The sequence below is a fragment of the Fringilla coelebs genome (assembly GCF_963513975.1).
Source record: "Fringilla coelebs genome assembly, chromosome: 3".
NCBI classification, from domain to species: Eukaryota; Metazoa; Chordata; class Aves; order Passeriformes; family Fringillidae; genus Fringilla; species Fringilla coelebs.
Genome location: NC_140030.1, coordinates 44,665,882 through 44,734,442, shown reverse-complemented (window position 1 = coordinate 44,734,442; position 68,561 = coordinate 44,665,882). Strand labels below are relative to the sequence as shown.

The 68,561-nt window shown below is 41.5% G+C and overlaps 3 protein-coding genes across 4 annotated transcripts; 2 read left to right on the top strand and 1 right to left on the bottom strand.

The window, feature by feature from the left end:
* The first annotated feature begins 8,087 nt into the window (after window positions 1-8,087).
* Window positions 8,088-27,454, top strand: BEND3 (BEN domain containing 3). 2 transcript variants are annotated; one of them, XM_084203638.1, is made up of 4 exons: window positions 8,088-8,278; window positions 17,001-17,045; window positions 17,494-17,714; window positions 22,589-27,454. In XM_084203638.1, exons 2-4 carry the CDS (start codon window positions 17,012-17,014, stop codon window positions 24,854-24,856), a joined length of 2,523 nt encoding a protein of 840 aa, XP_084059764.1. In that variant the 5' UTR covers window positions 8,088-8,278; window positions 17,001-17,011; the 3' UTR covers window positions 24,857-27,454. The 2 variants fall into 2 exon arrangements, with proteins under 2 accessions (XP_084059764.1, XP_084059765.1); XM_084203639.1 differs by lacking the exons at window positions 8,088-8,278; window positions 17,001-17,045; window positions 17,494-17,714 and adding an exon at window positions 18,080-18,874.
* Window positions 27,455-35,964: 8,510 nt separating this feature from the next.
* Window positions 35,965-40,341, bottom strand: MTRES1 (mitochondrial transcription rescue factor 1). Its single transcript, XM_084201942.1, has 4 exons — window positions 40,248-40,341; window positions 38,324-38,756; window positions 37,424-37,496; window positions 35,965-36,418 (listed from the first exon to the last, which is right to left on the bottom strand). The coding sequence occupies exons 2-4, from the start codon at window positions 38,746-38,748 to the stop codon at window positions 36,242-36,244; spliced, it is 675 nt and encodes a 224-aa protein (XP_084058068.1). The 5' UTR covers window positions 38,749-38,756; window positions 40,248-40,341; the 3' UTR covers window positions 35,965-36,241.
* Window positions 40,342-52,384: 12,043 nt separating this feature from the next.
* CD24 (CD24 molecule) lies at window positions 52,385-57,043 on the top strand. The gene is made up of 2 exons (XM_084202978.1): window positions 52,385-52,506; window positions 55,045-57,043. The coding sequence occupies exons 1-2, from the start codon at window positions 52,432-52,434 to the stop codon at window positions 55,228-55,230; spliced, it is 261 nt and encodes an 86-aa protein (XP_084059104.1). The 5' UTR covers window positions 52,385-52,431; the 3' UTR covers window positions 55,231-57,043.
* Window positions 57,044-68,561: the final 11,518 nt, after the last annotated feature.

Below are 68,561 nucleotides of genomic sequence, written 5' to 3'. Positions count from 1 at the left end.
CTTTAAGATAAACAAAAAGATAAAGTACAGAGCTTGCCCTGAGTTGAGAAGGGGAGAAGAGGGTGACAAACAAATTGGCATCGATACACCAAAGCCTCCTGCAGTCACCTTTGTCCAGCCCTTCATGCACTTGACTTGTGCGTGACATCTGCCCGCAGCTCCCGGCGTTGCTGCCGTATTCCCAGCCCCCGACAGCAGCCGGAGAATGCTCGGGCTCCCCCCTGTGTAGGAGATTCTTTCTCTGCAGTGCATGAAGTTGACTTAAATTCATGCCTGTTTGCAAAATGCTTTAGTCAGTGTGCCTCTCTTGAGGAAAGGCAACCTTTTCCTCCAAAATAGAAAGAGCAACAAGGTGGTTGACGTCTGAACTGGAAAGCAGTGTTTTACCGACTTCACATGGTGAAATTGCAAGTTTTCTGCGGGAGAAAAGAGGGATCACATCATACAAGAACATTCCTCTTGGCTAATAGTGACAGGCAGGTGTCCCACTGATAACTGAAGCAGTAGTTCTCAGATTTACCTGGTTTTAAAGAAATTTCTACTTTAAATTCCATTTGAGGCATATTTTGACATATTGTGTAGGAGAACTGCAATTTTGCGGTGACGTTATAAAAAAATCTTACTTTGACATTTCCTTCTTTACCCTCTTCCACTTTGTCTTCCTCCCTTCACCTTTTGCCCCAAATATCAAAGATTGAAAATACTCTGCTTTATTATTAGAACAATGCTCATCATTTTTAGTTTTAAAATTGTACACAGAAGTATTTTACTTGAAACAAAAACAATATCTTAAAACTAGACTTTTCTGTGCCTTCAATTACTACAGCAAATTACTGGCCTCATTTGCAAGGTTCAAATCTTAGCAGTTATTAAATATCAAATTATAGAAATTAAATGTTATGCAAAAGCCATCAGAAAAATCTCAACAAGTACTAATAGATTAGGTTATATTTTTTTTCTCCGTAAAAAAATATTAGCCCTTATTTTAAAAAGCTTTACTCTCTGCAGAAGAGCATGATGCTTTTTCTATGTGACCAGCTTATCCAAAACACAGTGTGGTTAGGAAATGAGGCATTTTTCCCTCTTGGCTAGTTTTGATGAAAGCTCTCCAAGTTGCACATTGTGTCTGAACATTTCTTCATTCATAGCATGTGCCCATCGAAAACTGTTTTCTGTTTGCAGCATTTCAGCTGTACTATTTATAAGCTCGTTGAACAATGCTACTAGAGGCTGTAAAAGGTGTGTATTTCATATGCAAATCGCTAGCAATAATTTTCTACAATTACATTTAGTTGCTTGCATCATTATTTTCATAAAAATGGGTTTAGCGGGAGAACATTACAGAAAAAAATGTCTGTATTAGTAAGATTTATTTTTAATCAAACAATTTTATTTATATCCAAAGTATAAAAACTGTGAATGTCCCTATCTCTGCTCACATTATGTAAGACCACAAGCAAAACACACAGCTTTTAGATGGAGTATGCTAAGATATCTTTGCAGAAAAATAAACAGGGTTTAAACATCTAGTATTTCTTGAAGATGACTGCTGCTGCTAAAAGCAGTCACCTTACAAATGAGTAGAAGTATTTCTTACATCAACTTTTGTGAAAACTAATTGCTTTCAATCACATTCTATTGTAGTAATAACCACCAAGCAGGTGTTTTTTTTCCTTATTGTAAACCCAGGTCCCCCTGCCTACAGTTTTTATCAAAAATTCAGTCTAGATTGAATTTTCACCAATATCAAAGGGAAATTCCTGTTGGATAAAACACATTCACCTTTTAAATTCATGGTTGTTCTCAAAGGCACTGCTGTATGATATGACTAGGTTATACTAGATGGATTATAACTAGGGCATCAAGTAGCCATGAGCCAGAGATCCACGTTAATGCAAGTTCAGAAGGGAAGATTCCTATCCACCCAAAGAGCAAGGGTCAGGAGTAGCTTCCCAACAGTAGTGAGGGTAGAGACCGAGAAGGGAGAATCCCTAGCTGCTTCTAAGACAGTGACTTTTTTTGTGAAAAGAACTGTATAACATGTTGGCCATGACAGAAGCAGCTGGACCTCAAAAAACCTAGAAAGGTTGTTTCAGTTTGGGGACCTGAAACAAAGAGGATTCCTACAATCTGAATAGTGCTTCTTTGATACAAGAAAAACAGTTGTTTACAGACATAATAATAATAATAATAATAATAATAATAATAATAAGTAGTAGTAGTAGTAGTAGTAGTAGTAGTAGTAGTAGTAGTAGTAGTAGTAGTAGCTAAATCATCCAGCTGAGTTCTCAAAGAAACCTAGTTTTCTACATTGCTTCACAAGTCTTCTCTTTCTAATATTGTTGCAAGCACTTGAACTTACATATCTAAGTGAGGTATGAGACTATGCAACTGGTCCAAAATATTCTTTCTTCATATAATGGGCAAGATAGGGAACTGAGTGTTAAGCACACAAAGGAGAACGTGCTGTTTGCACTTGATTGGGAGATGTGGACGTCTTTGGGAGAAAGGACTTTCCAGGCTGTATTTACCTCTTCTGGATGTAAAACAGAACTTGGCAAACAGACCTTTATGGGATAAATGTTTGATCATTCAGAGTTAGTTATGGTGTCAATAATAGGATGACTGTGCATTAAGTGAGCATTGCTTCTTTTTAAATGCAAAGCTGTGAAATAGCGCACAATGGCGCAGTTCTTGGCTGAACTAACAGAGAGTAAAGAGAACTGCGATTTCATTGCCAAGAGATTAAAAGAGGCTTATGCTTCCAAGAGTGAAGTTGCTCAGATTTGTCAGTTTTTAAACAGTTACGGATGCAACTGATGTCTAAGTAAACTGCTGCAGCACAGAAGGAGAATTTAGGTTGCTCACTGGGTTGAGTTACTCTATTCTTGAAGCCCCTCTACATTTCTGTTCTACTGTTCCACTTCGGCTTCGATCTGATATTTATTTTAAGCTTTTATATAAAATTCTTCTTCCCTTGGTGCTCAAGTGTTACATATCTCTTGTCTTGCCAGTACACTCTGGTGCTACTTCAGGCTAGAAAAGGGTTTTCTTATAATGAGTGTTCATTTTTTTGAAACATCTTCTCTATGAGCTAAACTCTTAAGATTTCCAACCCACATGCACTTGGAGAGGAATCATCTTGTTTTTAAAATCCAAAGATGCCATTTATATTTATTCTCTATTTTGATATCCTTGATTCAGCAAGCGACACAATTACGCATCTTGCCCATTTCTCAGTCTAGCTAAACAGCAAATTTTGAAGTTTCCAGTGGCATCTATCATTGTATCTAAGAACAAGAAGCAGTGTTGCTATAAAATTAAAATTAAAAAACCCAGAGTGTAATGTAAAAATTCTGTTTCTTAAGAAAGAAAAAAAAAAAAAAGAAAAAAAAAGCAGAAAAAGAAAAGCAATTATATTAACTGGCACTCTAAACCAAAGTTTCCCAACTAGTGTAGTATTTTGCTGGCAGAACCCTCCAACACTGCTTGCAGCCACAGGAAGTTTAAAAATATAAATAAAGTTCAGATGTCTGCCGCTGTTCATCTCTGCCTGGGTTACAGCAATGTATGGATATTGCCTGCAGCATGTTACTTGTTCAGTATTGTTGCCTGTGGCCAACAGAGGTTCCAAATATTCCTGTGCAATGTGTCTATACATGTCCTTTCAGTCGGACTGGCTGTGAAGAGCATGAAGGGATGCAAAGTTTGTTATCAAGTTGCTTTATTTGCCATCAAATATTTTTGTTTTATAAATTTTGAATTGCAGAACACATTTTGCTGCAAATCAGATGAGTTAATTGGACCGATTTTTTTAATGGTGTCTTTCAGACCCTTTTAATTCAAGGCAGAAAATTTTGGAAGCTGCATTCTTTTTTTTTTTTCCCTTCCCTAATATATTCAGTCTCTTTGAAGTTTATTTATATCAAATACATGCCTAAATAATTTTAGGTGAATTCCAAGCTGCCTAATTTAAGTATCTGCCCGATTTGGGTGAGTCAGTGCCTGACTCCTGACACCGCTGGAGTTCAGAGTCCGGCTGGACACCCGTGTCCCCCCTGCCATCCCTCTAGAGGGCAATCCTGCCCGTCCCATCCAGCCCAGCTGCTCCAGAGCCAGCCCGGAGGAACCCGCAGGAAATATGAGACTCCATCCATTTGGCTGTCCCCAGGGACAAGCACCCTTCCAGCAAAGGCTGGAACCACATTTGGCTTAAGGAATTGCACTGTATTGCAGAAAACAGCCGCTTGGCTCTGGGCTGCCTTGCGGGAGTGGGCACCTCCCCTGCCTGCTGCACACACAGTGTGGCCAGCAACACAGGAATCACTGAAAGCCAGCCCAAGAGCAGCAGAAGGGAGTCTGGCTACTGGTGTGGGCTTGTCTTTTTGCACAAGGGGCTTGTTTGCTGATTAGAGTCTTAACATAAAAAGTATATAAGTTTCAAGGAGCTGTCTCCACACCCCACTGTTTCTCATCTCCTTTCCTTCCGGGCTCCATATCTCTTGTGTCTGGCTGCACAGTGGCCTAGTTTCAAGATGTGGTGAAGTGATAGACGATGTACTAGTACCATAGCAATACTTTTTACAGAATGAAACTGCCAAAATTAGTTCCTGCTTGAAAGTGCTTTTGACATCTCATGCCACATCTCTGCCTACTGAGTGCTGTAGGCTATTGCAAAGATCTACAAGAAAGAAGCCTTGCTGAAGGTTTCGAGTTGGATTCTTGCTTATCCCAAATGTTTTCAGCACAGGAAGCAAAAAGGCTTCTAAATTTAGGTTCATTCTTCTGCTCCTTGTCGTTGTACCAAGCACCAAGCACTGAGCTCTTCTGAGTCCCAGCTCAGGGACAAGCAGTGCCAACTCTGCCACCTCCCTGCCAGCCACCGTGGTTCCTCACCCCTGCCCAGGGGAATCTCTGGCCGACTGGATCCTTTGAACTAACTCAGAGAAGGCATTCTCCAGGGAGAGCTGGCACCTTAGAGTTTCTACAAGTAAAGGTCTAGGGACCTGCCATAGCCCACCCTCAGAGAACTGCATACAAGTGCAAACTGTGTTCAGCTTCCCTGGGGTTCTGAGCACATCGGTGCTGGTGGCATGACTGAAATCTCCTGCAGTTTGCTCAAGTCAGTAATGGCTCATTGTATTCGAGAGCAGTGGTGGTTTTTTTACGGGAGAGTTCTCTTGCTAGAGCACCACTACTCCCCTCCCCGGTGACCCGGAATTTTTCATAGATTGCCGCAGTGTCACAGAGTGGCTTTTGAGCCAAAGGCACAAAGTGGGGGAAAGATGAACATTTGAATAAATGACGTGTATAGCACAAGTTCAAATGGTGAAAAGAAATGGGACTTGTCTGGCTGGGAAGCCAATCTAAGCTTGCTACCTGCATTGCCTGGAGACAACTTGGCTCGCTCCCTTTCCATTGAATACTGTTATTGCAACAATATGCTCGTGCTACTTTATGCTTAGCTGAGGCCCTTCAGGTCTCCTCCTGGGCTTGAGTCCCTAGTAGCTACAATGCCTCAGGCCAGCACTATAGAGCAGAAATGAGGTGGAGTTCAAACTGGCAAGATATTTTCTCAAGGGCTCTGAAATTGAGTTTGGGATTCCACTGGCTTGCTCTTGCCTTATGGTTGCCTTTCCTTAGCCCCACTAAGTAAAGCATTCAAGTAAAATCCAGCTGAGATCTAGCACTACTTAGCAGCTGGGCCGGGTGTTAAAACACGGTACGCTTTAAGAAAAGCCTCAATTATCCTTACAATAAAGGAAGGGGCAAACCATACCGTAAACGTCGGTGTTCATAGCGCTAACAGGCTCAGAAAAGTTCGCGGGAATTGCTCTTTATCTCCAAAGAGAGAATTATGCGCTAACTGCAGTGAACTTGTCTTGCTAATAAATGTATCCTTCGTTGGAGTGATTCATCGGAGGAGTTACAATGCTGGTGGTTCCCGCTTTTAAGGGCTCCTTTTAACAGCTGTCTATCAACAGCAATAATAAAGGAGCAGTCAAAGTTAAAATCAACAAACTATTATCTGTTAGGATTATTCATGGTTATGACACTGTAAACATACCAAAAATCCCAAATGCTAAATTTAGAAGAGCGACATAAGTGGAAGAACAAAATTTTAGAGAGCTGCATCTAAAGAAAGCGCCAAAAATCTGAAATGGTGAGGATTTTTATTTTAAGACGCACTCTTTGTATTGTTCAGTTCAGAGGAAACAGCATGTGACTAGGAAAGTGCTGAGCTATTTATGGGGCAGATTTATCTGAGATTTTTGTCCACTTATTTTTCAGTTGACTTACATGTCTTTCTATTGCTTTTGAATAAAAAAAAAAGTTTGAAAAAACAAACGAAAGGTTTATTTATCAGTTACATTCACAGCACTGCTCAGAGCTCACGAGTTCTACCTTCACATTTACTTGCCGCTTGCACGGTGTGTATCTGCCTTGTTAACTTCTATCAGATACATCCTCCACGCTGCACAGAATCCATCATGCTCCATGGCAGCATCAGCCCTCACCTACTTATTTTATAAGAAACAGCTTTTATAAACATCTTTAGACCAAGCTTCTTTTACTCTGGAGAAAAAAAGAAAACAAAACGTAAAGCAATTACAATATAATTAGAGCACTTGGCTGTGTACTTTTATTAACAGAAAAAAATAATCTGTTTATTAGGAACGGTTCATCGTGTAAGTAAAACATTTCATGCAAAACTGCCAAGTTCCAAAGGTGTGTTATATATAGCCAAAAAGCATTACTGCTAGAAGTGGCCATAGGTTACAAAACTTTTTTTTTTAATTATTTTTTTAATCTTTGGGAAACGTTTTGGTTTTCTACAAGCTGTTAGGCGAAAGGGCACGTATGATTTGGCAGACTAATGTAATGTCTTATGTGCTCCTGTCAATTTCAGGGAAGATAAAATCTACAAGGATACTTAATTAAAAAAGAATGCGATGTCTGTTTTATAAATCACTGCTGCCATCTGCCCCGCAAACGCGGAGCATGGAAGCGGTCTTGTGTTTAACCAGCGTGGGAAAAAGCCTGGATCTGAATTAAACCAACTTACTGAAATAACTTTTTTTAAAAAGTACAGGCTTAAGCCTAACGCGGCACCAAACACCGGCGTTTCCTACTTGGCGCTATGCACAGAAACCCGCGTTAAGGTCACATAAAGGCGGGCGGGCAGCGCTCCCACGGGCGCTGCCAGCTCCGGGCAGTGCCGGGGGCCGGAGCCTGCCGGGCCGGGCAGAGGCTGCGTGCGGGTGTCACAGCCCGTGTATGCGAGGAGCACTCAGCGCGTCCCCCGGCTCCGCCCGCAGGGCTGCCCCGGGCTGACCTGCGGGCACGCCGGCGTGGGGACGGATTTACGGGATCGGTGCGGCCGCGGCCGGGGTCTTGGGACCTGCCGGGCGATCTCTCCGCCGGCCCGGCCGGAGCCCGGCTCTGCCTGGGGATGACCCGGATCCCCCCGGTTTTGTCGCAGCCTGGCGGTGGCGGGACGCGAGTGGCGGGTGGGTGTTGGGAAGGCGCGCGGGGGGATGCGGGACCGTGTGCCCGCGCGCGGCCACGTGCTCGCCGTCACCTGCCGTGGGCACGCGGCCCCCCCCGCCGCCTCCCCCGCGCGCGCACGTGCGCGGCCCGCCGCCTGACTCTCCACGCGAGACCGCGCGGAGCGGCCCGGCCGCGCAAAGGCCGGGGAGGGCGGCGGGGCGAGCGCGTTTTCCGTGCGGCGGTGGCCGCCGGCAGCGAGCGCGCCCCGTCCCCGCCGGTCCCGGCCCCGTCACGCGCGGCCGTGTCCCTGAGCGGCGGCGGCCCCACGTGCGGGCGCGGGGTCCCGGGCAGGGCGTGTCGCGGGGGCGGGCGCGTGGCACCCCCGGCGGCGGGGCCTCTGCCCGCGCGGCACCGAGTGGGCGGCGGGGCGCGCGCGGCGCGGGGGCGCGCGGGGTCTCCAGTGGGAACCGTGCGCGTTCCCAGTGGCAGCGCCGGGGAGGGCGGGGGGTGGGGAGCCAGGGGACGGGGGAGGAGCGGGCCGCTCTCCCCCCCACCCCCGCTCCCTCCCTCCCCTGCCCCTGCCCCGGGGCGGCGGGTGGCGCTGGCCGCGGCGGGTCGGGGCTCGGTGTCCTTGTGCGGAAATGACACACGGTCCCGTCACGTCACGCGAGAGCGCAGCGCGCGGACCCTCGCACACAAAGAGCGGGGGGGAAGCGCGGGCTCCAGCGGCGGCCGCTCCAGCCGCCCCCGCCGCCCCGGGGCTCCCGTGGCCCCGCGCGGAGCAGAGGTAAGTCTCGCTGCCGCCGCTGGTGGGGACGGGCGCCGTTCCACGCACCCCACGGCGAGCGGGGAGCGCCGCCCCGGCGGGTGGGGGAAGAACGGGGAGGGGGGAGCCGAGCGGAGGAGGCGCGGGGCCGGCCCCTCCCCCGGCCGCCCGCGGGCCGGGGCCGCGCTGCCGGGGCCGCGCGGGCGGGGGTCTCTTTGTTCGCCGCTCCGAACGGCGCTGCGGCGGCGCGGGTCGCGCGCGCCCGGCCCGGTTGCCTCCATCCGCGGGGCTGGTGGAGGGAGACAACGGGGAGCCGGGGCGGGGGGGGGCAGTGGAACGGTCACGCCGCCGTCACCTCCACCCTCACCTTAACCCCTTCCCCCTCCTCCCCCGCGCGCCGGCCACATAGATCCGCCCGGGCAGGGTTCGGACCGGAAGCACCAACCGCCGCCTCCGCCTCGGGCTCGTGGGTCTGACCGCGGAAGCGGCCGCGGCCGCGCCGCGTGCGGGGCGCGCGGGGCGTCCCCCGCCGCAGCGCCCGCCCCCGGGCGGGGCCTCGCGCCGCCGCCGCCGCGCGCGCCGCTCCCACGTGGCGGTCGCTCCGCCGCCCCTCGGTAGGCGCGGGGGGAGCCCCGGCCGCGCCCGTCCCCGCCGCGGGCCCGCCCGGGCACCGCCCCGGGGCTTCGCGGGGCCACGCGTGCCCCTGCAGCCAGGTCCCGGGTCAGGGTCCCGCCTGTCCTATCATACACGGCGGGAGGAGCGGCGGGCGGGTGGTTGCGCTGGAATTCATGTCGGTCCTTGCTGGGTCGCGTTCTGAGGGGCCCGGTGAAGGGCACTGCGGGGGAACGGGCCGCCCCTGGCCCCACCGTCTCCCGCCAGGTCACCCGCGGCTTCCCCTGCCCTGGTCACCCACTGCGTCCGCCCGGATCGCGCTCACTGCCCCTGCCCCGATCGCCGCCCGCTTCCCCTGCCCTGGTCGCCCGCTGCCTCTACCCTACTTTTCCCTGCGGTGTGTCCACACAGCCCTTTGTAAATAGAAGGGAACAAACTCTGAACCAGCAGAATGCGAGCCGGCCGCAGGCCAACAGCCATGTGACGGCTCCCACATAGCGTTGACGCAGTCCCAGAGTTTTCTTGGGTTGAAGTGTGAGTAGGGTTTGTCGCTGCCACCTATAAACACTGTGTGTGCTTGACCCATGGGGCAGAGACATCTAAGCAGGGAAGGAGAAACCTTTTCCCCGTTTCCAACTTTAATGATTTACATCTCATAAAACAAATAATTACCCATGTATGCTCATGCATTTTCATCTTATCTCCTGCTAAATCAAACTCAGTATTGGACCGAGTTTTTATCTTTGCTAAGTATTTTCATAGGTTAGGTAAGTTCAGTGGATAAAAATAAACGGAAGGTGAATGAAGTTTGGAGGAGAATTTAAACTGCACAAAGTTCAGGTGGAACAAACAGTATTTTAAAATAAAAGCAGAGTGAGAGGGGAGAGAGGAAAGCAAAATGTTTTTAATAGACCAGTGGAAAGCACGTGGTTGAAGAAAAGACAAATTCATGTATTACTGCTGGAAATAAACCAGGTTAGTGTTTTGCTGACCTCTGCAAGATTAAATCGCTGTTTGGTAAAAGTACAGAGGACAGATTGAGAAAACTTCAGTTTTAGGCAAATTGTGAGAAAACTGAGAAGAGTGATTTTGGTTTGTTGGGTTGTTGTTTTGGGGTTTTTTTTTGTTTGTTTGGTTGGTTAGGGCTTTTGTTTTTGTTTTTGTTTTTTTTAATTTTTAATCTGCATATTTAACTTAGTTAAAATGAAATATGAAAGACCCAAATTAAGAACATGCTCTCTTAGACCTACTGGAAAAACACCCTTGTTGCAGGCTGGCTTCAGGGGAGATTTGAGGCTTCATGTCCGGCTCCACAGGGCAGCAAAGGAGGTTTTCAAAATATGAAAGTATAGGGATTTTTATTATCCATAAGAGTAGTGCTTCCAACAACATCTGCTGGTTCCTTAAAATCTTTCTCTTTGTAGTTTTAGAACTTACTTATTCATGTATTTGTAGTCAAAATGCTTGTAATGTTGGAATACTGTTTTCTATAGTACCTAATATTACAAGCGTCAGTACTGGATGTCAAGAACAAATTTTATTGAGAAACAATGCTGCATCACCCTATTACTTCAAAATGAATAGAATAGAAAGCATTTGCTTTTAGTATTTCATATGCTGTCTACTTGCATTTTTCTCTTTGCTCAGTTAAATGAGGCAACATTCAGATCTCAGTTTCTTTAATATGGGTGGTCAGTTTCAAATAGCTTATCTGTTTTTTGTTTGGTAGTGTTTTTTTATTAAGGTGATTTCAGGTATTGCACTTCTTTGACCCTCTGCTTCTTCAAAATTTATAAGGCCTTGTCAAAATACTGTAAAATTTGTTGTCAAATCACTGGCCCATAGACCTGAACAAAAGGCAAACATTGCCTTTAAGAAATACATTTTTCAGCTCTGTCTTGGAGTGGTATTTATGTCTAATTTAGTTGAATTGAATTTGAGTTGCATTGTCTTTTACAAATCGGAGGAATAAAATCTACCCTGAGGATATTGCAATATTGAAATTATTGAACCCAGTGCTACAGCTAGGAAATAAAAGATGCAGATTACTTGGCACCCAAAGCAGAACGCAGAACTCGCAGTTCTCTAGGTTTGCTTCTCAGCCCAGCAGGAGAGCTTTCCAAGAGAGCCTGGAGAGCAGCATGCCCCCTGAACAGGAGGCAGCTCCTGGGCAGCCTGAGCACAGGGCACACGCCTCCAGTCCTTTTTGATTCTGGGACTGTAGGGCTGGGCGTTGAGAATTGTTATTTCCTCTCATTATTTCCAACTGTTCTATAGGAATCAGTCTTCTAAAACATAATGAGGGACAGAGTTCCACACCATTGCCAGGCACTTGGAGCAGCCCTCTGCTCACCTGCTGTGGGGAATGGGACTGCTTTCCCCCTACCCACACCAGGTTTCAAGGCTCTGGACTTCCCATGGGAAGCTTTGGTTACTTTCTGTGGTTCACCCAGTGCATGTTAGGATATATAGGCAGAGTCTGAGACAGGGAGCAGGACAGACACTTGAGTGTTTGCTCAGATTAATTGATTAATCATTGTCAATTGCTGAGAATGAATATGTACAGTGCTTTTGATTGGCTTTGGGTAAATCATACTCTAGTTACGTAGTGTAATACCATTGCAATTTTGTGATAAAGTCCTGTTACAGGAGGATATGTGTAAGAGGAGGTGCTAATTTTGGCTGTTAAACAGCAGTTGAATGTACATGTCTTGTAAAATTTAGCTGGTGTCATCTCCTTAAAAGATCAGCTTTTTTTTTTTTGTTCCTCATTTATTTAACTTAATAGGATACCTATGCTGTAAGAGGGGTGTTGTACCTTTCACTCCATGCTGAAAGCTAAGGAAACTGAGCAGTTTATTCTGCATATGTTATCAAATACATATATTTAATGTTACTAGCAAACATCTATGTCTTAATATTTCCCAAAAATGTAGAACAGTTGACCTCTTCAGAAACAATGCTCAAGAGCACTTTTCATTATGACCTGAGTTTTATATGTGAGGCAATGTACCACCATGAGGCTTTAAAGGGAACGAACTTACTACACAATGTCTCAATCCCTGTGTTTTTAATAACATTTTTGTAGCCAATAATGAAGAATTAGGGACATTCCTGCCAACCTACATGAAGAAGCTAAAATACTTAGTGGGATGATGTGCATCCAAGAAGCAACTTCTATGTTTTTACCATGCATTAGTGAATTGAACAATACAATGTTTTGTGAGGAGTTAAATTCTAAACAGCAAGCTTCTAGAAAACTGATAATCATTATTGTTATTGTTTAGTATCTTGTTTAAGGTAGTGATTAATTTTCATTTATGATTAGCATTAACAAGTGTAATGAAATCCAAGTTGCTTTCCACATGCAGCATGTGTACAGTTCTATAGTTTCCTGTGTGGTTTTCACACTATTTTTTTTCATTTGTCAGAACTTAGTACATTAGATATGGGAGTTCAAAGAGTACAGAGTTACTTTAGTTACAAACAGCAGCACAGCAGTATTTTTTTCTGGTGGAATTTTTCATTCCATTTTTAAGTCAGGATGTGGAAATGATCAGTCAGGCTTTCTTTAAGAATGATTGCAAAGGCAGAGAACTGTCTTCATCTTACATGATGAGCAGGATCTTTTCTTCCTGTATTGTGCTTTTATAATGGTCAAAATCATAACAGGGGTCAGAAAAGCACCCTTCAAGGCAAACACATGAGTAATTGTTAGGTGGTAAACAGGAGGAGGAGAATGCACATTATGGGAAGATTTAACTTATGAATCAGTTAGGATTCAGTTTTGTTTTGTGTATCCATAACTAGATGCACCTTATGCTGCTTTTAAGTAGCAGTATGCATTATACTAGATGATATGAGACTGAAATACGTTCCGAGTTTGAGTTGCAATTTCTTCCCTTACTCATAAAATCTGCTGTACCCCAATGCTTTAAATCCTTAAGGTTTCAGTGCATATTTTGGGTAGGTGCATTTTTGGCAGATGGTTCACATGTTCTGTTCTACATGCAAAAGCAGCATCAGGGCAGTCGTTAACAATAAATGCACAGAGAAACCTTCCAAAACCTTGTTTTTAAGGTGTTCTTCCATGCTTTGGAACTCCTCACACTGCCCTATGCAATGAGCTTCTCTGTTAACCATGGGTAATACCATTTCAATGTGGAAAATCATTACCAGAATGGTACAACAGTGCAGTTAAGTGTCATGACCTGGTACATTTTTGGAATAGAGGCAGATGTCTAAGCAAGAGTAATCGAAGTAGGGAGTGTTCAGTCCCTCCATTGAACTATCTTGTTCATTGCCTAGTCTGATGAGAAGGGAGAGCAGGGTCTGTGGGAAGGGAATTTGTCCAATAGTGACAGACAAGGTGTTCCAGGACTCCCCTTCTTTCCCTACTCCCTTGGGTCTGGCTGTTGACATAGCTGTAGGCGTTTGGTTTGTTTTGGAGTCTTTCTTCCAGAGGATTCACCAGAAAACAGGATGCAGTGCAGCATCTGTCTGTATCCCAGCAAGATAAAGCTGCCAAGGCTGGTTGCTCTGCCAGTCACAGTTGCAGGCGTGGGCTCCCAACTTCAGCACAGAGTGTTCACTCTTTCCTAGAACTTGCTAACAGCTGTCCTCTAGATAGCATTGAGTAATTATTAGGCTGAGGATGATAAGCATATTTATCTTACATTTTGAAAAAAATACATTTAAGATTGAAATATGTTTTGTATACTCAACATGACGAGGAACAACTGTTGGATGTTTGCTTTACTGTATGTATTTCTCACTCAATTGCTTTTTGCAGTATTTTGCCCCAAGATCTTTTAGGCTCTTTTTTTTTCACTCCAGCTTTGCTTATTCTCACAGTCTGGGCTAGAATACTACCTCAAAACAGACTTTGACACTGCTACCTCTTTTAAAGAGGAAGTAATTATTATTTGTAAGTACTGATGCACAGCAAACAATACTTTAGCAAATATGAAATGTTTTATCTTTAGTGGACTTGAAACAATCAACAAAATTGTTAATCTTACATATAGTGGCATGCATGCACAGACACACTCAGATACAGGCTTTCCCCCTTTCCATGAATCCTAATTTCCTGTGGAAGCCATGATGCCATTGCTCTGTTGGTGCCTCTTTGTTGGCTCGCTAGTCACTCGTGGGTCCAAATCTGAAGCAAGATAGTGGAATAAATAAGGATAGTTGAACCAAGCCAGTGGCTTGCTGGTATGAGGAGAGATTTTAATTCCTCCTTTCCAGCCCAAACCTTGTGCATACTCCTGAGCTGGGCCCTTTACTTCTGAATTACAAGGAAAGTGACCCCGGAAAAAAGAAGTGAGTTGATTTCTGACAGTTTATCAAGATGGAAAGTTAAGGTGGGCACCCATGCTTGACCAAGGGAGCAGGTGGGGCTGCAGGGTAGGAAATCAAAGGGACAATTGACTCCTGTCTCTTAACAGAAGCTGTTATATGTTTGATGTGCTTCATTTTCTCAATACCAGAGTTCTTATAAATCTCACAAAGAAGATGGGAAACTAGATAAGGAAAGAGATTATTGCTAGGGCTCCCAAAAATGAAAAAAGTTGGAGTTTGTGCTTTTGTTGACACCAAAGATCTCACGTATGGAACAGTCTTCCTAGCCTTCATTGGTTCTGACACTGATTTTCACGATTCACTTTTAATTGTATTCTGGCAGTTTTCGGATTAAAAAACCTCAGATGTTAACACTGTATTTCAAATTTGTGAAACAATGTTTTAACTCAGTGTTATTTGACCTGAATTCAGGGTAGCTTTGGCCTTCCTAATGTTTGTTTCCTTCAGAAAGTTAACTGTTTCTTTGCTTTAATTTTCACATTTTTCCAGCGTTAAAGAGTGGCTCTTCAGATACTCATTTTTCTTCTCCTTTTAGTTTGATTTTTTTTCTCTGATAGGAATTCTTCTAAAGCATTCTTCCTATTTGAATAATAGTAATAGCAGGAATTAGCAAGAAAATATAATTCCAAATATTCCCTCCTAAATATTTTGTGTTGTTTCATCCACTGCCACCTTTTAATCTTCTCTTCTGGCTTTGTGGTTAGCATTTTTTTTACTGTTTTGCTCTGATGAAGCAGTCTAGGATTATATGAAAAATCATTTTGATCTCCATTTTAGAATGTTCTGTAGTGGTATTGATAGATTTGCTTACTGTCACCTCAGGCCCCCACAAAAAGGTTGTGTCACACTCCCTGAGCACTGACATGTGTTGGTCTTGTACCACAGCCCTCAGAGCCATGCCTAGTGCAGCATGGAAAAGTGCAAGGAAGATCCAGTAACTATCAATGTATGTAGGATATCAGGGCAAAATATGAACTGTTAGTACGATGGGATTTTCTTAAGGTCCAGGAGAGCTTTTTGATGGTACTGTGAGAAGTACACTGCTGTCGATTTTTCATGAAGAGCTGTAGTGGCTTTGTATAAATCTCTAAATACTGTTGAGTTAATAAGACCGGGTATTAACCCATGTCAGGGCTTTTCATGTGGTTTAGAAGCTGGTGCAGGCCACTTAGTTTCATGCTGTTATGTTTATAGAGTTTGCAGAAGTTTAAGTGACATGATTATGGTACTGTTAAGCTGGCATAATTGATATATGGATCAATTCATAAATGCAAGTCCTGAAATAGGGAATTATGGTGGGAAAAAGGATAAGGTATCTTAGGGGTTTGTAGTAGCTCTACATCCAACTGAGAGAGACTTATTTTTATACATGATGATGAGGACAATCTCATTTTATCCCCTTGAGGATGCCCTTTACAAGGCTCTATATAGGGGCCATGTGGAAGATCAGCACATCAAAGAGTATCTTGGCTTCAAGGGTGGCCCAGTATAAGCTGATTTTATAAATCTGTGCCTCTTTTGTTTGGGTGCCACCCATTGTAAATCGTACAAAATCTAATCCAGAATGGAACTTCATAGTTATTGTTGCAGCCATCAAATTGCCTACAAATTGCAATTCATATCTACACAGCATTCAAGTGTTTACGGAGTTTTTTAACAGTATTTTGAGATGTAAAAAAAAAACCAAAAACAACTAAAAATATTCAGGAGAGAGGTACAGACTATTTTTCCCTCCACAACAGATTCTGTCTTTCTCTCCCCATCTTTCTTATCAATTTCATTATTATTCCCACTCCTGGACTATTTGTACACTTTTGATTGACTGGTTTTATTGACTTTCACTTGTAAAGCAATGATATTCTGGGCCAGATAAGCATAATGCTGCGCGTAGAGGAGCATGAGCAGAGCGTGACAGTTTGCCAGTCACCTGCTCACCAGTTGAGAGTGTCAGTTTGCAGCTGCGTGCTCTCTAAGGGTTAGTGATATCTGACTAAGTTGTTTGCTTTGTAGATCTCCAAAGATTTAGAATTTCTTTTAGGAACACATCCAGAGATTGATGTTTGCCCCCAAGTAACTTGCAAAATTAGTTGTCAGGTAAACAGAAATACAGATGAGTTTTTCTCGGGAGAAGTAACGCTAAAATCATGCTAGCATAATACGTATATTTGCTTTTCCCTACAAAAAACACATTATTTAGAGACTGACAGAGAAAAAGGACTTAGTGTAGATCTATGTGCATTATTCTGCTGGAATTGATGACATTTATACCAAAAGATCAAAGATTTTTAAATAAAAGCTTACTCCAGGATGTATGTTACTATTAATGATGAGTTTTCTTTCTGTGATGACTTTGTGTCAACCACAAGGACAATATGAAAACATTTGACTGTAATAGTAGTGATTTTGTACAGGGGGAAGACTTTAATACAATTAACTTCCATTTATATACTGCCAAGGCACTACAGAGAAGGTTTGAATGACTTTTACGTTTCTCTGTACCAGGAAAAGACTTAGAGTTTTAAATAGTGCCCTACCTGCTGTGTGTTATCAACAATATAGTTTGCCTGTTGATGGGTCTATAGATGGCCATGAAAGTTACTGAAAATAGCTAGTTATTACAAACATACAGACTGGAAAGACTGGGAATCTTCAGTGGGCTGTTAACTCAGTACTTCTAGATGAAAAGTAATTACAAGAGGAGATGTAGATATTCCCTGATTCCAGAAGATGCTGATATTTATTTTTGTATTTTTGTTTTGTTCTTTAGTGAGATAGAAGATGAATTCAGCTGAAATCACTGATGATGATGAAGGTAAAATATTATACTTTGTATAATTTTTGATCAGGCAAAAATACTTGTTGATTTAAAGTATTTGCCACCTAATGGAGAAGGCAGTTGGATCAAGACAAATAACACTAATGTTTTTTTTAAAGTTATCTAAAATAGGGCATTATCTTTGTTAGTCATTATTATTTCTGTTGTACATCCTTCCTCCCCTCCAAAAAAATCTTCCTCCTGTAACATTATTTGTTTATGCTTTAGATTCTTCTTTGGACAAGAAACTCTCATTTATTGAAAAACTGAATGATTTTACTTTGAGGTGGCCCCAATATAAACTTACTATAGAAGTAATAAAAAATAAAGAAATTCTTCAAAACACATTTTCATAAAAAGAAACAAACCACAGAACATTATACTAAGGATATCATGGTTTTCTGGAGAGGGTGCTTTATCTTTCTAAACATTCTCTTTTTTTCAGTAAAAATTCCTAAAAAAAATGTGAAAGTAGAAACAGAAAATGAAGATGAAGCTCTAGACTGCTCAGTAACTTCCAGATCTGCTGAGAAACACTCACTGGATGGTGCAGTGACTTGCCTACAGGATTCCAGCAAACGGAAACAGACCTCCCTTGGCTGTGATGGGTCAGGAGGCCAGCAGGATGCCTTGCCCAGCGTGAAGAAGAGACGCTTTACACAAGAGGTGACTTCTCTACACATGGCTGTGATTTTTTGGTTCATATTTCCTAGGCTAAATTCTCTGCTGCTATAAGTAGAATGCAAGTCTTTTAACTAAATTTGCATTGGTAATGAGTTTGTTGCAAATGTGGCTAATCTTAAGCCCGTTTGCACATCGCTGGGTATTCTCTAAATAACATGGAAGTGATCATATTTATGAAATCCAGTTAATAGTTCTAGATTAATTCATTTATGTGAATTACATTTTTCAGCAGATAACATAGGAAGGGGCAGTGACTTGGAGTAACTGGGCATGACTGATTACAGTCCCTCTCATGCCACACAGTCCCTCAGCTTGATCCTGAGTGGTAGAATCAGAGCTGTAATTCTTTCTTCTGTGACAAAGATTTAATGTCAGTAAGACCAGTATGAATTTCTGTATTATTTGAAAGATAAAAATGCAGGGATGCAGAAGATTTCAGTCATATCAAGATTGGAATGCATTACAGCATCTGGTGTGGCATCCCAGCTTGGGACAATCCAGATGTTTCTCTAGCCAGTGAAGGAGATGCCCAGTCTTTTCCATTATCCTGACCTTGTTTCCACCTCTCTAGCAATGGCAGATTTTAATTAATCTCTGCTGAAATTGAGCTAGTTTCTTTTTGCCCTTGTTCTTTTCAGCAGGGAGAGCAATGATCATCTGTTCCTAGAAAAATCTTCTGCCTGTGGGAAAATTCATGTGATGTTGTCCACTCTCAGTCCTTCCTTGCCAAGATTAAAATTCTCTTTTTTTCAGCTCTTCTTCAGGAGTCACCTTATATTTTTGTTGTTCCGTTTGAGAGTCCAGAAAGACTAGTGTCCGGTGTTGGATAGTCACATCTCTCCTGCCACCCTCTAGAGCAGTATAATGACCTCCTGTTTTTCACACTCAGCACTTTATTAAAATAACCTAGATTCAAATTCATCCTCTTTTGAATAACTTCAGGCCCTGGGTTATATTTAGTTTGTGACCTATCCTAATGCACGTATCCTTTTCTGCTCTTCTGCTACCTAGCCAGTTATTCCGTGTTGTATTTGCACATTTCATGTCTTCTTTATAGCCATAGTTCTCTGTGATTCTTTTTCTTGACTATCATCTCTCTGACTTCTTACGGCTGTTTTTTTTCCCCTGAATGCCTGTGGTAGGTAGGTTTTAATCTTATTACACGGTTTCTTTCTTTTCCTTTCTCTTTTTCTCTTTACAATTGTTTTCCTTGCATTCAGATTCTTAAAAGAGTTTTATAATGGTCTCTGAACTGTGCTTGCTTTTCATTTTCCTGTTTGCCAATAATAAATTTTAAAGTTTAATTTGAAATTAATTAAAACTTTGGATTTATAACATCAGAAGCTGACCCAGTAATAACGATGAAAATTCATTCTTGGATGACCCCAATGAATCAGCATGTTTAGTTAAATAACCAACCAGAAATAGTCCTCAATCTTAACAGGATTTTTCAAGTTAATTACTTCTCTAGTACCAATATTTTGTTTTAATTGATGACTTTATTAACTATTTCTATTTAAACAGTGGAAAAATCTTAATTATTCTAAAGAATGTTGTGCTTGTGTATTTTTACTGCATGTCATATAGGCATCTATCTATGATATAAACAGAGCTGTGCTTCTTTTGGGCTGGTAATTATATTACTAAATTACTTTTTATCTGAAGACTTCGGTTGTTTTTTTTTTTTTATTTTGAATGCCATTTCATAATCAGGAATTAATTTTCCCTGATTTTCTTTAAAAAAACAATGTGGAGAAGATTGTAAGTTTAAAAAAGTTATGTGCAGGACTTTTCCATATTGTGTGTCTGAAAGAATCTATGTTTCTTGCTTATGTATTTATTTATTCTTTACTCCTGTGCTTGAATATTATGCACTGTATTCTTACAGATATTTAGACTTTGTTTATTAAGCATAACAAAGGTCATAAATGGACTTGAGCATTGAGCAGAACAATAACTAAGCAACTTCTAAAACTTGGCTTAGGATTCCAAGAGAGTATGTAAGAGACTATTTCACGATTTCTTGTATTGGTCGATGTTTTGCAAAATACTGCATTTTGCAAATGTTCATAAAATGTTTAGAACATAAACACTTGCTATGCAACTGTAGTATAAAAAGCACCACTGTCTTACATTCATTGAGTCTCATAGAACATTATCTTTGCTTCTTTTTTGATAGTACTTTGGAACTTTGGAATCTTAAATGGGTGCAGTATTATCTGAAATTCATGGATGTTTTAAAGATCATTGTTACAGAAAACTAATTAGTTAAATTGGACAATTTACAAAAGCCATGTATTTATGGTGTTGATAGTGCTGTTCCCAGATGGAAACCATAGACAAGATAATTAAAAGCAAAAGAAAAGAAAAATGCATCTGATCTAAAATATCCTTAAATATTTTTAAGGCCCAAATGTTTTGTCATCTGCTAGGAGAACACTGGCTATGTGTTTCTGAAATGCAAATATTCTGAAATGCAAATCCATCCTGCAGCCAGATCCAGCCACTGGGAGCTGCGTTGGTGAAGGAGGAGGTTCAGCTGCTATTGTAGTGAAGATCTCCTGTAGTTCTTAGCATGAGCTCCAGGGCACCATGTCCAAAACTGAGACCGCAATCTTTAATGATCTTACTGTCAAAGTAATGAATTACTGTTCTTTAATATACATTCTAATATTGATTTGGCCTGACTTTGTGTGTGAGGTGCACAGCCATAGAAGTTACCCTCATATTGCCAAGTTTTATTATTAATTAATTAGGAAAAATAAACAGCAGGAGGACAGATACCTGGTGGCCCATGGGAAGCTATTTAACAGCAAGGTATTTTAGTAGTAGAGAAGGAATTGAAAGAGGCATATGCTGTTTCTGAAGGAATGTTTGGCATATTCTCAGTTAACAGGAGTGTTAATGAAAGAGCAACTTAGGTGGTAGGTCTTACTGGTTGTGTAAGAAAAGTTTTGCTCTTTAGATGTAAAATAGTAAAAAGCTTTGTAATTCAGTTTGTGTGCCTGACTGGGGAGCAGTATTGTGCACGTTGTCAGTGGAGATTTTCATGGCCTGCTTTTGGGTGATGTCTGTGCAGAGCTCTGTTGTTACCACCTGGAACTTCCTCTGTTTCTTCACTGTCAAGCACAGGTGGTGTATGACAACTTCAGTCCCAGCTTAGGAGCCTGCAGTTTGGTGGGGCAATGTGGATTTCAGTTTGCTTGCAGTTCAGTTTGCTTGCAGTTTATTATGAGTGGGACTGGAGTGGGTCTTCTAACTGGTACCTGGAAACCAGGTGTCCTAGGCACCATGACAGCCAGGGATTCTGCACACTGAAATGCGTCTCCTTGGCATTACATTTTTGTTTGATCATCTCTTCACACAGCTTTGGATGGGCAAACACAAGGTTTTGTATGTAGGGTAATGTGATGTGAGTGAGAGCAGAACTTGGAAACAGCTTCAGTTTAATTGATTGCTGGTTTCTAAACTTGGAGTGGAAACCAGCTTGTTCTTTCTGAGTCTCCTTTGAGTATACATTGCATTAGACATTTAAAATAATTAGATTCAGTTTGTCACTGCAATAAGCAGATGCCAAGTATGAGTACACATAGGGACGACATTGATTTCATGAGTTACAGTTCTGTTTCTTAAGAAAGAAACCTTAATTCAAGTTCCTCACTGTAGGACATAATGGGGCCTTCACTAGAATTTCAAATTTCTTGTGGCTCTCAGCTCTGGCCTGGAGTCTGTGTTTCATTTGTTTCAATACTTGAATGCAAATTCTGTAGTGTTTTATGTAATTAATGTTCTATAGAACAAGCCAAGAAAATTGTTTCAGTATAGAAACATCTACAAATCTGGCAGTGTTTTCTCATGTTTGAATTCTTTATGTTGGATTTTGATTCTGTTGTATCTGCTTAACTTTTAAGAATTATTTGCAATATCCATGTGTTTGCAAAAAAACCCCAAATCACTCAAGCCCTGCATATCTACTGTGAGATGATGAAAATGCTTTGTTCCAATTTCAAGCAATGAGGAATAATTACAAATAATTGAGAACATTTAGTCCTCAAGAATTCATTACTAGTTTTATATCATTTATAAATTATATAAATTTCTATAGTTTAAATAATTTATAAAGTTAGAAATCCATGAGTCTAAACTTCTTTGACTTTCAGAAATAAATAAATCTTCTGTTAGGCTTCCTTTAAAAAAAAAAGGTACTTTCCACTTTTATAGAATAGAATACCTTTTAAAAATTAATTAATTTCTAAGATTTGTTTAGTACTTCTGCACCATTATAAAGAAATTTTTTAAAACCTTTATATAAACCTTTCACATCAGAAAAAAAGAGAATAAGCATATTTTTTGTGGTTTATAGCCTTTGTGACATTTTCAAAAGCTAACCTAAGGAGAGTGCTGGAATGTTAAATGCAGTTGTTGGAGGCAAGGGCAAGGTCACAGGACTAGGAGTCAGAAAATCTAGATGCTATTCTTGGCTCTGTTGCTGACTTGTTGCCACCCAAATTCTTGACAGCCCAAGATCCTCATATGCAAGGTGAAGCCTAATGATACTTAATTTGGGGGAGTAATTAGAGCTCTGTGTGTAGAGAGTACTAAAAATTATTATTGCATTTCTATTCCATGGAGAAAGCTATGAGCCAAAAAAAAGGAAAATAAAAAGGAAACCTAAATAATTCTTTACTGTATTTTTATTTTTCCTAGTGAACTTATTAATTTTTATTGTTTAACACAAGTCCCCTGGAGAAAATTTGACTTTGCATATTTATGTAACAATGCCTGCTTAAGGAGCACATATTTATAGCTAATATTTTTAAGGGAGTCTTACTAATACAATATTTGTTCATTTGAAGGGCTCCCTTTCAAACATGAGGAACAGAGATGCTGGCTCACCCACTCAGGTAAATGCAGAGCAGCCAAGCAAGAACAAGAATTCTAATGTAACATGGCTCTGTGAAGAAGAATCCTTCAGTGACATAATCACTCCATCTTATAAAAAACCTCTCTATGGCATCTCACACAAAATCACGGAGAAGAAGAACCCACCAGGAGCAGAGCAGTTTGCCTCTTACGAGTTGTTTGAAAAAATCAACCCCAGCAGTCCCTCACAGATTCGGACTTTGAACGATCAACGCAAAAGAGACTCGGCCATTGCAGTAGCAGCAGCCACAGCAGATTCAGAATCAAATATATATTCTTTGATACAGAAAATGTTTTACACGCTGAACACGCTCAACACCAATATGACTCAGCTTCACAGTAAAGTTGACCTGTTGTCTCTGGAGGTTAGCAGAATTAAAAAGCAAGTCAGTCCAGCAGAGTCTGTTGCTGACTTCAAGCCTCCCCCAGAGTACCAGCTGACTTCTACAGAACTCAAACAAATCATGGATCAAAGCACATCGGGCGGAGACCTGGCTTGCCGGTTGCTCGTGCAGCTCTTCCCAGAGCTCTTCAGTGATGATGAGTTCGGCAGGAGCTGCAGTGCATGTGGCTTTCTCAACAAAAGGAAGCTTGAATCTCTTCATCTGCAGCTTATTCGTAACTATGTGGAAGTTTGTTATCCTTCTGTGAAGAATACAGCTGTGTGGCAGTTGGAGTGTTTGCCTCAAGTCAATGATTTTTTCAATAGATTTTGGGCTCAAAGGGAAATGGAAAACAGTCAGCAGAATGTGCAATCATCCAGTTTTTATGAGACTGAGCAGGTTGAATCCTCTCATTTTATGGAGGATAAAGAGCAGGAAGAAGCTTTGTCCTTGGACAGGAGTAATGTCATTGCCTCAGATTACATGCTGGATGCTCAGGATCTCAATGAATTTTTAGATGAAGCTTCTTCACCAGGAGAGTTTTCTGTTTTTTTGTTACACAGACTGTTTCCAGAACTCTTTGACCACAGAAAATTAGCTGAAAGGTACAGCTGCTTTGGAGACTCTGGAAAACAACTGCTGGATCCTCATCGGCTTCAAATAATCCGTAGGTACACTGAAATTTACTTTCCGGACGTGCAAGAAGAAGAAGCCTGGTTGCAGCAGTGTGTTCAGCGAATAAATGATGAGCTTGAAAGTACGTATATGGATGGAAGTGAATGTGACCAGATGAGAGATGACTGTTACGATTCTTCTAGTTTACCGGATGATGTATCAATCATAAAAGTGGAAGACAGTTTTGAATATGAAAAGCCTGGCAGACGGTCCAAAAAAATTTGGCTTGTACCCATAGATTTTGACAAACTTGACTTTCCCCCTCCAGATTTTGATGTCCCTGTCCCAGATTACTTGTTGAACAAAGAACAGATTAAAAGCATTTATGAAAGCAGTCTTTCCATAGGCAACTTTGCTTCCCGATTGCTTGTTCTCCTATTTCCTGAACTATTTACTCATGAAAACTTACGGAAGCAATACAACTGTAGCGGATCTTTAGGCAAGAAACAGCTTGACCCCACTAGAATTAAATTAATTCGACATTATGTGCAGATACTGTACCCCAGAGCAAAGAATGACAGAGTGTGGACATTGGAGTTTGTTGGGAAGCTTGATGAGAGGTGTCGACGAAGAGACACGGAGCAAAGGCGCTCGTACCAACAGCAACGGAAAATCCACGTGCCAGGGCCCGACAGGAGGGAATTTCTCACCTATGCAATAAACCCTGAGAGATTTCGGGAAGAATTTGAAGGGCCGCCACTGCCACCGGAAAGAAGCAGCAAGGATTTTTGCAAGATACCACTCGATGAACTTGTTGTTCCTAATCCAGACTTCCCTGTGCCTTCTCTGTATTTGCTGTCTGACAAGGAGATAAGAGAGATTGTGCAGCAGAGCCTGTCAGTCGGCAACTTTGCTGCCAGGCTTCTTGTAAGACTCTTTCCTGAACTCTTTACTCCGGAGAATCTGAGGCTGCAGTACAACCATTCAGGTGCTTGTAATAAAAAACAGCTTGATCCCATCAGACTGAGACTGATCCGTCATTATGTGGAGGCAGTTTATCCTGTGGAGAAAATGGAAGAAGTGTGGCATTATGAATGTATTCCGAGCATCGATGAAAGGTGCCGGCGTCCTAACAGAAAAAAGTGTGATATACTGAAAAAAGCTAAGAAAGCAAAAAAAGTGACAGGCTCTTTAAACTGCTAAGACTTTGACCACTAAATTATTATCAAGAGTATGCTTTGGTTTAGACTGAAGGGCCTGTCGGGAGCTGAGGGTTCTCAGCACCTGAGCCAGGCACTAAATTTGTTGCGTTTCAGTGTGAGTGTTGCATTTCTGTTGGCACTGCAGCAGTGGGAAGTGGCTGACTACATTTGTACATGGGTAAAGACCATCAGTGACAGCTATCAATGACTCGCTAAGAGCATGATATTCACTGGTGCAAATACATGTATTGAAACTATTGCTCTACTCCCCATTTCTGCATCTTCCTTTTCTATCACTTTCTAATAATAAAGAATTTTTTTTTTATGGTTGTGCTCTTCAAGAGCAGTTTTTCATTATACCATTATAAACAGTATTTTTAATTAATTCAGATTTTGAAATGTGTAGACTAAGTTTAATTTAAATTTGAATGTGCCATTTTCATTGGAAATCATTGGAATATTAGATTTTGCTTTTACAGTAACTTCAGGTTCACACTTGTTTTGTTCTTCATGATATTGAGGTACCGGAAGTTATAATACTGTGTCAAAGAGTGGGTCAGAATGGTGTCATTTGTATTTTTGACTGTTACATTGGTTTTATTTCTAAAATCAAGAATTTCTGTTGAAGAATTGAGACATGATCATAGACATTGTGGTAATGGGTTGGTTTTTTTTTTTTGCATTGACACCACAAGCTTGATCCTGCCCCTGTGAGTTCTGTTATTGTTTTGTCCAGTGTGACTGCTGGAGTGACTGAGGATTGCTTGTCTTGGGTAAAGCCAGCAAATCAGACCCAAGCCTATACCCATGGAATGTCTTCCCATCATCTGCTTGCCACCCTGTTTGTAAAATAGCAGAAGCAACAGCAACATCAAAAAGACCTGAAACAAGAACTTAAAAAAAATTAGACCTTACATTCTATCAAATCATGATTCCAAAGGTTTCCAGTGTTGATATTGAATTGCATATATAAAAAGTATATGCAAAGATTGGTTTTGTGGTGAAATCCAGTGTTTCAGGGTCCCAGCAAATGAGCTGTGGTAATGTAACTTACTCTCTTTCCATGAATGCAGCAGCATCTGGATATTTGAGTGTAGGGATATGGAACTCCCTCACTTTGCCAAATTGTTTTAGTGTAATTTGTAGTTATTTGGAGACATAACTGTGTATGTATAACTTAGGTTAATATGGTCAAGCTTGCATCATTAATATCTTCAAATGTAACAAAGGCCATCCAGAACCCAACATGAATTTGCTGTATGACTTGTCACTGGAGAGTGCTGCTTTAAAACTATTTTTCTTTTTTTTTTTAAATAATACTGATAGAAATGGTGAGAGAGAGTCAATTATGGATTCTTAATATAGTAAAGACAGTGGTTGCCTACAGAGCATCAGTGGAACACCTTGGAGCAATTGTTGTTGTTCTCTGTGGTCCTTTTCTGTTGTTTACTTAGATGGGTCATAGCAAATTTTAAGTCAGTTCCAGTGTAATTTTCTATTTTAGCATTTGTAAGGAAGTACAAAATATTTGATATTTTTACTTCAGATTTTTAGAATATATTGTTCGTAGACTCATATTGATCCCTTTAAAAGGAAGACAAAATGGTTTTTCCTGATGGCAAGAACTAGTAAATGTATTGTGTTAAACTGGGAGTAAATCATAGTTAGTAGCATTTGCTCATTTTGCCCATATGCTAGAAACATTCTCAGAGAATGTATGAAAAAAAGTCATGAATGTACTAAACAACACATTGATACTGTTTATATCCATTTAAATGTTTCCTGTTGGTTTAAGTAATAGCAGACCATACTCAAAATGGATATCAGAGCAAATACGGCTATAATAAATCGAAATAATTTTACCAAAGATAAAGAACTGATACCACAATGTCTGCATCTGTTCATTTTAGTGCATAAATTTGTCAAATTGAATGTATCAGAAACCAAGACTCTCTTGTCATTGTATGCTACCTAGAATCTCTGTGAAATTTTTTTTTACATGCACTTTTATAGGATATATAAAATAACAGAAGATCTTAACAGCTGTTTAATTTGTGGTTGCAAATGGCTGACTGAAAGGTAAGAAATACAGTTTTATTTTCTTATCTTAATGTCGTATGTTTCACCACTTAGTGATGTCAAAGCTCCCAGACGAATTCAATATATACTGAACTTTTTTACAAGGGATAGATGTTACTAGCTAGCATGCAAGTTTGAGACATACTGGCTTTTACTGTAGATGTTGATATTAAGTCAAAAAATCAGACAATTGATGTTATCTAAAAAGTAGTGAAAAAAACAATTTGACAACTTTGATCATAAAAATGATAATTTTTGAAACTGGGTATAAAAATATTTTTGTTGTGGTTTTTTTTCTCTTTTTATTGCTGTGTACATTCCTTTTGTCCAACTCTTCACAACCCTTTCATGATTCGCTTGATTGTATGGTTTATAACTGATATCAAGAAAATACAGACGTATAAATAGTGGCATAGTTCACTAACGCAAGCTTTTGCAGTGCATCTGAAGTACAGCCACTTCATCCAGTTGGTCAGTCTTGTAAATATATTAAAGGTATATTATTTTCATACAAGAGGAATGTTGTCTGGTGATTGTTCAGGTACAAACAGGATTATTTTCCTACTAAGGTCTGACATAACCTTAGGTAGTAGGATAAATACAAAAAGGAAAACACTCCAGTTTGCTGCAGCCATTTAAAAAGATTTTTCTGTCTTTCAGACTTCTTCTGTTTAAAAGAATAAACTTAAAAGTTTGGAAGTGAAACTGTGATAGGAGGGTTGCTAGATATTGAAGTATTGGGTGCATATGTAGCCATGCACCCTGACTTCCTATGGACGAGCGTTGCTTTCTACCTACCCAGTTAAGGTGGGTATCAAGTGTCTCTACTTGTTACAGTGTAACTATATCAGCTTTCACTAAGTATTGAATAGCCCATTTCTAAGCTTTCTAAAAGAAACAGTGTAGTATTATTATTTATTTTTGCATCTTATGCATTTTCTACAACTTAAACATTTCCTTAGAAGTTCTGTAAAAAATACAAAACAGCACATAAAATGGAGGTGACGTATACATCAGTTTATTGCCTGTTAAATGTATTCAGGTGACAGAATCAACGACACATGTGTTGGCAAATGAGAAGAATCTTTACTTGAAATCACTTAGTTACGCTGATGCAGTACAGCCAACAGTGTTTCATGTTCTAAGAAATGTTTGTGATGTTTAAAATTATCTTCAAAATGCATATAATTTCTTTCTAGGTACATTTTTAAAATTCTGTCATTCGTCTCTTTTCAGTTAGTGTTTGATGTTTTGGTTGTAGCAGCGAGAAACAGAATTGTGTGCTCAATGCTTTACAAAGGCATACCAGGTTAGTTTTGTGCTGGAAGAGGCTAAGATGAATTCTACACCCCCGAGAAGCCCAGAAAATAATGTACAGGTTTTGTTTATAATTTATTTTCATTCAGATTTCATTTTGCTGATAAAAGCAATGTGGAACAGCTGGAAAATTCAATGTCTTAAGCTTGCCTTGAGGACAGGGCATAAATTGACAAGTGCTCTTACTTACAAAAGTACATTTTAGTTGATTGCACTTAAAATTTATGGAAGAACAAATGTGGCAGGTTTTTCTGAGTAAATGAAACAAACTCCATCACTGTCGTTGCAAACATTTCTTTACTGTCTTGGTTTGACTTCCTTATTTTTTTCCATTATTACTGCAAGTCAGCACCAATGAAGTTACAGATTTTTCCTCAGAAACATTTTGAAAGTATATTTTTTAATGTGCTTGAAGTTGATAAAAATTAGTAGATGAAGTTATGGTTTAGTTTCCTCTTATTTCTCTCTCTAAGAAAGGCAGAACAAACAAGAAATATGCATTTGTCTTCATCCTTTCCTGCCTACTTTTTTTTGTTGTAGTAAATGTTAAGACAGATAAATTTCTAGTAGTAATAGTGCTTTCAAATCCTTATTTTGCCCTCAAATTCATTCATCAAAACTTCTCTCTGGTAGTAATAGTCTTAATTTTTTATAGAAGTGTCTCGCAGAATATATAATACCTGTGTTTGTCAGAGCTCACATAAATCCTGTTCTGAGAGGTCATCTCTCCTGCAGCAGAGTGCCAGCTGAAGGAGCTGCCCTGGCTTTGCCAGTTCCAGTGCTGGAAGCAGATGACTCCTAATAAAATCAAACCTCCATCACATTCACATTTTCCTTGTACCTCATCTGACTGGCAGGAGATTACCCCTTACACTGTATTATTTTTACCCACCATATTCCTTTTCATTTTTGTAATTTTCTGGATGCTGTTATTTCTAGCTAATGGCCATGAAAGCCTGTTACATAAGCAGACCACTTGCTTTCTCCATTTCCTGGTTTGTTCCATCATAGAACTGTGGTCCCCACTGAGCATTTTTCTTTGATTAACAATTCAGAAGGAAGAACTTTGATTCCCATGGGAAAGGAAGAACTCTAATAGAAGAGAAATAAAGCTGTTCTTTTCCCACTTCTCCCCTTTCTTACCCACACCCCAAGATGAAATTGAATAGAGCAATTTTTAGCTATGGTTTCCTTAATTTCTGTTTTAAAATTTAGTGAAACTGACTTACCAGTCATAAAATGGGTGAAATTGTTACATGTCCAACCACACTAAAATTGATGTTCATAGATGGAAAGAAATTATTACTGGACATTGGAGGAAGATCATCTGATTAGTATCTATACACAGAACACACACACACACAAGTGTCAAGTAATCACTCCCAATTTCCTTCACAAATTTCATTATAGCAAAGCAGCTGTTTGTCCTTGTTTCCAGAGGCATTTGAAGTCTTGTGTGTTAGAGGTCACTTCTCTGGAAGGCAAAATATTCCTTTAATTCCTTTCAGGAATGTCCCACTTTGGTTAGCTCATATGGTGGTGTGTTAGTGAGTTCTACAAATGTTTCCTGTGAGAAGAAAATCCTAAGGTAACTGTCAGCAGTGGGAATGAGTCACTTGATAGGATTGCATCCTACATTTGAAATCTGAGCCCTCGCATAAAACCAGGACTTTGGTATTATGTCATGTAATGTTGTCCCTTGTCTCTTGCTCCCTATCTCTCCTTGTTCCAAGAGTTCGAACAAAAGAAGGTCTCCCTCCCTGTAGTGCTTGTCAGTATGCAGAAGCACTGGAAACCAATGCATTTTAGCTTTCAGCCATGCTCAGATGTGCATGGCTCACATGCATCCCTTTACATTCCTTTCCCTTTCATGCCGAGCCCTGTAATTTGGTAGGCACTCAAGGCAGACTGTCCTATTCTGACATGCCATTACAGGAAAAAAGCAACCAACCCCAAGAAACAAAACAACAAAAAAACCAAACCAACCAACCAACAAAACCCCAAACCCAACTCCCCATCAGAAACACTTGGGTGCTTTTCTGTTCTAAGAAAAAAATAATTGCTTATTATTTGTGGCCAGAGGGGTTGGGGAATACACCCTGCCTCTCTGCTGTAGGCAGCAGAACTGGGAACCTATTCAGGAGTGCCAGTACATGCCTGCTTTAGTTGACCAGGCTCCCTTCTGCCAGATGCAAGTCCAGCGCCTGTGGGAGCAATTCCACTGTTCCTTCACAGGGCTCTCTATCCCATGCCCTGCTCATCATGCAGGCTGGCCCACATGCAGCAGATTCTGCAGCTGTGTAGCACTGCTCCTGCAGCGAGACACACAAAGCTGCCAGGTAATGCTGCAGGCTGTGCCAGGGACAGCAGGGTCCTCCATCCCATTGACACCCACAGTCTGACAGTGCCTGCCTCTTACAGGACCAGGCAAAGTCATCTCATTGGTCTGTGCAAGGGCAGGCAGGCTGCACATTCCAGGTCCATGCCTTGACATCCAACATGAAGGCGGGTTTGCCTGTGATTAATGCAGAGGTGGCTTGGACAGCACAGTCATCTGGGCAGCCTCCTGTGAACTTATCAGTCACTTTTCAAGGTGTCCAAGCCTCCCCTTTCTACCTCTCAGCAATATATTCAAGAAGAAGCCCTTTCATATAGTTCCTCTACCACACAGAGTGGTTAATCCCCAGATCACTTTCTGTGTGCTCTACATGCCCCCCAGCAAAAACTGTGGAAGTGACATGCCTGTTCATACACCTCCCAGAACACATTCTGACTCTTTAGGGTCACACTTTTAGCTCACATGATATTTAAAGGCTGCAGAAACAAGTGGAACCTGCTTAGCAGTGTCTGACCCCAATAAAAAGGTCTGATCAATAGAGGAGCTTATCCAGGACAGATCAATGTAGCCAAGCAGAACAGCTACTCACCTTCCTGCTGTCATAGTTTTCCTCTGAGATCACCCTGCCTTGTGACTGAAGCTTTCTATTTTGAAGCACATGGGTACAGTTCCCTCTCCAACCATTTCAATCCTGAAACCACAGAGGGCTGTCTCACGCATCACAGGACTCCTTAGGAAGTCTGCCTTTCTTTTCCTTAGCTCATACCACTGGTGGATTAACACTTAAAACTTATGAAAGCCTGTTTCTCCCTTCTGGTGTCAGTGAGAGCCCAGTTTTGGTGGCAGTCATAGAATCACTGAATGATTTGAGCTGGACAGGACCTCTAAAATAATCTAGTTCCAACTCCCTGCCATGGGCAGGGACAGCTTCCACCAGACCAGGTTGCTTAAAACCCTATGCAACTGGCCTTGAAAACTACCAGGAATGGGGGATAATTGGATAACTTGTTTCAATATCTCACCACCTTCAATATTAAAAAAAAAATAAGTTCCCTATCCAATGTAAATCTATCCTCTTTCAGTTTAAAATCAGTGGCCCTTGTCCTGTCACTACAGGCTCTAGTGAAAAATGTGTCATCATTAGGAATAGGCTAGGTCTTGATTGCTTGTGCTCTTGTCTACTTTAGTTTCCAAAAGGCTTTTCCAGAAGTCAAAAATGTAACTTTTTGGCATAATTACTGTATTTATATTCTGTTCAATTCAAGTTACCTTGCTAAGTGCTGCTTGTTATGTTAGTGGCTCTCAGGGATGCAACTGCCCTGCTCATCTTGCATATCAGGAAGGTGTTGACTTTTTGTTGTTGCTACTGTTTTAATCCTGCACAGAACAGACCCTTTCAGAAAGTTAATTTCTTCACATCCGTACCTTAGCTATTCCCAAGTCCCAGAGCATTCCTGGCATTTTTTGAGAGGGGTCTTCCTCTGGTCCTGCATGCTCTGGTGTAAGCTACTACTGCTGGAGGTGACAGGCAGAATGTGCATGCTGACAAGCATTTGACAGGTTGCTGACCAGCAGCTGCAGCTCACTGACATATTACAACACACCTCTCTCCTTGTTTTTCTCAGCACCCCTGGCAGTCACTTAGAATAGCAAGAATAAGTGGAATTGGGGAACAGAGGATGCATCTCATTTATTTCCATTGCAGCTGGTGCAGGTTCCAACAGAGTGGGGACAGCAATGCCCACAATGAAAGTACAGTCTGCTGTCTTCCTCTGGGTGCTCTGGAGAGTCCCTTCAGTTCTGCAGAGTAAGGATCACCAAAATCCCCTAGGAAAGCTTTCCAGAATCATGTCCTCTTAAGAACAATTTTTTTTGAAAGGTCACGATGCCTGTAAATTAATAGCTAGACATGTATCTGCATCTTTAAACATCTACACAATCAGGTTAAAAAAAATAAACCAAGCAAAACAAAATGAAAAACCAAAACCCAACCAAAACCAAAACAGAAAGCAAACAAAAAACCCCAAACAAACAAACCGAACCAAATCAAAAACAAAACCAAAACCAACAAAACAAAACCAAAACAGCACACATTTTAGCTATGCCTGAAGAAAGCAAGAAATTATTTTAAATCCTTCGTTCAGCAGCCACCACTTTGAGGCTATGGAAAGGTACACCCTGCTTAAACTCAGCTGTTGAGTAGCTGTTGCCATGAAAGAAAAAGTGTCCTGGATTATGCTCCTGCTGCCTCTTCAGGGCTATCTTTGTTCTTCTGTGCTCTCCAGACTAGGCTGGGAGCAGACAATACTGGATGAACTGTAGCTACCTGCTCCTACTGGCCAGCTTTCCTGCAGACACGCACCTGTGTATGGCTGTCTAAACACATAAAAACAATAAAAATCTGTGTACTTCACAGTTCTTTCAATAAGTAGGGTTGGAGGAAGACATTTAATGTCACCAGTGCAAGTGGTAATTCCTGAGATGCCTGTCCTAAGTGACAGTATTTTCCTGAATTAATACAGACGTGAGCTTCTCACCCCAGTATGGTCTGACCTTTACTCAGCTCCTTACAATGTCTAAGTATTAAATATCCACTTAAATGCCACAATGAAATTGATACATGACAATCTGAGATTTCATCTTCCTCTGCATGGTTAGTTAAACAGTAAAAATCAGCAGTACTACACAGAGCTGCTCACTGATCTGTGTTCTCCATGAGAGCAGAGTATCACTGCCATACCTTACTCATAACTTCCTGACACACCTGGTGAGAAGACTGGTCAGGCCTGGCTGAACAGAGAGCTCTGGCCGGAGCTCAGGAAAAAAAGGAATGTTTATGATCTCCAGAAGAAGTGGTAGGCAACTCAGGAGGACTACAGGGACGTTCTGAGGTTATGCTGAGAGAAAAGTGGAAGAAACTGGAACTTAATCTGGCTACTGTCATAAAATACATTAAAAAATGTTTCTATAAATACACTAGTAACAAAAGGCTGGCTAAGAAGAATCTTTTATTGGATCATTTATTGGATGGGTGTGGGTGGAAATGTACTGACAAAGAAGGTTGAGGTACTTAATGCCTTCTTTGTTTCAGTCTCTAATAGTAAGAACAGTTGTTCTGCAGGTACTCAGACCCCTGAGCTGGACAACAGGGAGAAGAATGTAGCCCACATAATCCAAGGGGAAATGGTCAGTGACAGTGCTGTACCATTCAAACACAAGTCTATGGTGCTGAATGGCATCCACTCAGCTGTATTCAGGGAGCTGGTGGAAGAGCTCACGGAGCCACCTTCTATCATTTACCCACAGTCCTGCCTCACCATGGAGGCTCCAGGTCACTGGAGGTCAGCCAGTGTGATGCCCTTTTACAAGAAGGGCTGGGAGGAGGAGCTGGGAAACGACAGACTGATCAGCCTGACCTCAGTGCTGGGGAAGGTCCTGGAGCAGACAATCTAGACTGCATCGTATGGCATGACCAGCACAACCAGGGGATTGGGACCAGCCATCACGGCTTTGTGACATGGTGTGGATACTTTAAAAAAAAAAAAAAAAAAAAAAGTAAAAATCCATCAAAAATCAATCTTCACCATAGTGAAAGCCATCAAAAGGCATGGCATGCCATCAAGTGCAGGGACATGGACCAAAGCTTGCCTGATTGATCTCCATTGAAATCGCAAGATTTCATTTCCCTTCCCAAAAGGAAATGCTATTTCCTTTCCGGAAGGGAAAGGAAATCTTGTGAACCTGGAAAGAAAGACTTTCAAACAGTCTGGAAACCAGATATGATCAAATGAAATGCAATTTAAAGAACCAAAAAACCCAGAAAATCAGGAATTTTAGTGACTACAAGAAAGTGGTCTGCAAAAAAATGAGGTGCAGTGCAAAGGACCAAAACATGCCAAAAGTAACCTCTCAGATGTTGCAAAAGCGGGGGGAAAAAATCAAGGAGGAAGACACAACTTTAAGGGGAAGATATGAGGGACATGGCCTGGATACTTAAAAAAAAAATCAAAAATCAATCTTGGCCAAAGTGAATCCTATCAAAAGGCAGGGGATACCATCAAATGCAGGGACATGGACCAAAGCTGGCCAAAACTGATCCATTCAAATACCAGAAAGAGAAAAGAAGGACTTACAAACACTCCGAAAAGGTGAAATGCTGAAAAGAAATGCAATTGAAGGAAAATAAAAAAAAAAAAAAAAAGGGGAGATTTAATGACTACAAGAAAGTGGTCTGCAAAAAAATGAGGTGCAGTGCAAAGGACCAAAACATGCCAAAATTAACCTCTCAGGTGTTGCAAAAGCAGGGGAAAAAATCAAGGAGGAAAACACAACTTTGAGGGGAAGATATGAGAAGCATGGCCTGGATACTTAAAAAAAAAAAAAATCTTGGCCTAAGTGAAAGCCATCAAAAGGCATGGCATGCCATCAAGTGCAGGGACATGGACCAAAGCCTGCCCAATTGATCCACATTGAAATCGCAAGATTTCGTTTCCCTTCCCGAAAGGAAATAGCATTTCCTTTCGGGAAGGGAAACAAAATCTTGCGAACCTGAAAAGAAAGACTTAAAAACAGTCTGGAAAGGAGATATAAGGAAGGTCCTGCTTGACCAGCCTGATCTCCATCTGTGATAAACCAACCTCCTTAATGAATGAAGGAAAGGCTGTGGATGTTGTCTACTTGGACTTTAGTAAAGCTTCTGATATTTTCCACAGCATCCTTCTTGAGACACTGGCTGCTTATGGCTTGGACAGATGCATCATTCACTGGGTAAAACCCTGTCTGGATGGCTGGGCCCAGAGAGTGATGGGGAATGGGGATGGTCTCTTCTCCCAGACAACAAGTGACTTGACAAGAGGAAAGAGCCTCAAGTTGCACCAGGTGAGTTTTAGACTGGATATCACGAAAGACTTCTTCGCTGGCAGGGTTGTCAAGCATTGAAACAGGCTGCCCAAGGAAGTGATGGAGTCACCATCCCTGGAGGTGTATAAATGGTGGGTAAATGTGGCACTTAGAGACAAGATTTAATAATGGGCTTGGCAGTGCTGGGTTAATAGTTGGACTAAATGATCTTGTCTCTTCAACATAAACTATTCTGATTCTATGATTCTCTGTCACCATGAAGTTTTCCTGCTTAGAAATATGTCACTGCAATCAGTATCCTGCTGTATTCTTGGTATAGCAGCAGCATATGTAAGCATGGAGTTGGTACTGTTAACCTTTAATTAAGATTAAATAATGAAAAAGGAACTTTACGTAATTGAAGGCTTTCGTCCTACTTCATGAATACAGAGATAAAACAAAGAAAGCCATTTTGCTTGATGTGAAGTCAGCTTTAATGTAACCTTTCTGATTAACAAAATTAGATGGCAATTAAATAGTGATCAAATCAGTCTTTATTGATTCATTATTTTATAAGAAACTTCCTGGAAATCTAAGTGTTGGATCTTTTAACTTACAGTACCACAAGACAAAGCTACCAGCAAAAAGTGACAGGCTTTATTGCATGATTATTGATGTATGCAGCAGAGCGAGATAACATTCCGACACAAGCCCTTAAAAAAGGGTACTGTAATTTTGTTCAACCAAAATTCATATTTAACAAAAAAATATGTTTTTCTGCAAAAATCTTATGCTGCCACATGCAACTCCTTGTTACTTAAGTACATCCTGTTTGGGCACTTTTAAATTTTTCCAACGCCTCAAAATAACTTTGTATTTTTCACTTTCAGTTTTGTCAGATAATTTTTTTAAGACTACCCGCATAACTACAGCAGTTCCTGTTTCTTTATCTTCACCTATTATGAGATCCAGTGTGTCACCAAGTTTCACCTGGAAACAGAAAGAGAAGATGAGTGATTATAAACATTCCCTGGGAAAATCGCCACCATTTTCCTTTCTTTCCACTTAATATTCTTATCTCACAGGAGAGGAGGAAGGCAGCCAATACCAGACCCTCCAGTGATGAACTTCTAGGAAAGCCATGGCAATATGCAATTACATGTCTCATGACCTCCCCTGCCAAGATCTTCACGCTCCGTGTTATACAACCAACACCCAACTCTATGGAAAAGGTTTCATGTATGTCTTTATTTCCTGTTGACACAGACACAAAGCAGCTAAGCGTGAAGTGCTTCCTCCTGCCTTTAAAACGGTTTAAAGTGTTTCAAAGAACAGAGTGCTCAGCAAAGGTCACAGAAGCAGCTCCTCTCAAAGGTCACAGAAGCAGTACACATCTCATAAACCAGCCTTAACTCTATGGGATCAGGAATCAAAACTTCTCATCATATTGCCCTTTGATGACAGTAGCCACCACGGAGGATCAGCCTCACATAAAGAAAGGGTTAGTAGAAATACGTGTCTGGTGACTCTTCTGGCTCTCTCCTAACTGTGGTCCTGTGTGCTCTATTACAGGTACAACAACCTCCTCTCAGCTACCCTAGTTTCAATCCCTTTCTATCATCAAACTTCCTCTTTTTTTTTAATCATGTGCCTGCTTCACCAATATCCCAGATTTAATCATTCCTACTCCATCAACCTTGCATGGTGATATCATCACTTCCTTCAGCAACTTAAAATGTTCTGTCCTTGCTGCCTTCTCCTGACTTTCAGACTTAGATTTGACTCTCCAACCACACAAGTTTCCTGTCTGCCTTAGGGAATAAAGTTTTACCCAGGGAAACCATGGTCACACCATCCCCCCCTTCCCCCCAGATGGAAGTGGTGTTAGCAATGCTGTGCATTCAGCTTTGCAGAGTGATCTAGAGGGAGAAGATCATGCCTTAGATATTTTCTTGTACTATATTTAAAAAAAAATTAAATTTAAAAAAGTCTTACAGTTCTACTTTTCTTCCATAGTTTTTCTCCATTCAGCCTGAGTTCATTATTGTAGAATGCATCTTCTATTTTACTGAAGAAAAACAAAGTTTTATTGCAGTTACAGTGTGCAGCAAACAAAATGCAATTGTTTCTTTGCAGAAACACAACACCACCATTCATAGGCAAGGCACATTTCTACACCTCTAATTTGTGTGTAAGGGACACCTTCACTTAAGGTCAGGACAGACTTGAACTGGAAGTAAAGAAAAGGGCTTTCACAAATAGTAAATGAAATAATAGCATATAGTTGCTCTGTGCCAGAAAAGCTGTTTCTAGACATCTCTCTCCTGAATATCCAATAAATAATATCCCCTTTCCTGCACCAGCCAATTTAATAATTTGTTAGTGATCAAGTTATACTAATATTTTCTTCCAACAACATAGTGATATCAGACTTCTGCAGGTTGCATTAGATCAAACACTGTGATACATATATAGACTGCACATTTACCTGGTGGACCTGTGAAGCTTATACTTACCAGCCCCTATTTTGCCATTCATTAAATAGTGCATTATTTTACTCCCTCAATCTCAAATTTGACCTTTTCGTATTACACAGTACAGTATTTTGCATTTCCTTAATTTTAAATAAATAGGAAGTGATGACAAAATTCCTCCTCAGCAATCTTAGAAATATTGCAGAAATGGAAAAGCAAAATCAGGCTGTTTCAAGGGAGGTAGGGTGAAATAAACAGGAACATCCATACATCCAAAACATATAGGGAGTCAAAAAAGCTACACCAAAAAAAGAAACCAACCCACAAATACTGAGTAATTCCAGCAATAAAAACTTATTAAAAGTCAGATTTTAGATGCATGACATCTTTCTCGGTAGCAAGTTGTTTCTTCTATACTTACTTTCTTGCCATGTCTAGACCAGCTTTCAAGATCACATCATATCGAAGAGACTGCACTACTTTTTCAAGATCCTTGTAATCCTTTACTACATTGGGGTCATTTTCAAATTCATCTTCCAAATTACTTTCATCTTCATCCTCTTCTTCCTCCTCTTCTTGTACGCTTTGTCTGCTCCTTTTAGAGCTTTTGTTGCTTTTGTTCCGCAGAGAAAGTACTGAGATATACTCTGGAAAGAGTCTTAGTGCACTGAGTCTGACTGGGGAAAAACTGAAACATCTTCTGTAGTTTACTGTGCTTGCTTGACAGCTACAGAATAAGCTTCTCCTCCAATTGGGATACAGTTTATTTGAGGGAAATTTCTCCCACAGTCCGAACCAGGCATTTAGATTTCTGAAAGTGCTGATGGGGAGTCTGAAGCCAGTCATAGCATAAACTAAAATAAAACAAACATTCATATGTAAAAATGAGCAACTACTTTGATGGATTGTAAAGATTTCCCCACATATGGCATACAAAAGGATGAGTAGCCAGTTCCCCATACAGTGATGCATCACCTGAAAGCACAAGGCTTTAGGTGGCTTTATGATCCGAAGTTCTCACACACTGGCCAACACTACAAAGAGCTAAGACACAAGATGAGAAACAAATGCAGAAAAGCCCAGCAGAATACTCTGTTTGTAATTCCTTTTCTGGTGTTCAACATTAACTGTGCAAGCACATTTATGGCGCTTCCCTCCCTACATCTGAAATGCAATTCACAAAATACAGAGTAACGCCGCTATCTGTGTCATTAAAAGCACAGGGAGATCTCTATTTATCATGAGTCATTGTCAATACAAGCAAGTTGCTGAACACTGCAAGCAAGCAAATCCAGAAAAGCTGAAAGCTGCTTAACCTCCACTTCTGCTAGGAAGGACCATAACACTCCTGCGTGGCAAAACGCTGCACAACGTCCCCCCCTGTTTCTCCAGATGGGAACTAGCGCCGCGGTAGTGCTCAGCAGAAATAACACGGTTCTATGGACCGCAACAGGCGTGACACCAGGAATGACACTGGCAACAGCCATTCCTCATATGAAAGCTCCCCGGTGCTGCTGCTCCTCTCTCTGCCTGGGACAAGTAGGTGGAAACACCCCCAAAACACCCCAGATGCCTTTCAACGCTCTCAGAAGCTGGTTTACAGCCCCTACTAGCTGGGTGCTGCTGGCTCTTACTGTGATCTCATATCCATGGAAACACGTGTTTCCTTTCGAGATTAGAGTCTGGTTACCCCGCACCCAAGTGACCCCTGCCGAAATATTAAAGGACGCGGTATTTGTGGCTGAGAAAAAAGCCCTGATCAATGAGAGCAATAACTCCCCAAATAAAAATAACCACACCTCCCCTGGCTTTTTTCTTGTATCTAAATACGTGAACTTAAAATATATGGCAAATAGTCTGAATTGTAGGACGGTAGAGACTGCAGAAGACACAGGCCTCTCTCAGCTCGGGGGCAAATTCCAACAGTTATTTGGAAATGCAAGAACGTGCAAACAAATATTATTGCAAATATTATTTGCAGAAAGCGCAAACAAATATTATTGCTTCCTTTTAGCGCTCGACCTTAGTTTGTTCCGCGCAGGCCGGCGGGTACAGGCGGGCCAGGAGGGCGGTGAGCCCGCCCGGGCAGCAGGCGCGCCCTCTCCGCCCCGCTGGAACCCCGGGCGGGCAGAGCCTGGCCCGGCACCCCCTGACCCGCCGGCGGGGCGCTCGGTGGCGGCGGGACCGGGCGGCCCCGCCTTCCCTGGCGGCTGCCCCGGGAGGCCGCAGGGGCCCGGCCGCCGCCCCGCCGCCGCCGGCCCCCGTCGCGACCCGGCCCCGCCACCGCGGAGGCTCGGCGCGCCCGGCCCGGCCCGGCGGAGGGCGGCCCGCGGGCGCGGCGTTACCTGGAGCCGGGGCGCCTCGGCCCGGGCCGCGCTGCCGTCCCCGCGCCGCCGCTCGCCCGCCGGAGGCGGAGCCGGAGCCGCCGCAGCCCCGGCTCGGCGCCCTCTGCCGGGGCCGAGGCTCGGCGGACCCGCTCGGCGCCCCGGGGCGGGACGGGCAGGGCGGGCGGCGCGGGGGCCGCTCCTTCTCCGCCCCGTGCCCGCCGCTCTGCGAACCGAGGCGCCTCTCCCGGAATCACGGACGGGCAGGGTTGGAAGGCGCCACAGCGGCCATCTGAGCCAATGTCCCAGCTCAAGCAGGGTCATTCCAGAGCACAGGACTGTGTGCAGGCAGTTGCTGAGTATCTCCAATGAAGGAGACTCCACAAGCTCTCTGGACAGCCTCTTCCAGCGCTCGGTTATCCCAGCAGTAAAGAAGTTCTTCCTCATGTACCGGAGAAACTTCCTGCGCATCATTTTCTGCCAGTTGCCTCGTGTCCTAATAGTAGGCACCACCAAGAAAAACCTGGCTCCATCCTCTTGGCAACTTCCCTCTGGATATTTGGGGCTGTCTCTCCCCTTCTGCGCTCTGTGCCCTCTGGTTTGGGAGCAGTGGCTGGAGGGAGCTGGGAGAGAGGCGGGAGGGCAGCAGGCTGAAGGGGTATCCTGCCGATCCCTCAGCACACCGGGAGGCTCCACGGGAGGAGCCCTCTGTGCTTGGGCCACCTCTGCCCGTCCTCTGCTGGACGACTGGTCCAGCCACTGATGGTCTCCTGCTGCACTGAGCTGTGCCGGAGCTGTTTCACATTATCATTTCCCCAGCTTTCTGGGGAAGTTTTTTTTTCTGTGTTTTCAGGCCCTCATGCTCTGACCAAATGCCCAAACCAGAAAAACATTAAAATCTCTCACTGGGGAAATCACTCCAGCAGATGCACGTTTTCCAACCATACATTGATTTGAAGGGCTTGGCCACCATGACAATTTAATCAAAACCCCTCTGTGGCTCATGTTTTCCCTTATCCTCCTTACTTTCCTTCACATAACATCTCCCTCTTTTACTCTGCATGTCCATTTCTGGAGATAATTCATAATTCCTTTTCTGTGGAGCTCAGAAATTAGGAGAGGTCCATCCCCTCTTCTGCCTTCTCCCAGATTTCTCCGTGCTGTGCACCAGTCTCTTGGTGCTTCTGAACCCTCTGATTTCTCAGCGTTTGGGGAATTCTCTGCATCCATACAGAGCAGGCACAGAATGTGCCCAGTTTGGTAGCATCTTGCCCTCATCTAAGTGGCTGCACAAGGTTAAAGGGTAATTTTGGCAGATAGAAAAGCTCCTCAGCTTTACAGTTCTGCTTTAAAATGCTGGCCACCTCACCTGACAGACCACTCATCCCTTGGAAAAATACTGGCAAATCTGAAAAGTGATACAACTGCAGAACTACTGATGAACAGCAGCTGTGCAATTAGCATGGGCATTATAAGTGTTTGCCTAATTTTTCACCTGTATAAACTTTGTCATGAAATGTTTGAATGGGAGGTTTTTATGTCAGGGACATTTGGTAATGGAGCAATTAACGGGCAAAGCTATTTCCCCTCCTTAGAAACTTCACTGGGAAGAAATCTCTGAACACCTTTGTGTCTTTATGTATTTTGAATGGTCCAGTGCTAAGTTCTGTGAGATTCTGACCAATTTCAATTGAGAATATAGCCTCTAACTTTTTTAGCACTTTCCCCCTATATATCATAAAATATACATGCATACTTACTGAGGAGGGAAAAAAAAGAACTGTAAGAGTAACTTACTTGCACTCATAGTGGCACATAGTGAGTCAAAACAGAAAAGAATGTCAAGAGCAGCATGAATTCCCTTAGCAGAAATGCTACCTTCTCCAAGGAGGAAAAACCCCCTCAGCCAAAATCCAACAAAACCCACCCCAAGCCTGTCTTTCCCTACACCCCATTCTCTTCAAATCTTTTGGAATTTGATTTGTCTCATGTAGGATTGAAGTAGTGATCTAACATTGCTGAGAGTGAAGTTAACTTAATAAACCAAAATATTAGTGCCTTTCTATGTTGTTCAGGTATTATACATCCTTATTACCCCTTCATATTGAATGGCAAAGTAAAGAGTGTGTCTGAAGTCACCCTGTCTTTTATATTTTAAAATATGATGATACAGTTGCATCTCACAGAAGCAGAAATTAATCAGATGCAGAGGAAATGCGACTTCATTGTCATGAACAGGCATCACAAATCTGATTTATCTCATCATTTCGCAACCCCAAACAGAGACATCACCTCTGTCACACTTGCTTAATTTCCTAGTCCAGCTATGAGGGCAACTGTTCCAGTTGTACTAGTTGGAAGGTACATCATGTTATTATTACATCTCAGTCGTGAAAGCAGATGCTTACCAAAGTTTTTTGGGATTCCCCCCCCGCCCCCCTACCCTCCCAGGATTCATTCAGCCCTGGATTGTAGAGGAACTTCAATGTCTCTCAGCTCTTCTTGTCAGACTCCCTCTGTGCTACAGAGTTGAAGGGTCATGAAAGGGAACTCCCAGCCTGGGTCAGTATGTGCCTTTTTTAATTTTAAAAAAATGCAAAAATTAAGTTAAGAATGATTAATCCTGCTTTATATAGATGGAACTGTAATTGCAACCAAAATGTTCCGAGGGGGTAGACCTCAGTGTAATTTTTCTCAGTCTACCATTAGATGGCAGTGAAAAGCTCCTCTCAAAGCTGTCACGGGCTCAGGCTTCCTGCATAAGAGGCTTTGCTCAAGCGTACCTCAGTCATAACTATCTCTGAGCAGGAGATGTTCTTTAAGCTGCTTTCAGATGACTTTTTTTACCTTTAAATATAAAACCTCTGCGACATACAGTGAAAAGTTTCAGTTTCGGTAAGAAACAGTGATTATTCATCTCTGGCAGATTAATGGTGGTCTATTTTTTTTTTTTTTAATTAGTCTGACCAAGATGTGTTCTTGCCATGGCTATTCTCATAGAACTGATTTTTTTTTTTTTCAGTGAAGTCATCACCTCTCTAGGAAGGGTAATTCCTCTCTTGTTTGATTTTAATTTTGTATATTTCACTATACTCCCTATGCCATTCACTCACAAGGAGATTAGTCTTTTAGGTTTGATAGCTCAGAGAGAAAATTCTCAGTAGCTTTTGAGCTGTATGTTTGAATCTATAACTGGGAATTCCCTCCCCACTGTCTAGGGTTTTTGTTACCTTTGTTTTCCTGCAAGGTCAGTCAAGTGACAGCTCTGGATCTGCTGACACTCATTGCATCTCAACATGAAGAGCCCCATGCTGCCATTTGAGCGCTGTGAGTAGCTCTGACTAACGTTCTGCAATGCACATCTCACCAGATCACTTGTCTCTGCAGATTTAGCACCAGCATTGCGTTGTTGAGACCACGCACTTTTTAACTTACAGTGCTTATTTCAAGGTGAGAAGGTGACTGGACAGTGTTCTATGCATATTTATGCTGCCTGGCCAAACAGAGTGTTCCCACACGAGCATCACCTTTAAGTTTGTCCATATTCATTTGAATAATGAGCTTCCTGACTGCTAATTCACCTCTTCCAATGTCACACCTATTGTAACTGCTTAGATGTTCTTTTTTCTTAGTCCATAGCCTAGAGACAGTTCCTCTAGTTGGTTACTTGCATCCAATCTGTGACCAAATAATCCTAAAATAATCCTATCATCTCTTTCTCTAAAGCCCCCCTCTGAAAAATAACCTTTCATGCAGCAGAATCTCCCTTTCCACCTCTTCCAGTGCTGCCTTTTCAGCTGACATGCTGCTCTAAACTTCCCTTCCTCACACATTTGCCCATATAATTTACTGTGCTATATTTTACTATAAAACTTTGTCTTTATTCTCTTTAGGATACCTTAAATGTATTCAGCTCCTATCCCAGTACACTGAAACCTATATTTCTCTCTACTTACCAACTCTTTGTGTTGTCATTTCCTCTCTTGTGGTAACAACTGCATTATGAACTTCTGGCCATTTTTTCCTGCAGCCACATTGGCATCCTGCACAGAGAATCCCTTTCCAGAAGTGAGCAAGGGTTCACAAAGCACTTTTTCTTGCAGTTTACTTATTCCTTGAAAACCCATCTTAGACATTAGAAATGGGTAGTTAGGGGAGTAGGGGAAGGTGGATGAGTCTCAGGAACTGTTTTGTGTTCCTTTAAGTGATGGAGATACAACCACTTGTTAATGTAGCATTGTCTCTTTTTTACCCCATCCTTTTCACTACCTGACTAATTTGGCTTTTGTACTCTTATTGCCTTTTAAAGTAGGAGGCCACATTGGGCCATAATGAGAAAGAATATGGAGGTGGATAGTGCAGATTGCTCTGACTAGCACTGAAGCACTGATGTGAAGCCACTCCATCAGTCAGAGCACGGTGAACCACCTAAACCAGAAACACATTCCTGCCTTGCCAGTGAAAACTGGTGTTACATCAGTGGTTAAGCAAGTGGGAGGAAAACAGTGAGTAACTTCCTTCAGCCAGTCTGGTATTAAATCCAGCTACACCAAGATTGAAAGCTCTGCAGTTTCACTGCTAATTCTTTAGTTTCCCAGTTTGGTGAGAGCTTTGCAATGAGATTTGTTTTGTTGTTTCACCCTCCCTTTCTTGTTTGCTAATTGTTTAAAACACAGTAATTTTTTGGAAAAAGTTACTGTGCTGTTTCCTAAGACAGGATTTGAGACTTTCGTTCATTCTGTAGTGAATGTGTTCAGGTCCTGCTGGTGTTGGTTGCTGCTCTAGGATTTATCTGGCTACACTAACAGTGGGTGGCAAATGCAATAAACCCCAAAACCAATCAATTAGGCATTCATTATTTGAACCTTATTTATTAGCCATAAAACAACATAGTCCGTGAGCAAATGTTAAGTAGTTTGAATTACTTGTTTACTTCTGTGTTTTCTCTGTATTCTCCCCAGATTAATGTCTTCAGTTACTAGAAAATAATGTTCTCTTTTCTAATTGATAGCAACTAATTCAAGATATACACACGCAAGTTTAGCATTATTAATTTCCAGTGAGAAAATTCCAATTGTTCCTCCATCTGTGTATAATTAAAGTTTCCTTAAAACAAGCAAACTAAAAGCCCCAAACAAAACCAAACCAACAATATTTTGTGCCTGGTTTGCTTTTAAAAGCAGAAAAAAAGCTCAGCAAAGTAGTTCAGATTTCAGTGTGACTCAGGGACCAAATTTTCTTGATTATCATCTCTAAACAGAAAAATGTATCTGTTTCAATGCACCTTTGAGATACACACGCACATAAAGAAATAATATCAAGAAAGGTGCAATAAGGAGGGAGAGAATTTCAGAATAATATTGCTTGGTGTCAAGGCTGTCCTGCCCTTTCACAATGTCCAGCTCCAAAGGTGTAAAAGATGTGTAAATCACACGGTAGGAAGATCTGGGATGCTTTATCTCCCGGGGAAGCATGTCCTTGCAACATTAGCTGTTTCAGCTCTGGGTGTTCTCATCACTGTGTGACCACTCCTTCTCTGAGCCTTGCATAACGATATCATGTGATAAAGTATTCACCATTTAAAAGATACATGAAGTCTTAACACTCCTAGTGATACATGATACATGTTTCCTTTCAGCAGTTCCTCTTTTCAAATCCTAGACTGGTCCCTTTTTCTGTTATGAAATGGGAAGAAGAGCTGATCTACTTCACACACATTTTAATCCTATTTGTTCTTATTTTGGTTTATAATATTGTTTCTTCCCATCCAACTTTGGATCTTCCTGTTTATCAGATTTCTCCATGGTTCATTCTCATTACTTTGTTATCTCTGCCTGTCCTCTACTCAAACTAGAAATTACCCAGAAAATATTACAAAAGAATAACCCCTTCAGGGTGCCATGCAGCAGTCATGACTAGTAATTAATTCTGAACCGAGGTACTCCATAAAACAGCTCTGTTTCCATACAGACTATCTTCTTGATAACTGTGGGTAAAAATCTGCCCTGTTAATTGTCAAAGTGAAGGCAGTAAATAAACAATGAAAACAAATAAACAAACAAAAACCAAACCAAAAACCAAACCAAACCAAACCAAAAAAACCCAAACCACAAAACCAAGGAAACAATAGAAAACCAAAAAAAAAAAAAAAAAAAAAAAAAAAAGGAAGCAGAATACAAGATCCAAATTGCAAGGTACAAGAAGTCAAGAAGTGTTCAACATTTCTCAAAAGAAGATAAAGACTTCCTCTGCTATCAGAAAAAAAGGCTTTATATGCAGGGCTGAAAACATAGGTCTTGTAAAGTGTCAGGGATAGGAGAATTCCCACAGTCATAAACTAACAATGATGATTAAAATGACTAATAAGGATGCAGAGATTTTCAGTGTATATTTTTTCATTTATGTGGAAAGAAGCGAAGCAAAGTAGCAGTATAGTATGAGAATAACTAACTTTTTATCCCCAGGTAAGAGAGGTAATGCAGAATATCAAATCCAGTGAAAGAAATCACAGCTAGGCATCAAGACAATGGTAAGAAGAACTTGGCTGCAATAACTGAAATTACTAATAAGTATTATCATAGAAGGAAAATTCAGGGAGATGGGAAAAGTGCTAACATTGCACTATTGCTCAAGAACTGGAACGAGATAATCTCAAAACCAAAACAAACAAACAAAACCACAAACAAAACAAAACAGTTGGAAAAAATTGTTCTTTCTAAGCTGCATCAATGGAGTTGTTGCAGGATGAAGTCTTATCTTGAGTAGAGTGTGCCACTTTGTAAAAGATGATCTAATTAAGACAGATTGGAGAGAGTACAAAGGAAAGTGACAAAAAAAGCATAAAAATCCTGTGAAGAAACTTGAAGAAATTGAATCTGTTCCTCAAACTACAGGAAAATGTAGTGGCAAATGTCAGGGTGAATCATCTATAGTCTTTTCAGAGTCAGTGAAGAGATGTCAGCATCTCCAGGAAGTGATTAATCTATTTCAGATGTCTGTGTTGAAATGAGAATAATTACGTCATAGAAGCACTTGTTTCCTTTCATCATCCATCAAGGTTTCCAGGGAGACTCACTGAGATGTAGATGGCTGCTCCCATGCAACCCTTCCTTCTCTCAGTGCAAAGTGTCTGATATGTTTTCAACCAGTAAACACTTTCTTACAAATCTGGTCATCATTATTATCTGTGCACTTTACTATGCAATGCAATAAATTGTTGCAGTGCAATGCAAACTTGCAGCAAGAAGACTTAAGAGAATATTATGCAAGGATAGTTTGTCAAACAAACAGAAGGCCTATGGGCTGGGGAATACCCTTCACTGATTTTTTTTTTTTCTGAGTGTAATGTTTAAACTTTCCTCAAATCAGGAGATGGAATAAATGACCTATGGTCATTTTTACTTCTTCATGTCTGTAGACCTGTTATCTGACGTTATGCCTCATGAGTGGAGGAAAGCTCTGTCTTGCTTTTGTCCTATTCCAAGTAGCATGATCCCAAACAATTCCTGACCATGGCTCAGGGGTTGGCCTAGGCCAGGGACAATAGGCAGTTTAGACTTAGCCTCCATCTTCCGGAGACTGGAGAGTTTAATGGTGTGGATTAACAGGGTTAGACATGTCAGGTGGCCTGAAGGCCAAAGAACAGGCTCTGCTACCATTTAATTTGTTTGTATTGATGTCACCCAAGAGTTTGTTTGACTTAAGTAGAAAGGTGTGCTTTCAAGCAGATCTGAGGCCACACCTAATTGTGTAGGCTGACACCATCCCTTGAAGCAAAAAGATCCACGGACATTAAAGCAGCAACCCTTACACCTTTCTTGAGACTATTTTGGGAATTACAATTTCCCTTCTGCTCAAACTTCCAGGCTTACAATTCCCAGTCTGGAAATCATGGTTTTGCTTACTATGACTATAACCATAACTATACCTCTAACTAACCAGCCCAACACCTTTGTCTCAGATGAACACAGAAGGGAAACAGTGCCACTGCTGGAATCCTGGCTCTGCATCATGGCAGCAAGGCCCATGTCTGAAGACGTGTAGCTGAATCTAATCAACACTTATTACCAATAAATGGAGATTTATACACCACCAATCATGCTTTCCATTAAAAGCTTTACTAATAAAAATTTAATATGAACTGGAAGAGAAAATGCAAAACTCAATATATATTCCAAGTTCTTATCCAAGACACATGCCAAACAGCTTTGTCCAGTTGGCTAAAATCAGTTTCAGCCAGTCCCATCAGTATTTCAGTCTTGTTCTGCAATGGTAGTGAAGATGCAACTGTAAGGAAGGGTGCTTCAAAATATCTGGCAAATTTTGATTATATGGCTGGAGCTGCTGCAACACAGGTCCTTTCCACTAAACAAGCAGCAAGAGAAGGACCAGCCTAACTAATGAAATATTGGGAAATATTAGGAAATATAGGAAATATTAGGAAATATTGACCTGTGAGTTTCTCAAGGAATGATGTCAGCTTAGATCAGCATATGTGGGCTAGTTGATGAATGCTTCAAAAACGTATTTCTCCAAATCTGTCTTCTGAAAGTCCATCAGGTTCTAATACATAAATTACACAAGTTCACAGGTGGGTATTAACTAAAATAACTCATAATATGACTCAGGTGAGTACCCAGAGCTGCAGTAGCCTGAGTAGCTGCAGTAGCTGCTTCACCCTGAAATGGGTGAAGATACTGAGAGGACCCACAGGGTGTAGTAAGTTCTAATATAGAAGTAGTCAGTTCTAGTCTATGCACAACCAAGGAGAGTGAAGAGCTGGCTGGGGGAACAAAGGATTCAGTGATTCTCACCGGCAATTGATGCTCCTAAAATATTTTAGATGGATCAAGATTAGCATCTAAAAGGTAAGAGTAAATTAATGGTTAACTCAAAATTATTTCTCATTAATTCCACTTAATGCTCTGTCTCCACTTATTTTGCTAAAGCTTTTTATTTAAATGTAATGTATTTGAATAAATTACTTATGTGTCCTGTAGACTTCTCTGCCTCCTTTTATAGGCAACTGTTGAGGTTTTCTGCCAGTCATTTTAGCTGATCTTGTTTTCCAATGCATTATGCAAAGCAGCACAAGTTTTGCTTCTGCTCACTGAGCTATCTTTGCCTATTGCAAAGTTCAATCAACTTAAAAGTCACTGGTGGAATATACACATGCACTTACATTTAACTCAAAAGATCAAGGTCATTTTCTCCCTTCTCTTTGCTAACCTTTCTAATCAAATACTATGTATTTAACTGGGAGAGGTGCTGACCTACGGATAAAAACTAAAGGAAGCAGAACAATGGGGATTCAACAATATTTAACACTGTGTCTCAGCATGATGAGAACTCTGAGAGTGCACTGCTATCAAAGGGTGTCGAATTGAGGGAGCACATTGTCTTTTCTGAAAGAAAAATATCTGAAGTTCCTTTTGGCCACCAGATAGCAGTACTTCACTTCGTACGGTTCTCAGCTCACAGCATTCCTTGCCTTGTCGAAAAATCCATATATTGGATCCTGGGCTTTTGCTCAGATATATCTTTTGCAGACTTCATGATAGACTTCAGCTGTTAAAAAAAAAATTTGAATTAGGAATGCAGGTGTTTTATGTGTTCAGGAGGAATCAATATTGCAGCTTTCCTGAATGGGGAAAGTAGGTTGTATAAATCTAATGGAGTGTTAGGCACTATAATTTCCAATGACAGAAGTTTCAAGGAAAATCTTGGACTTAAAATATTTTTAGCATTTCTCCCTTGCTGACAGTACATTTCCTTATTTAAATTAGTATTTCAGGAATACTTCAAAAAGGCATTTTTTTGGCCTCCAAACATAAAATTTACAGAGTTTTACTATTTCTGTCATTGATAATTTCTGCCAAATGTTTTTTAGCCCTCGGTATTTTTCTTTTTTTTTTTTTAATAGAGGAACAGACTTTACAATATTTTTAGCAAAAAGAAAGATACCCTCATTTTCACTGAAACTTGTTGAAACACCAGAAGTGCAATACACTGTAGTATAATAATAATAATAATAATAATAATAATAATAATAATAATAATAATAATAGTCAGTTGTATCATGCTGTATTGGTTCATGTCACCTTACAAGAACTGTGCTTCATCCTCTTTTTTTACAGTTACAGACCTGAGGCAAGATGCCCAGGTAGAGAGAATGGGAAAGGCCATCTGACTGTTATTCTCTCATTCTCATCTGTCCTGGTGTTGACATTTAAGTGTCTCAGCTGCTGCTTCAACCTGGAACAGCCAGTTATGATCCCTATGGGATCATGCAACAGCTGTATCACTTCCTTTTCTCCCAAACAAGATGGGAGAGATAATAATGGCAACCACCTCTGTCAGATTTACACTAGAATATTCTTTGCTTTAGCTGTTGTAGAGCCCTAACTGGATTCCCTTCATTTTTCATCTCTGCCACGGAATCTGGTGTCAGAATCATGTGAGCCCTGACTTTTCTGCCGTGATTCACATGACTTCTCTCACAGGGAATTTCACTTTTCTGTAGTGTTAGGCTTATCTACTGAATGCAAAGGTGACCTTCCCCTCTTTTGTAAGTCATTTAACTATGACAACCAAAACTAACTGTTGGCAAGGAGGAGTAGTGATAGAAATGTTTTCAGCTTTGTCACTCCTCTGTCATTTGAAGTCCACCACAATTCTCTTTTTTCTCTCCTTATATCTCCATAATAATGAAAACCAATCTTCTGGCATCCAGCTTTCAGTGGATTCACAACCAGTGAATATTCAGAGACAAAAGACCATCAATTTGTTGACTGTTCCCATAGTTACTCTATTGACAAACTATGTCTCTTACAGTTAAGGGCTGGACTATGACTGTGATCAGAATGAAGGAAATGTTGCTTCAGAAGTGCTTCAGACTTAGCATAACTCTCAAAAGCTCTTTTGTCCTGGTATAGAATAAGGATTGATATCTTGGGTGGTACAGCTTACAAAATGCCTTTATTTCTGGAAAAATAAAATTATCATAGCTTTGTTGGGCATTCTGAAGGAACTAATAAAAGACTTAGTTTGGAACGAAATATTCTTGTCCAACAGAAGTCCCAGCACCTGGTTCTACAGAGGTTCTACAGTGCATCTCTTCACATTTCTGGTGCTTTTGGACTGAGTCGTAGCAATGCCCTTGGAAGCTCTTCGAAAGCAGTCCAGCCCCTGAAGATGGCCAATAAGTTATGTAGCGCTGCACTTGGGTATCTCCTCACACTTTGTTCCGAGATAAACACAAATTATCCAATTTTGAAACCTGTTTTGTCTGAGACAACAGAAAACCTTGCTCTTCTTTTAAATAGAAACAACTGTTTTGTGACAATAGAATCAGCACATGGGTGCTGACTATTTTTGTTCATTTATCCATATACTGAGACATCCGAAAGGTCGTGTCAGGGCCTCACCAAATCAATCTTCAGTCAGCCAAGGGGGGAGATGCACTCTAAGTACAGCATTTACTGTGCCAGAAGGTAGAACCTCACCTACACAGAGGCTGCAGCTGGAAGAACTTTGTGTTCCACTTGTTACATAGGTTTCTTTAAAGAATAATGGTAATAATAAAATATTTAGATCCAAAGAGCACTTGAAATTGCAACCTGCGGTCTGAAGCCTGAGCACTGATGGTGAGGCAGCTCTGAACAATATGGGATCAGAACCCCCCACTGCTCCAGCCATTTAGAAATATTTATAGCCGCTTTTGCCTTTCCTTCTTTCATTCATGATGTAATTTTTTTTAATGGAAAAAGCCTAGTGTTTTTGTAAACATAAGCGTTTCTCTGAAGTAACTGGAGCTCAAGCGCCACAGCCCTGTGCCGGTCCCTCCCTACCAGAGCACGACGCCGGCACTGGAGAGGGGGCAGCGCCTGTAAGAACCCAGGGGAGCAAGCAGAGCTCCGTGTCCGTCGGAGCGGGGCCCGCAGGACCCGAGCGCGCCCCGGTGCCGCGGGACAGCCCGGGCAGGGGGAGCGGAGCCCGCAGCGCCGCGGGAAGAGGGGGCGGCAGCGACTTGCGGGGCCGCGGAGGGCGGGAGCAGAGGTGTGGGGCGGAGGAGGGAGGGCGGCGGCGGGGCGTCACGGCAGCCCGAGCCGCTATAAAAGGGCCGGGCGCGGCGGAGAGGCGCATCCCTCTCGCCCGCAGCCACAGCGGCAGGAGCAGCACCAGCATCGCGGCGGGACAGCATCAGATGGGCATGGGGACGGCGCTGGCGGCGCGGCTCGCCCTGGGGCTCCTGCTCCTTGCCCTCCTCCTTCCCACGCAGGTGAGCCCCGGAGCGGCTCGGCGCTTTCCCTCTGCCGGCCCCAGGGCGAGACCCTCCCCGGCCGCCTCGGGAGCGGCGGAGGGGCGGGTTTCTCCCGAGAGCAGCTCCCGCTCCTGTGCGCCGTGCCGGAGCCCGCCGCGGCGCCCCGCGGGCGGCCGTGGGTGGCGGGCGGCTCCTCCGGCCCGGGGCGGCGGCGGCGGGCGAGAGGAGCGAGCCCGGGCAGCCCCGGCGGCGGACGGGGCGGGGATGGGCGCGGACGGGCGGCGGGGCGTGCTCGGAGCCCTGGGACGGCGGTGGCGGTGCCGTGGATTACCCCGGTCAAATCAAAAAAGATCGAGTTGGAGTTGGCCGCCTTTTTTTTCCCCGTGGGATCCTCGAGGGAAAGCCGCGGAACCGCGGCGTGAGCGGCAGCTGAGCGTTCATTCCCCCGCTGATACGAGGGAGAACGATCCCTCCCAAGCCGAGAGAGCTCCGGGAAGGCACGAGTTTTGCAGCGGGACCCGGTTCTGGTCCTCCCCCCGCCCGAGGGTGCGGGGCTTTGGGGCCGCTCCTGGGCTCGGCTCTCGGCAGGACGGGGAGGTTTAGGGGCTGGAAGCGAAGGCGCCGGCTGCTGCGCTGGCCGAGCCTTGCCCTTGGCGCAAAGGTAATGGATGCAGGAGCGATCCGCTTCTCTTTAAGCGGCCAAGCCGAGGGGACTCGCAGGTTCCGTATCCTCGACCACCTCTTCAAAAGCGTGAATAGCACAGCATCAGGAAAATGAACAGCAACGGCATTGCCGGATCGTGTTCCCTCCTCCTCTCCTCTTTGTTTGCAAGGAAGGGCATTATCCCTTCTCCTTTGTGCTCAGTGGAGTCTTGCCCTTGGCAGTGATTGAGAGAAGGATCAGACCCTTTGGGTTACCCGTATTTATCACATTTATCACATTCACGCTGAGAAAACCTCTGGGGTCCCATCTACTGTGATGGGGAACTTGGACATAAGCCCATTTGCTTCCAGAAAAAAAAAAAAAAAAAAAATTGAGCAACTAGTTTTTTTTTATTTAAAACCAAGAAAACTTAAAATATACATAACCAAGAGTGGAATGATCGTGGAGTCTTTGTATGAAGACTCAAAAAAATTCCAGGGCAGGCTGGGACTTGCTTTGCAGGTTATTAACTCAGCAATTCACTATTGATCACTTTCAGACCGGTTTTAACAGAAACTTCAACACAGCGATTTTTATCCTGCAGTCCTAAATTGCTTCCAGCACGGTGCTGATTGCCAAAAATGCTAAATACCAGAAGCTTTACACCATTCTTACGTTTTTCTATTGTATGCTTTTTTTTAGTAGGAAATATCAAAAGAAAGTGCTTGTGCAATTTTCTAATTAATTTAACATAGACTTCATTGCTTCAGTATTGGGGGATTGAGTTTTTTCCCCCTGCTAATCTATTTTCTCAGCAGCACTAGAAACATGAGAAAATAAAGACACCTTTTGTGGACAGAATTACTTATTATTTTAACTAACCTCTTTTAAAAATATATATGTTTTTATTTGAGTAAAGTCTAAGAGCTTACCAGAGTGCTCTGGTAGAGTGCAAGTTTGCTGCCATGGGGTTGAAGCCAAGCTTTCTGTGTTAGGCTTATTTTTTGGGATGAGATAATGTGATTCTTGCTCTTGTTTTTCATCCTTGTGTTTCACATGCTTTTTTTTCACAAGAATAAACATACTTTAGGTTATCCTTGAAAATTTTCCTGTGCATATATAGGAAATAACTTGATAATGAGGTTGCACGGAGTGCAAGTTTTTGTTCTGTCCCTATAATGCAGAGTTATGAGGAAAGGGTATTTTTTATCTTGCTTTCTGTCAGCATTTTTAAAATTTGCTAATATATTGTCTTTTCACTGCACTTCTTCTTCTTCTTTTTTTTTTTTTTTTGGTGTGTCTTCTAGAATGCCAATAGGTTGTGATTTAATCAGTATGGTTTCATTGTTCTAACTTCTGCAGTTCAGTGCTACCACAGCAAGATAAGAGAGGCTGAAATATTAAATGCACTCACATTCAGCCCCACCACTGCTTCAAAGGAAGCCGCAGACCAGCCCCAGAAACAGTATCAATAGATTCTTGACCATTGTTTCCTCATATTTTTGTTTGTGGCTTAGCCTGCAAACACAGACTGCAATTCACACAGTTGTTTGAAACTCTTTCTTATCCTAAGATCTGCCTTTACATAGCTCTACATTTGCACATTTTTTTTTTTTTTTGAAACCTATGTGTCTTCTAATATATGGAAGGACTAAAGGATTTCCATAAAATAATATTTATGTAAATACATTTAGAAAAATGTTAGATCTATTTCTTTAACCAATCCCACAAGTGCAATTCAGAATGTCTTTGTCCTTAAGTGCACAATGAAAGGCGTGAGCATTTGTATGTATCATTTGAGTGCTGTGTCTGGGGGAGGCTACACAGTGTTCACTGCTACTAATATGTATTCTGACTTTTAAAAAGAGACAATATAACCCTTTTTGTTACTTCCCCTCCTTTCCACATTCTAGATCTACTGTGGTCCCAATGGAACAAGTCCAACACCTTCAAACAATTCTTCAGCAAGTTCCACTTCTCTGTCAGCTGTCACAAATTCAGTGAACAATACCACCACTCACGGACATGGAAATTCTCTTCACTCAACCACGAGTCTTTTTTTCATTCTCTCCGTTTCTCTTCTGTATTTTTGCTGTTAAGAGACTCTGGCATGGAAATGGCTACCACTCCCCACCCTGTTTCCTGAACCGCCCGAGATGGCTAGATCTCCAACCCAGCATGAGAAGAAATCAATCCAAACTCCACATCAAACCAGCTTGGTTCCACTCCATACTCAAATTAGTACCAGTCTGACCTAGAGAAACACTCAGTATTCTGACTTTCAAAGCTGACCAGTGTGAAAAGATCAGCTTCAGCAAGGAGGTAAAATTATGAGCTCTTTCATCAAATGAGTTGGAATCTGAAAAACAAGATGGAAACAAAAAGAGACAGTACTGACAACCCAAATTTAAAGCTGAGAAGAAATACAGTATCTTATAATAAGGATGGATAATAACACTCCATGAAGAAAAAAGGCTAGAGAGTTTATCTACCATTTAGAATAAGGACTTAAAGAGTTTTTATTTTTTAAGTTCAAAAACATCAACAGGCTCATAGAATCCCTAGAAAACACAGAAAAGCTCAAGTAATTCTGTTTCTTGCACAGCCTGTGTGGTTATAACTTATGGGTATTAGGATGTATGAAAAAGAAACAACATCAGTGAAAAGGGTTTCTTCTAGATTTCATTTGTATTAAACTGTTACAAGGCTAAAATAGAATAACAAATTTTTTGCAAGAATCCTCTTATTAACCCCTGATTCCTAACCAAATGGTTAGCCAGGCAGGGCTAGTTTTGAAATAGCTAAAACCCCACCAGTTTTCATAAGAGTGGAATTATTTATGGTGGGAATTTGAATCTGACATTTTATTTAAATTGTTTGTATATTAAACCATATGTGCCAGAGAAAGGAGGTGTGGAAACATTAGAAAAAGTACCAGGAGCTTTTTGTAAATGAAATTGAGAAAGAACAAACAAACAAAAAAGTCAGTGGATGTATGTCTCCTTTTTCCTTTATTTCTCCTCCCAAGTTGTGTAAGTTTTTTGCTCCTGGAACTTTCCTTAATTATGAAGGATTTATGAAATCTTATGAGTAATGTTATAGTGTTGCATTTTTTTTTCTTTTTTTTTTTTGGCACAAGGTGAATAACTTACTGTTTTTTGAAGAGTTTTAATTGTGATAGTCTACTTTAAACCTGGGCTAATATTTGTGGTGGGGAGAAGGAATGGGGAGAGGAGAGCAAACCGCCAAAAAAAAAAAATTAAATGAACAGGTGTTTGGAATATGAAGACTGGAGTCTTAATTTAATCACTGAATTTAAAAATTACCTTTGTAAATACTACTTTTTAAAAATTTTTTCTGAATCAAAATTGCTACACTTGCACAGATTGTTTCTGTATCATCCAACACTTTAGAAAATACTATCTGGTACTTGATCTTAGCAAGCTTTGTTGAGGAGGTTCAACTACCTTGATGATGATACCTTGTCAGAAAAAAATTAACTATGTTGATATGATCACATGTGAATGTACATGATCATACCACTGTCTGTAGATATTTATCTCAGTATAAGATCATGTCAAACATGAGTGGCTCTCTAATTTTTTTAATACACATCTGTCTTTCAGTTATATTACCACCAATTCTCAGTACCATATATTAGTAGCAAGCTAACACAAATTCATGTCAGTGAGCGTACATGGACATTTCCTTATGCTTATCATTTGTATCCAGTAAAGTGTTAATGATTGTATTTTGTGTTTGTGTAATAATGCTTTGATTTACTAGCTACTGATTTTCATTGAAAAAACCTGTAAATAAAACAGTGGGCAGGCAATGCATTCTAGATGCACTTCCAGACACTTCTACGAAAACTTGTACCTTGCCTGTGTTAAGTGAATGAACTGTTAAGCAAGATGGTATATGTGATTAAAAATCTCAAGGTCTAGAAATGCTGAAGTGTAATTAGTTTTATTTCTCTGGAAGGTTTTGTGCCGCTGGGAGTCTGGATTTCGCTCTGAAACCAGGGAGTGAGATTTGGTTAGCACCTCTAGTAACTGTAGTAAGTTTTCCATGCTTGTTACAGACTCTTCCCTTTCAAAGCACGATTATGTTTTCATGTTAGACAAACAGTGCTTAGAGTTTTCTTTATTTCTTTTGGTGGCAATGAGCAGTTTTCCTTATGATGGCTGAAGCTGTTTCTCAGCTACTGGGTATCAACCAATGTAAATTAACTGCTTAAGGTTTCTGCCTCCCACAGACTACACTAACACAGTAGGTATATCCCAATAATGCAACCTGAACCATGCATGATGAAGGACAGGGACTGGAAGAGGTAGGAATTTGTGCAAAAATTCCTTTAAAGCAAAAATTAACCAGATGAGCATTCAGTAACAAATAGTTGCAGTTCCTGACATTCCAAAACCGTGTCTGTGTTGTTTTCCAGGTGTGTTCCTTTCTAAGGAACCCCTTAAAGGCCCAAGGTTGTTCTCTGTGGTTATCTTCACTCCCTACATGTGGAGAAACGCATTCACAAGTGCCTAAGCACTTAGGCATGCTTAGGCTGCATTTGTCAGTGGGAAAGAGGCCCCTGGAGAGGCCTCCCAAGGCTGTGGAGGGAATGCAGCATGGCAAGCCTTTGCTTCTGTTCCTTTGCTTTTCCAGTAGGCTGAGCAAACCAAGGAGCAGGATAAGTTTATCAAAGCTGGCTGTTTAACTAAATCTTGGAACGTGCAGGGAGTATCAAAGCACGTTGTTCCTTTGTTTAGCTTTCCTCCAAATGCTCCAGGAGAAAGCAGGAAGATAAACCAACCAACCCGGCTGTGTACCTTTTTTTAAAAACATTAAACTAAAAATAACCTCTCTCCAAAGACAGGCAGACAAGGAAAAAGGCTGCAACAATGGGTCTTAATTTTATGATATGCCAGTACAATAAAAGAAGCAAAGGAATGTGTTGGAAGTTTTTGCGAAATAATCAGACATAATGGGATGCTTGGCTGAATTGGTGCCATGCTTTTTTCAAAATTTTAATTTGTTTTTTTTTTAATTTGAGAAATCGAGCCAGATTGCTCTTTCTTAGCATTTAAGCTATTTAAATTCTCTTGAGTTTTAGAGTTTTCGGCAGACCAGATGAGTGATTTAGAAAAATGATCTGGTAACCTTTGTTCTGCTCCATTCCATCACAGGACAATGGAATCAGTGATGAACAAATCCACCCAGGGAAGGAGGATGTGATGGATGCATTTAACAGAGCAGGGAAGGCGGGAGGGGAGGGAGCACAACGGAGCCCACGCACTTCACAACTCTTTAATTTTTTGAAATGACACCTACAATAACTAGAGCCAGCTCTTACCTGTGCCTCTCACTTTCAGAGACCTGTCCAGCTGAAGTGTGTCTGGGTAGTGTACATTGCAGGGACTCTGAAACAATACTGCTCTGTCTACACATGGCCCTGCTTTCGTTGTAAACACATGCTAGCCACACAAGTCCTGAATAAAGCATAGTGTTATTATTTGAATGGAAATACCTAAAATGAGCACTTTCAGTTTGTGTGCAGCTCACTATTCCTTCCTTCTCAACATCATACTCTGAATAGCCCTTAAATTTTTCCAAATTGCAGTTTTCAGCTAGTTTAGAAATCCACAGGGACTTTGAATGAACAACTTCCATTCAGCAAAAATCTCTACAAGGTGAAGTATTTTGGGCCAGATCCAACACCACTGCCAGTGGCCTCCTTGTTTTCAGCAAGGCACAGCCCTGTCCCCTGAGCCTCTCTCCACACCAGAGCAGCGTACAGGCAGTGCTGTGCCGTACCAAGGGTAGTCCCCCTTTGTCCACGTGGGGATGGGACATTGTTAATGATGTCTCAATACATGAACTCGGGGTTATTTTGACCAGCCATTCCCAGCTCTGAGCCAAATCTATCAGTTAGGGTTTGTCTGTACAATGCAAATACTCTCGAGCTAGCTGGAGACTGCGGCCTGCTCTCTAATGTTATTAGTACATTGTTTAATATGGAGTAATTTCTCCCCAGAGTGGTTCTTATGCAGCCTGTTTGCCTCTGGAAAGGCTCATGGGAACAAACACTTGCAGGGCTGGGCTCTTTGTCACGCATCTTTCCAAGTCAGCATTTCCCTGGACTCGGGTTACACCAGGCTCTGCAGTGAGCTCACAATAACACCTTGTATCTGAAATTGAGGATGGATGTGAATGTGCTCGTATTAGAGGCAGTTCAGAGTGATTTGCATTTTGTGCGCATTCAGGCTTATAGAGATTTGATTTCCCATACATGACTGAAATGATTTAGGTAGCAGACTTTATCACCCAGCATCTTTATTGTAATAGATACAGTTGGGAACGTTTCTTGTTTTTGCATTAAAGATAACTTTGAAACAGGAGCTGTCAGCTCTGCCTCATAGCAGCACAAAGCTCTTCATTCTAGAACACACGTTATGTTTGATGCGCTGTAGAGGTTCACTGAGCCCCCACAGACGAAGGGGCTATTTTAAATCCATCAGTTTATCTACAGCACCTTGAAGAGCAGCACCAGGCTTTCTGCAATTCGTGCTTTGAGATGTGGTCTTTTCATCATTATGCAGTAGCCTCAGGAAAGATACTTGATCCTTACTTTGGTTATCAGCCTTCAGTTTTCCAAGTGAAACCCTCAGCATCCTGTTCATGAATGCATAATTGGTCTGGTTTAGACTTCATCAAACTGTCCAGAATGAATGACCTGGAGCTGAAGAAAAAACCTGATAGATTCTTTACTGCCCAATCAAAATCCTAAACTAACAGAATCTCATCTGTGAAGGGTCGTTCAATTCTCTCTTGAATCCAGCAATACTCCCTGCAATGTATGTGCTACAAATACATGAATAAAACATTTTCAGGCTTTTCAGCAGTGAAACGAGACTCTTTCTTTTATGCTTTCAGCTTAGCAGGAGCTATGCTTTAACAACTGATGGGTGTACAATATAAAATTTGAGCACACAGCAGAATTAAATCGTGGTAGCTTGGTTTTGCTGCATAAACTGAATGATCACATTCCACCAAAATCTCTCTTGAATGACCTAGCGTGAAAAGTATTCTTTATGTGGCACAAATTATTAAAGGAAGCAACGCCTCTGTAAAGCAATTGTTCTGTTTCCCGCTTTTCATCCACTCTCACTGGAAGCACAGCGTGGACTTTTTCAGATCGCTTAGTGTGCATGAGCTGGACTTAAAGTCTGTGTTCATCACGCTGAAATATGTAAACTTCACGTGACAAAAACTGTATATTTTCTTTACTGGGTTGTATAAAATGCAGGTGGTTTTTGAGGAGTAAGACTGAACCTTGAGTTCAGAGGGATACATACACCCGAGTACAATAACAAATGCGTTTTGTGTGATTGCTTGGACTAGCAGGATTCAAAACTGAGCACATACAGCTCATGATAGCAATTAAAACCATAATAGCAAGAATTAAAAAAAAAAAAAGAAAATGGGTAGAAATCGTGTTGTAAGAACCTTCCTTGTTTTAGGAAGCAGGAAGAATTTCCTCTGAAAGCAGATCATCTGGTAGCTGTTCAGTTACAGAGACAGTCTGAAGCATGTTAGTAGAATGAAAATGGACTTCATGGAATCACAAAACGTGAGATAGAATATAGATTTGATGGAATCTTTGCTCAAACATGGCAGTTTCAGTGTTTTAGTATGAAGAAGTTTTTGAACAATGAGGAAGAAAAGTCCTTTGGCAGGGCTGTGTGAGTAATACAAAGGAGAAGGCATCATAATTCTGAAACATGACAATGACATTTACTGTCATGTATCTGCAATCTACATTTTAAAAAACATATTTTATAAAACTTGCTGGCATTTTGTGCCATTTTATGTTTCCAACAGTACCTTCAACTTAATTTTTTAAGGCTGCTGTCACTGCTCTGATTTTGTTGTCTTTCCTGTTCCAGGAAACGAACACAAAATTACATGCAGCACAGCAATTTTTTCTCATTGGAAGCAGCCTCCATTCCAAAATTCTCAGGCTTCTGTAAGGTGTGCCCTCTTGCAAAGTGCCATCAGTAAATGAGCCAACCTGAAACACTACCCGGATGACAGACGGGATATTTTCTTCCCTGCTAATTTGTGCTTTTACTGAAATTAAAATATCAAAAGAGCATACAGCTATTTTCAGAACACAAACTCCACAGTAATTTAGCCCTGTTCATCTGGCACTGTCCTGAGGCTTCTGACACAGTTTTTCTGTAAGCAAAAGCACATTGCCAGCATGGTGGAGGAACAGGATGAGAGAGGTAAAGCAGCCACACATACTCCTGTGACCTTACTGGGATGTGAGCTTTGATCCCAAAATGTGTGATCCATTCCACTAGGGGTTTGGTGGATTTTGCTAGGCAGCTGATGGGGGTCTGTGACTTTAATTAGTATTTCAATGTGTTTACATTCAGTGGGTCTGTTCTTACTCAGCAATGCAGGCTGACATTGTTCAACTTCTGCTTCATTCTTTTTTCTTTCCCTCCAGTCTGATAGGAAGTGTTCCTCAGAGCAGTGGCAGACTGTGCTGAGAGCTTGCAGAACTCCTGGTAGGCATTAGCCATCCATCAGCAGGTTTGACACCATTTTCTGTAATTAAAACCCAGGTCTTCAAAGGTAATTTGGTGCCTGACTTGAATTCCTGTTAAGACCAGTGTCCTTGTGGGTTGTAGTTTGATGGCCTTCTCTGTGAAATCCGTGTATAATGCCGAAAGCCCTTATGGACCTCATAGGATCCCTGCTTATTTTTCTCTTCTGTTTTGTGTGCCTGCTTCTTTTGCTTCCTGTGCTCTAGAACCTCTGATTGCTATGGCAGAAGGAGTGTCTGTAAATATCTCCACCGAGGCGGTGTCTTTCACCTCTGCTGCAGCTGGATGGGGGGAATTTCGTGAGGTCAGAGCTGCCTGCCCACCCTCCTGTCCCAGGCCTTCCCATGGGGAGCAGCACCCTTCCAGAGCAGCCCCACTCCTTGGTGCTTCCCCCCAGGGGCAGCTCAGGGCCCCAGCCAAGCCCTGGTTCTGGGCTTGAGCCAACCATTGCACTAAAGACCAGAATGGGTCTGTAAACCAGTGATGGGTTTGTATCGACCTCTGACAAGGAAGGAGCAGCTGAGTGAAAGGCTGATGAACTGACAATATGGGAAACTGCACCCTTTTCCAGATGGACCCTTCAAATTTGATTTCCAGTGGCACTGAAGTAACGTATTTACTCTTACTTATGAGCTGAATATAGCTACTATAGTTAATATATATGTGATATATCCATATTAATATATTTTATATAGCTAGTATAGGGAATTACAGCTAATAGGTTATAGCTAAGTGGCTTTTAAGAGGGTTTCAGCCCTGAAGAGCTTGCAGTCTTGCTGGGTTTGTTCCATCTGGGGAAAAGAGGGAAAAAATGTGTTTAATTGCTGTCCTGCATATGACAGGGTGGGGTGTCAGGAAGACTGGGGAGAAGGCAGGGGTTGGATTTGCTAGGGAAAAGGACTCTGCAAAAAATAAAGACATTTCTGGAAAATGCTTAAGCAAACACTTCAGAAGAAATCTTACAAGCTCCAAACAAGAAGTGCTGTGTCCGGTTTTGGACACTGCAATTAGCAGATATCAACTGGTAAAATTTGGAGTAGAGCAACGAAAATCACAACAGGTGTAGATGGGGAAAAAAAGTAGAGAGAGTAGAGCATATCTAGCAACAGAAAGAAAAGTAGGAAGCACATTGAAACCAGCAGGTAAGAAACAGTTTCTGAGATGGAGGGACAGAGCCTGTCCTTCCTGTGTGCTGTGAAGATAACAAGTCACGTTATCACGTAGGCATTGAGCAAGGTTGCTGGGGAAGGCTGGGGATGTTTCTGAAAGCAGGTTAGATAAACACCATTTCAAAATAATTCAGATCTAGCTGATCATACCTTTGGGCAAGGGGAAGGCTGGAGGGCCTCTCACAGCCCTTCTTTCCCGTCTGGTTCCAAGATAATAGTGTTGATGCAAGGATTTGAGGATCGGGGGAAGCAACGTCGCCTCGTTGTGTAGGACTGGCAGGGTTGTTATAAGGACAAGGTTAAATAAGGAAAGACAGCTTGTGTGGATGAAAGATAATTTTACTGGTGCTGCATGGTGGGATAAGGAATTCTATCAAATCACTATTTCACTGCTTTTGGAGTTAACTTGATGGCCCCTTAGAGGAGAACCCCACGAACACCGAAGCCAAGGGAATCCTGGTGTCTGGCAGACACTTTCTGAGTGAGCCGAGTCTTTAGAAAGGCTCCCTGCCCCTCACATGGGATGAGTGTATGTTGTTTCCAATCTCTTAATTAAGGCTTTCAAAGGATGCTTTTCTATTCCTTAACCCCCTTATTTTCACAGGATGAGCAGGAATTTAATTCTGTTTATGGCTTTGACCACCCTGTTAAAATGTGTTGACATGGGTCAGCGGGTTCCAACACTCGAATTAAGGATATGTGAAGATGCACATGCACCATGTGGTCACATAAGCTTAAAGTCAGTTGGACAGGCTAGAAATTATGTGAGCTTTAAATAATAAAAAAGTTATCCTCCCTTTGATGGCAGGAGTGAGACAGTAAGGAAGTTCAAAGAAGCTGTTTCATAATCTTTATTCCTTGAAATATGCTCCTGTATGTGGCAACACTTAAATCAAATGGTGATAAGGCATTTGTCAAATAGCTCAAATTTACTCTGCTTGAAATTGAAAGAGGAGTTACTGAAATTTTAGTAAGTGCACAGGAAACCTGAAGCTCATAATACACTATGAAAGGTTTGTTTGTTTTGTCTAATTTACATCTTTCAACCTTTCATTTTCTGTAGAAGGAGGTAGAATATGAATTGCTTTTTTTAACGCAGCAAAGATTCTCTAAAGGTTACTATAGTCTCTGTAGTCCATTCAGCACATTCAGAATGCAAATTAGTTCCACATCAGAGTCTTTTTGTGAGGCTTTTCATTACAGGGGGACATGTAAAGCACTCGAATTTCTTTTTTAATTTCAGATAAAGGTGGATCAAAAAGTGGATAGATCTCTTTATTTGTATTTTTAAGAGTCTTTTTAATACTTTTTCCTATCAAACATGAAAAGGAAAATAGTTGCATTTCTAGGCATATGGGGACCCCTTTGAAGCACTGAGCAAAGGAATGCTTAATACTTTGAAACTATGCATTATTGAAACTATCAATTACTTTAACATTTTTTCAAAGGCAAAACAGGATCCTCACCAGACCAGCTTCGTGTCTCGTTTTTCTTGTTCTGAGAGATTGTCTATCTGTATTGTAATGGGAAGATGGTCAGACAAGCTTAATGTTTAGCACTTCTTACTTTTCATCTTCAAAATGGTTTGTGAACATCAAGCAGGCATGTCAACTTGAGTCTCTCTAGAAAACACTTGTGTTGAATAGATCATGAACAGATCATGACTTTTTGAAAAATCTTGTGGCAGTCATTAAATACTAGTGGTAATTTTAAAACCTTCCAAAAATTAATGGGGCAAAATCATGTTTCAAGTTTTTGGGTTTTGTTTTTTGAGTTTTTTTTCCAAACTAAAATAACACCTGTTGGATTTCCAATGGTAAATAACATTGCTGGAGATTTTGTATTACTGAGGCCTGGCTTTGTAATTTTGACTCAGGTTTTTGTTGAAGTCAAAGATTGCAGCACTGAGTTCTGTTTGAAGCAATTTTTTTATTATTTGCAATGTGTAGGGGTTGATTAAAGCTTTTGTGACTCCTCCTATTCATCTTGTTCTTGCTTACATTTTACTATCACTTTTAGAATGCATCAACAGAGATGAAAAGTCTACCTAGAATATGTGCTGGATCCTGACAAGAAAGGCAGGGAGGATACCATAAAAACCTGGTATCATAAAGGTTTATTGTGAGAAAACTCTGTTTGGGGGGGTGGCTTTTGTTCTCTAAAAAGCTCTGGTTTATCAGGCAGTATGTAAGGACTGTAGTGCTAGAAAAGGTGATGGAGAGAAGAAATGGACCAGTTAATTGTTCAGTTCTGATATCTGGTACTGCTGGATGCTTATTTATTAAGTCTTGACTCATGCCATGCGCAACGGTTAAAAAAATTAAAACCTCTTCATCTTGAAGGAAGAAATAATTTGGAAAAGTCCCAGAAGATTTCTAAGGAGGAGTGACACCCCTGCACATCTTTATATTGTTGAACATTCAATATATTTATCTAAGGAAAAATGTGATGACACAATGAAGAATATATATGGGATATAAAATTCTCTGACTATGTTATTTGGTTTATGTGACCTTTCTTATTTTCTTTTATTTTCCTTTAGAAACAATCTCCTTTTGTATTTTCATCCCTTTTCTTAGCTACTTCTTTGTTTTCAATGCTGATGATTTTTTTCCCTGTTGATGTTCAGTGCCATAACCTATAGCTGGTCTTGACTCTATTCAAGTTAGCCATAATCCTCCTCCCACCCAGCCTTAAATTGTGCATATATTTCTATGGCTTAGAAACTAAAACCATATTTTAAAGACTTGTTCCCCTTCCTTTTTTCTCTGTTCCCTGGACTTTTTCTCCTCCAGGAGAAACTCTTACCGTTGTAATGATTGTGTAGAATTCATCCCTTTTAAAGATTTCTGTAAAAATTCTATTATCTTCCTCTGTTTTAAAATCGTAAATGGATAGTGCTGATGTTTAAATATTCCGAAGATCTTGAATCATTACAAAGGCTCTGTAATTACATTTATTATTAATGATTTTCATTAGTAAATTATTTGAGTTTATGTTGCTCCTTTCATCCTAAAGACTTATGGTGCCGTATAGTGAAACATTCATTACAGCTTAAGACATCTCTGGAAGACAAATGAGTCCTCAGGCTTGTCTAAATGTGTGCAAGTGAGGGCTGCTCACAAAACAGGAGCTGTGGGCCAAGTCAGAAGACAGAATAATTCCAATATGGCCTGACTTCTTTTTCCCCCTGTAGGTTCCAACCATATGAATTTATTTTTTTTTTTGGTGCAATTTTGAAAGAGCTTTATCTACATCTCCCCGTGTCACAAGCATTGCCCAGGGGAGAATGAGACACCTGGAGAACAAGAAAAGTGAGGATTTCTGTGGCCAGACCCTGAGCAGCTGCTCCTGGGGTCACAGAGGCTTGAGCTTACACAGGGCAGAGCTCTGGGGCTCCTTTTGCTCTGCTCCTCCAGGAACAACTGCCAGAAGCTGAGACAGCTCCTCCTGAACATGCCCCTGAGTTTCCTTCTGAGTTTAAGCACATGATCTATCCCTGCTTTGGCAGCACTCTCTGACACCCTGGAATAGAGAAACACACACTGTTTATGTGTTCTGTCAGATAACTCTAACCTGTGCCTAGAAAAGAGAGACAGAAATGAAGTCACCAGAACTAACTGTGACAGCTATCCTCAATGTGCATTTTTTTCTTTTAATAACAGAGAACAAAGATGTTCACAAGATGTTGTTTGGTGCTTTTTACCCACCTTGGCGCTGGAACACTGAGTAGCTTCCAATTAATCACTGTTTTGCTGGAGCTAGAGCAAAAATCAACATCTACTCTTCTGCAGAAGTCAAATGCCTGAGCTGTTTGTCATGAGTGGCTTCTGCTAATGGCATGATATTTTATCTTACAAATAACCTGAAGCTTGCATTGATCCATGGGAGTATGAGGGAAGGCCAAGTTACCTACTAGATATTGCACCTCACTAATGGACTGATTAAACTTCTGTTCATAGTATTTCCTTGCAGTGCAGAGACTTTTTCTGGCCTTTTTTTGGGGGGTGGGGTGTGTGTGTTTGCAGCAGGAGAGTGGTGGTGAGTGATATCCTGGATGACAGCAAGAAGTCAGGCACTGACACCCGAATCAAGGATATAAAATTCTTCATTTGGTGCAGTTGTTTTTTGCACCTTCTAAACAGGAACCTTGTGGGTGTGGGTTTTTGTTTTGTTTTTTAAAATTCATCATGTTAGAGCAACTTGCCTCTGATGCTGGAGCTTAAGCAAAGGAGATATCTCAACCTTTGAGATCCTTTCCTCACAGGAATCCCACTTTACTTTACTGGAGGAGAAGAAATTTCATGGTTGCTGCTGGAGTCCCTCCTCTTCAGGTGGGATTTCATTATTCACCTGCTGTTTCCTATGGAATGCAAGGCCCTTTGATCAGGGGAGATAACAGCAGCATTCCTCAGGGGCTTGGAAGTGGTGCTCCACAGGAATTGCACAATCTTTTGCTGAACCTAGCAATTTCTTTCACCTTCCAGATTTACCAATTCTGCAGCCCATTCTGTTTCTAGTCAAGGTGGCACGAGCAGCACCACACATGGATTCTAAGCCTGCTACTTCTTGCATAAGCAACAAGCAAGATGGCCCTGCTGCAAAGACCTTACACCTGAAGAAGCTAGGGTTGCTGCTTTGGGGCAGGTCCCTGCCTTTTTGCACTTCATTGTTCATTTTCACTCTTCAGTTTTTAATCCCTCACATCTGACAGATTATTCTGTCAGAATTATCAAATGGGTATTCTTGATTTTTTCATGATATTGTCAATAAGAATTATTTTTTGCTTTGAAAATGTGTTCTTATCTTTGGGCAGCATGAAAAATATCAGAAACTTTCAGCACCCTCTCAGTTGCTGCCTTCTCGTATTTCACTGCTGGAAGTGAGCCCTTCAACCAGTGACATCCATCCATTTCATTCTTTTAATGAAAACTATTTGAGGATGCTAAAAGTGACGAAGCCTGACAGCTCTTCTCAGACATTTGCTGAGCACCATTCACCACGATCCCTTTTGGTTGTGTGCAGATACACAAATATGCTGTCTGGGCTGAAGGGGGGTGCAGAAATGGTTCTTCCTCACTGGCACAGCTCCAGTGGGGCTGGAACACTTGCAAGTGTGAGAGCCATTCCTGCAGCTTGGTCTGAGTCTGCCCAGCAGGCTCAGAGGCCCCTGAGAGTGCAGGGCTGCCTGAACTGCATGACTGGCTCCCTTCTGTTGGCAATTATCTTCTCTTTTCTCTGGCTTCACCCTTCTGGGCTGAAAGAATCCAGCTTGTCCTTCATTCCCGTAAGAGAGTCGCTTGGATACGAGCAGAGCAGAAAGATATCAATGAGTAAGTTCAGAGCACTTGGAATGAAACACTTCTTTTTATCCTGACAGTAATTTCAGCATGTGACTCTATGAACTGTCTGCAGTGTAACGAGGAATTGGGAGAGTAACACAAGAGTCCACCTGGCAGAATAATAACATGTGATCTGTTTAAAATGAAAAAAACGGTGGCATCAGCCCGTACTCTGTTCTGATTTCAAATGCAAACTACACTCAAGAAATGGGAAAGGCCAAAAGGTAGATAGAAAATGGAAATTCTTTGTTCCTGAGAGGGCATCTCATGAAAAAGGCAACACTTTCTGAATCTTATTCACACTTTT

Bases quoted from the DNA above. Each gene is read 5' to 3' on its own strand.
- MTRES1 (XM_084201942.1), bottom strand. From the start codon at position 38,748: ATGACTGGCTTCAGACTCCCCATCAGCACTTTCAGAAATCTAAATGCC. The intron at 37,497-38,323 runs GTAAGTATAGAA...GTTTTTCTTCAG, and splicing joins GGTCTAGACATGGCAAGAAA to TAAAATAGAAGATGCATTCT. The intron at 36,419-37,423 runs GTAAGACTTTTT...TTCTGTTTCCAG, and splicing joins TATGGAAGAAAAGTAGAACT to GTGAAACTTGGTGACACACT.
- BEND3 (XM_084203638.1), top strand. From the start codon at position 17,012: ATGAATTCAGCTGAAATCACTGATGATGATGAAG. The intron at 17,046-17,493 runs GTAAAATATTAT...TCTTTTTTTCAG, and splicing joins AATCACTGATGATGATGAAG to TAAAAATTCCTAAAAAAAAT. The intron at 17,715-22,588 runs GTGACTTCTCTA...GTTCATTTGAAG, and splicing joins AGAGACGCTTTACACAAGAG to GGCTCCCTTTCAAACATGAG.
- CD24 (XM_084202978.1), top strand. From the start codon at position 52,432: ATGGGCATGGGGACGGCGCTGGCGGCGCGGCTCGCCCTGGGGCTCCTG. The intron at 52,507-55,044 runs GTGAGCCCCGGA...TCCACATTCTAG, and splicing joins CCCTCCTCCTTCCCACGCAG to ATCTACTGTGGTCCCAATGG.